Source organism: Heloderma suspectum, chromosome 11, assembly GCF_057233095.1.
Source record: "Heloderma suspectum isolate Gila_16-S chromosome 11, 16-S_ref, whole genome shotgun sequence".
Taxonomy (NCBI): Eukaryota; Metazoa; Chordata; class Lepidosauria; order Squamata; family Helodermatidae; genus Heloderma; species Heloderma suspectum.
The window spans coordinates 38,407,900-38,479,312 of record NC_139468.1 but is presented as its reverse complement, the minus strand read 5'-3'; the positions used below and the strand labels follow the sequence as shown (position 1 = coordinate 38,479,312).

The 71,413-nt window shown below is 48.6% G+C and overlaps 1 protein-coding gene across 2 annotated transcripts; it reads left to right on the top strand.

Moving 5' to 3' along the window:
* Positions 1-21,617: 21,617 nt before the first annotated feature.
* On the top strand, positions 21,618-68,922 carry ST8SIA2 (ST8 alpha-N-acetyl-neuraminide alpha-2,8-sialyltransferase 2). Of its 2 annotated transcripts, XR_014785415.1 has the most exons (8): positions 21,618-22,120; positions 35,149-35,211; positions 45,216-45,344; positions 52,233-52,490; positions 57,824-58,117; positions 67,279-67,443; positions 67,753-67,819; positions 68,273-68,922. XR_014785415.1 is itself a non-coding variant. In XM_084817436.1 (6 exons), exons 1-6 carry the CDS (start codon positions 22,023-22,025, stop codon positions 67,562-67,564), a joined length of 1,128 nt encoding a protein of 375 aa, XP_084673562.1. In that variant the 5' UTR covers positions 21,618-22,022. The 2 variants fall into 2 exon arrangements, 1 of the variants encoding a protein (XP_084673562.1); XM_084817436.1 differs by lacking the exons at positions 67,753-67,819; positions 68,273-68,922 and having other exon boundaries at positions 67,279-67,564.
* Positions 68,923-71,413: the final 2,491 nt, after the last annotated feature.

Below are 71,413 nucleotides of genomic sequence, written 5' to 3'. Positions count from 1 at the left end.
GGGTGGGGAAGATAAAGAGAGAGAGAGAGAGAGATAAAGAAAAGGGTGTGGCAGAAAGAAAGAGAGAGAGAGAGAAAAGGGGTGTCCTTGCCCACTGCTGCCTTCGGCCCTGCCCCTCATCGGCATGCATACCCTAACAGACAGCCCTCAAGGGAATGCGGCTGTCAACAGAAAAAAAAGGTTGCCTTATCCATGCCTTATGTAGGGACTGGGCCCAGCATCCCTGCAGAAGCATCTCGAGAGGGCGTGGGAATGAACCCAGAGCCCGATGAGGAAGAAGGCGAAGCAATGGGAGAGTAACCAAGGTTTCAGGAGACAAAGCAGGAAGAGAGTGGAAGAAAGGAATCTTTCCAAATGCCAGTTAATCAGTTGCTTCAAAGCCAAACAGAAACTTCTTCGATCTGTGGGAATACAAGATCTTATGTGGAGGGAGGAGTTGGGGGTGACAGACACCAGAATCAGACGTCAGGTCCAGAGGGAGGCACAACTAAGAATGTCAGAGAATTTCACCACGAATCTTGGGGAGGCCGAATGCCAGCGCATTCGGCCCCCCGAAATCGGTGGTGAAACGGTCTGCCCCCCCCGCCCGCCCCCGGGACGGGACTTACCTTGGGCGAATCTTCCTGGCGGCGGCGGCTCCGGCGGTGGTGCAGCGGCAGCGCAGCGGCAGCCGGTCTTCCGACCGGCTGCCACCGCCGCCATTTCCAGTAAAAAAAACAAAAAAACGTGATAGGCTACGTAAAGATTTACGTAGCCTATCACGGCTAGTTTTTTTTAACAAATACCGTGATAGGCTACGTAAATGTTTACGTAGCCTATCACGGCTGAGTAAAACAAAACAAAAAACCCCCCGCGCGTATGCAAATGGTGGCGCCCATGGGCGCCGCCATTTGCGTACCTTATTTTGGCACGTCTAGTCTATGTAAACATTTACGTAGACTATGGCGAAAATAAGGGGAACGCAAATAGCGTAGATGCTACGCTATTTGCGTTCCCCTCATTTTTGCCATAGTCTACGTAAATGTTTACGTAGACTAGACGTGCCAAAATAAGGAACGCAAATGGCGGCACCCATGGGAGCCGCCATTTGCGTACGCGCATTTTTTTGTTTTTTGTTTTACTCAGCCGTGACAGGCTACGTAAACATTTACATAGCCTATCACGGCTGACTGCAGGGATGCAAACGGCGGCAGCTATGGCCGCCGCCATTTGCGGACCCGGCCAGCGAGGATTCGGGGAGGGGGAGGGACAGAGCGCCTCCCCCCCGGCCAGAATTTCAGGGGGGAGGGACGGAGTGCCTCCCCCCAGCCAGAATTTCTGGGGGAGGGACGGAGCGCCTCCCCCCCACCTCAAATCACATTTCATTAAAAGGTAAGTGACTTTCGTACATCCTTAGGCACAACTTCGGGAATTGAGGTGTTCTGCAAGGTTGGACCATCAAAAGAGTTTCCTGGGGAAGACCTTCCCTGAGGGCTGGACCAGAAAAGCCACTCAGGTTTCGTACTGCGGTCTGTCGCCAGTTTCACTGCAAGTCTCCTAGCAATAGTGCATCCATCAAAAGGATCTTTGCATAATCTACATAATATTGTGCAAAGCTAATTAGAGATCTTATTGGAATTTGTCTTTTGAAAATATTTTAACAGTTTTAACCTGGTGTTTTATTATTTTATTTTGCTGTTCACCACTCTGAAATCTTTTGATGTGGAGCGGTATATAAATATTGTAAATCAATCAATCAATCAACAAAATAAAATCTTAGCTCTAGGTTGCTGGAGGCTGAGAAAGTCTATAACATAAAGTGCTGTTGAGCTGGCTGATTCGCATAATAAAGGCTATTTGCTCAGAGATCGACTTCTTTTGTTTAACTACATGCCGGGCGATTTGGCACTCAACACCGTAGACCAACAATCCAGAAACTCTACTGCAGAGGTGTTAAACCTCTTTCAGCTTGAAGACTGAATTCCATTTCAGGGAAGCTCGGGGGGTGGGCGGGAGGAGGCTTTGGTGCGCGGGGCCAAAGGCCAAGAGGGCAGAGCCAAAAATGCCTGCATATTTTAGCTGAAAGCTCTTCCTGCCAGCAACTAAGCCTTAGGGGAGGCATTTCAACCCTTTAGAAAATGGGGGGGAGCAGGGAAGCCACCAATCAATCGGCAGTCAGGGGAAAGGGGTGGGGGCAGAGGATGTGGCATGGACTTCTGGGGAACCCCAGAGTGCTGGACTGGGACTCCTGGGGGCCGGATGTAGCCCACATGCCTAAGTTTAAACGCTTCTGCTCTAGTGCATGTGCGTGGCGTGGCGGGGGGGAAACATGTTTCAAACACATCCTCAGCCGCCCAGTCCAAAGGCAAATAAAGGACAAAATAGGAGTGGCATTTTACAGGGACAGAAACCTGAAAACAGAAACCATAAAATATGGTAAAGAGGGACACAATGGGAGCATCTGCGTCCCGGCCTCTCCAAAGGGCATGCTTGCAAAATGCAAGCTTGCAAGCCTGTCACAAATTTTGGCGGGGCTGGCGAGCAGTGCAGCGCAGACCAAGGCAGGGCTCCCAAGCAGCTTTGGCCAGGATGCAAAAAGATAACAGTGTTTGCACAGCAAAGTGTTTTCCGCCCTTGTGATGCAGCTTTACGGCGTTTTCATTGTGTTCTTTTATTATGTTGTTGCCAGAAGCCACAGAAGCGGATGCTGGAAAAATAGAGCTTGATCGATCATTACCATGTAAGCTGTGTAAAAAGTGGAGGCTGTCGCCCCCCCGCACCTCCCTCACTAGAAACATGTATAAGAAAACAGTATGGAGACAAAGGGGGGAGGAGGAGGAGGAGGAGGTTTATTTAAGGGTCATCAAAAGTACATCTTTATTTACTTATTCTAAAGATTTATGCACCACCTTTCAGTCAAACAATCTCCACGGCTGTTTACAATGGAGTAAAACAAGACCAAAATAACATACAAAGCCTTTCAGGCCACTGAAATCAGCAGCAGAGCTGCATATTGAATAGCATGATTATATTCTGAGCAAACCAACAAGCAAAATCAGTGGGTGGTCCCTCATCTCCTTTTGCTTTCACAACAACAACCCTGTGGAGTAGGCAGACTTCAGGCTTCTGGGATCTAGTTTATTTTTTACTATAAAGTCAAGTTCCCTAATCAGGAGTTGGGGGGGGGGGGCATTGTAGTCAATTACTTACTTCAGTCCATAAACCATACACTATATCAGGGGTGCAGAGACCCTCAGGCCCACAGGCCAAATCCAGGCCAAATCCAGCCTGCCCTTTGGGATCCCCAAAGAGTTTCCCCAGATGGCCCCGCCCCTGCCCCTGCCCCTGGCCCTGCCTCCTTTCCCCCAACCACCAGCCATTTGGTGGTTTCCTGGCTTTTGTGAAGTTTTCCCCCATTCTAAAAGGTTGAAATGCCTCTCCTCAGGCTTCGTGACTGGCAGGAAGAGCTTGAACCTACAATATGTAGATATTTTTGGCCCATCTCTTTGGCCCACCCCTTTTTGCCTTCGGTCCCACCCAACACTACAATACAGCCCCCTAGAGATTCTGCCAAATAGGATTCGGCCCTCTGGGTGAAGGAGCTTCTCCACCCCTGCTGCATATACGCAATTCTACATCTGAGTTACTATAGATCAGGGATTCTGACACAAGCTCTTTGGGCCTCTTCAGACATGCATGGGGGCAGCATGTTTAGGGTAACTGCAGAAGGGGGTGGTTAGCGTAACCACGATGCGCGTGTCCATCACATGACCAGGAACCATGTGGCACTGCAGGATTCCTGTAACCACCCCCCTCCGTAGTTAACGTAACCACCCTCCTGCTGCCGCTGCCGGTGATCCCAGCGGCCCTGGCACCGCGAGAATGCATGCACGGCTGCTCCATCCATTGTGATGCGCCAGCAACCACAGAGAAAGTCTGTGCCGGCTAGAGCATCGCTGGAAGTGCAGAATGCTCTAGGCCGCCAACTCTGTGGTTGCAACCTGTACACCACCCAGAGCCCATTTTAACCACTGGGGAGTATAAGCCATGTAACGGTAAGCCACCCCGGGGCCCTTTAACCCTGCTGCAGGGGGGTGGTTAGACAAGGTGGTTTTGGATCCATGGTTAGCGGGTTTTTCTCCCCCCACATGACAAACTAAGCCACGGTGGTTTGCGCAAATTCCCTAACCAGCATGGCTTAGAGTGACGCCTCAACAGGCCCTTTAAGGGGCCAATAGAGCAGTACAAAGTCCTACCCAAAGGCAACCAGTTAACACCCATATTTTACACATGAAGGACATTGAGGCTAAAAGATAAGCAATTAGCACAAGGCCAGTCGCATCGGAGATGTTTTTAAAATTTCTATTTTACTTGCTATTGTCAAGCTATTGGGAGTCAGATACACTTGCCAATTTACTGCAAATCACCCAAATATCCTGACCTACCTTCTGCCTGCCCCCAGGTTAGGCTGAGATAGTGACTGGCCAATGGCTGACTCCACAGCTGAGCAGGGATTTAAGTGTGAGGCTTCCTCCTTCAGGTCCTTGTGGACTACTCCAGAATGGCTTTGGACCCAGTGTCTCCAAGCACCTTGCAAAAATTACGAGGAGTGAGCCAAGAGCCAGCCCAACTTCCTGGGGCTACAGTCAAGGAGCTGTTTTTAACTTGGAGTGGCCACTTAGCATCACCAACAAAGGCCAAGATGTGCATAAAATTTGCATGTACTCATTTACAGGTATAGGTGCAAATTTAGAAATAATGGCTGTAATTTTAAAACAACTACAACACACAAATAATAGTCCTTTGCTGTTTTAAATAAAACATTTTGCTCCAGCAATGGCAAGTTGTATACAACCAAGTGGAGCATCCTATTTTGCAACATGCTAAAGGCAGGAGAAAAAAACAGGAAAAGCAGGTAAGTGTCTTCATTGTACATTCTTCCCAAATGACAGTCAAATGGCTGTTTATACAGCCTTTTTAATTTCTCCCTTTTTCCAGCAAGAAGAGAAATGTGTACACTTTTTAGACATATTTGCTTGCTCACTTTCTCTCATTTATAATTCCCTCTTAGTTGCTGAAAAATTGAGTTTTATTCCTTACTGCTTCTGATGCCTTTTGTGCAATGGAATTTTCTTCTAGCTTTTTGCAAAACTCTCACCCTTGTGTTGGTTGATATTGGCTCCCAACTCATGATAGTGGATATGAAAAAGCAGGGTTCCATTTTTTAGTTTGGAATGAGCTGAGGTAACACATCTTTGAGGTTTGGGTTGAGCATGAGAAGGTAAAAGCAACCCTGAAGGATAATACCTGGGATAGGAGAGAATTTTGTTCATTTCACGTTTTGATAAGAAATTACCAAATTCACACTTCTCAAATCAGCATGAGAATGCAGTTATCCTTCAGTATTTGCCCTGCTCAGAATTTTGCAATGCAGTTCTCCAGGGCGGGGGAGTGGGGGTGGGGAGCAGGCAAAAATTCTCCAGGGCACACAAAAATTTTTATATTAGGCAGTTCTTTGGGGCAGTTCTCTGGAGCAGACAAAAATGTGTATATTAGGGAGAAGTGTGCAAAGGCTTATATTAGGGAGAACTGTACAAAAAAGCATTACATAAAGGAAAACTGCTTGCAAAAATATCTATGTTAGGCAAAATTGCATACAAAAATGCATGAATTAGGAAAAATGAGCACAAAAATGTGTACAAATGTTCATGTGGACGTTGTTTTTTTTAGGGTCACAGACTGATGCAGAAATGGGGACTGAACAAACTGAGAGTTGGAAAAATGAGAATTCAAACATGATGCTAAAGCATGTTTTATTTAACCATGGTTTGTGGCTTTAGACTTGAATTGCCCTGCAGACAAGCAAACAAACTGCATATTATTTTCCCTATTTCTGATTTGTTTTTCTCCACCCATTTTGCCAGCCTCCTGAGCAATTTCATTTTCAGGCTGCTCTTGTCGGATGCCTGTTTCAGGGCTGACAGCAGCGCAAACAAGCCAGGGATAAGCCATGGTTCTGGGTTCAGACATCACATTGAGCCATGGTTTAAACAAGCCAGACTTTGTAAGCCAACAACAAACCATGGCGACTATTTGATGTTTGTAGCTCTTTAACAAACCATGGTTTGTTTGCACAGATGCGTTAGGCCACAACAACAAGCCAGATTTCAACAAATGACACCATGGCTTAGCATTATATGCAAACCAGGCCACTGAGAGAAAGCAAAAGTGGCAGATTTCTCCATTCCTAGATGAGACCCATCTATTCCACCATTCTGTTTCCAACAGCAACCATGAAGGCAACATCCCTCCCTGCTGTTTGGGCCAGTACCCAGAGGGAGGGATACAGCTCCTGAAAATGGAGGTCCCCTTCTACCTTTCAAAGGTAGCCTCTGGTCCTTCCTGGTCCTTTTTGAAAGGAAAGGCCCAAAGCACACATAGCAGCTAGCAGCTGCATCTCCCCCCCCCCCCGCCGCCCCAACACACACACACCCTTTTTAAAAAATACTCTGGAATAAGTACAGGGCCTTGATGGCTGCGATGTCGGGAGGGTGCAGTGAAACCCAGAGCAGATCCACTGCCCCACTGACACCGGAGCCACCAGCCTTCACTGGTAGGAGGCCTTTAACCATTCTTCTTCGCACCCCATCTGCCACCGCCTACCCTGAACACACACACACACTGCAGTCCCAATCCAGATTGCCCCCCAGCTGGACCTGCAATTTATACTCAAACCATGATCCATTGAAGCTAATGGATCACTTTGGAAAAAGGAAAATTACAGGTGCAGGGGCCCTGATCCAGACTGGGGCTGCAGCAGGGAGAAGAGTTAAAGCCCTCCCAAGGTTGAGATGGGCATGATAAAGGACAAAGAAGGCACGGACATAACAGAAGCAGATGAGATTAAGAAGAGGTGGAAAGAATACACAGAAGAACTATACAGGAAAGATCTGAATGTCCCTGATAGCCATGGTAGTGCGGTCACTGAACTTGAGCCAGACAGCCTAGAGAGTGAAGTCTAGGAAGCATTAGTAACAACAAAGCTAGCAGAGATGACAGTCTTCCAGCTGAGCTATTTAAAATCCTAAAAGATGATGCTGTTAAAGTGCTGCATTCAATATGCCAACAAATTTGGAACACTCAACAGTGGCCACAAGACTGGAAAAGGTCAGTTTACATTCCAGTTCCAAAGAAGGGCAACGCCAAAGAGTGTTCAAACTACCACACAATTGCGCTCATTTCACATGCCAGCAAGGTGATGCTCAAAATCCTACAAGCTAGGCTTCAGCAGCATGTGAACCGAGAACTACCGGAAGTACAAGCGGGGTTTCGAAGAGGCAGAGGAACTAGAGATCAAATCGCCAACATTCGCTGGATCATGGAGAAAGCAAGAGAATTCCAGAAAAACATCTATTTCTGCTTCATTGACTACGCTAAAGCCTTTGATTGTGTGGATCACAACAAACTGTGGCAAATTCTTAAAGAGATGAGAGTACCAGACCACCTCACCTGTCTCCTGAGAAACCTGTATGAGGGTCAAGAAGCAACAGTAAGAACCAAACACGGAACAACCGGTTGGTTCAAAATTGGGAAAGGAGTACGACAAGGCTGCATATTGTCGCCCTGCTTATTTAACTTATATGCAGAGTACATCATGAGAAATGCCGGGTTGGATGAATCACAGGTCAGAATTAAGATTGCCGGGAGAATTATCAACAACCTCAGATACGCAGACGATACCACCCGAATGGCAGAAAGCGAAGAGGATCCCAAGAGCCTTTTGTTGAGGGTGAAAGAGGAGAGTGCAAAAGCTGGTTTGAAACTCAACATTAAAAAAATGAAGATCATGGCGTCTGGCCCCATCACTTCCTGGCATATAGAAGGGGAAGAAATGGAAGCAGTGACAGATTTTACTTTCTTGGGCTCCAAGATCACCACAGACGGTGACTGTAGCCATGAAATTAAAAGACGCTTGCTCCTTGGGAGGAAAGCTATGGCACACCTAGACAGCATAGTAAGAAGCAGAGACATCACCTTGCCAACAAAGGTTCATATAATCAAAGCTATGGTTTTCCCAGTAGCAACGTATGGCTGTGAGAGCTGGACTATAAGGAAGGCTGAGCGCCTAAGAATTGATGCTTTCGAACTGCGGTGCTGGAGAAGACTCTTACGAATCCCCTGGACTGCAAGGAGGTCAAATCAGTCAATCCTAAAGGAAATCAACCCTGAGTGTTCATTGGAAGGACAGATACTGAAGCTGAAGCGCAAATATTTTGGCCACCTAATGCGAAGAGCAAACTCCCTGGAAAAGACCCTGATGCTGGGAAAGATTGAAGGCAAAAGGAGAAGGGGACGGCAGAGGATGAGATGGCTAGATAGCATCACCGATGCAATGAATATGAACTTGAGCACACTCCGGGAGAGAGCGGAGGACAGGAAGGCCTGGTGTGCTGTGGTCCATGGGGTCACGAAGAGTCGCACACGCCTTAATGACTGAACAACAACAACACTTCCAAGGTTAGGGTCCCCATTCAGCCTGAACTTATTCTAGCAAAATAATATTTATTTTTTAAATAATGTGTGCTTTGGCCCTAAGCTAAGGGTCAGCTCCACATCTTACAGTAGTGAACTCCACAAGTGATGTGAAGGGTACAATCCTATGCATGTTTAAACAGAAATAAGTCCTACAACTCCCAGTATGCCTCAGGCAGCTATACTGGCTGGGGGGTGCTGGGAGTTGTAGGATTTCCTTCTGTTTGAACATGCATAGGAGTGTACTCTAATTGTGCGTTATGTGAACAAGTACATTTTGCTTTTCCTGAAATGCAGCACTCCCTCATGCTCCTGGTTTTTTCCCTCCCAGCTGCCTTGTATATCTTTTTGTTCACTTTCAACAAATATTTGAATCACATCATGCAGTCATCACATCATATGCCATTACATTATTTTATTCTGTTGAGATTGCGGCATGTAATATCAATATATGTTATTTTGAAGCCTCTTTCCCCTTTTGTTCACGGAATTCCATTTTTTACTCCTTAGACCACATGACCTCACATGCGCATGAGGTCAACTAACACTTTGTGATGTCCATGAAGAAAAAGGGTTGTAAAAATGACAGGAAGAAATGGCCCTGGGTTGTGGAGGGGATCAGGGGGTTGCTCCCCAAAGAAAAGATGATACCCAATTTCTAGCTTAGATTAACTATAATTAGCCATTTTGCGTAGTTTGGCGCAAGACACTATTTGCCCTGGATTTAAGGATTAGCACTATGTTTGAAGTCAAGGTTTCTGTATGCAAATCTGATAGCAGCCTGTTAGCTCACATGCCTTGGCTAAGATGTGCTGAAATCGCACTGCTTTTGATAGATGTCTGTCCTTTCTGGAAACAGATTAGTGGGGAAATCTTGTGATCCCTGATCTCTTCTTGACTGGCTGGCAGGCTGCTTCTCCATTGTTCAGGTTGTATCCATGCAACGGGGCATAAAAGAGACAAGAGGCGCTTTCTACAAGGGCTTCTGCATTGATTACATTCCTAGATGGGGACAATCTTATTGTCAAAAACATTCACTCCAAGAAGATGGAGGACTTTGCTCAAATTAGCATTACAGAATCCTCCTCGTGATTTTTTCCAGGAGAAAGTCCCATGCCGCCCAAAGGGAGGTTTCCGGTATTTGCAAGGGGCTGGAAGGACTGGCTTAAAGATGTCCCCAGAAGGCTGCCTTGCCATCAGGGGCATTGAGCCCAAGGGGGCACCAAGCCCTGAATCTATTCCACAGAGCCCTGGGTGTCCAAGGAAAGGTTATCTTCTCAGCTTAATTGACATGCAGGTGGAAATTTTCAAGAGGGACTGCAGCTGGGGAAGGAAGGGTCAACTCTCCCCTTCCCACATGCTTCCACCTCTGCCCATCACCACCCAAAATCCCTTGCATTGCAATCAAGCTTAGGAAAAGAATATTTTTCTATCGGTTTGGGATGATCTGGGGCAGGGTGCAAATTAACAGAAGAATGTATTTTATTTGAGATTATTTGGATGAGAAATTAATTGTCTGGCTTTGCCTCCTGTGAAATGTAAATAAATCCCAGTAATTATTTCTGCATACATCGACATGAATTAGCATATGCAGATTTTATGCAGATTTGTGTCCTCTTGGCCTGGGGCCTGAAGCCTTTAAGTGATTATCAGCACCCCTGATTGCTGTGCAGTCCTGCCAGTGTCCCCGCTCCAACAGAGCCCCCTTCGCAACTGCTGTCACTGGTCCACTGTCCCTCTTCATCACATCACACACACACAACAGTTCTGCTCAACAAAACCACTCTGTAAAGTGGGCTTGCATTTGCAGGGGTTGACAGAGATAGTAAAGGTGATGTGCGTTCAGCGGCTTTACAAATTCAAACAGGAATAAAACCCGACACCTGTAACTCCACAAACGCTTGTTGTCAAGGCAAGTCTCCATTAGGTCACCTTGTCTCGGTCTCTTCAGAGAATGGCTGCTTTGCTCCTGAAGGCATCTCCCGCTCACAGTGCAAATGGAGAACGTTCCTCCTGCGTGGATAGTGTCGTTATATCATTTAGTTACTAAGTGGCACTGGGAGACGTTGGGAGTTTCAGTTCTGTTCCTGCTTAAGAGAGACTTGGGGCTGCATCCAGGATCGGCTTCCCACAAGAGGAGCAGACCTTCCGCAAGGAGAAGACAGAAGAGGCCTTGGAGAGCTCCTTGAGAGTTCTGACTGGTTCTGACTGAAACCCAGAGCATATTCACCGCCTCACTGACATCGCAGCCACCAGCCTCCCCTGGACGAAGGGCTCTTCTCACAGAGGGTCCCTCACTCCCTCCCCCCTCATACCACAGCTCACCCCATTCACCAGGGTCTCCTGACATTCTGTGTAGCACTTTCAGGAGACTGGGGGGCGGCTGCGGTGGGAAGGAGGGGGCAGGGAAGTCCACTTCAGTCAGCGCAGTGGATCCAGCATAAATCTGGATCCAGCCCCTAAAGTTTTTGTCTAGGTTCCTTGCCGGTGTACCCTCTAAGCCTCCCATGCCATCTCCCTCTTCCTTTGCTTGTCATTATTCTCTCTCTCTCTCTCCCACCCCCCACTTTCAACGTAACTTTTTTTCAGGTGGGATACCCATGCCTTTAAAGAGCTGTACAAGAGGAAGAAATCTGACACGTGAGGTTGTCGCTGTCAGCATCTCCATGCGGACAATAGCAGCATCTATTAAATATGGTCCTATTGTGCAGCTGTTAAAAACAAGGCCTCTGTCCATAAAAAGAAGAATGGACGGGAAACTCCACCCCACCTCTATAAAATGAGGGGCTTTGATGCGACTGGAAGCCAAGGGGGGCTGAAGGGAGGAGCCCAGGAAAGGGCGAGTGGATGAAGCAGGGGGCTAGGGAAGAAGGGGGCAGGGGCCACGGGGAAGAGGAAGGGAGGGTGTGGAGTGGTCCATAGGGAAAGGCCAGAAGGTAAAGAGGAAAAACGCATTTGGCAAAGGGATCCAGACTGAGGAAAGCTGAAGTTCGCATTGTTTTTTGAAGTAACCTGCCAGTGCCGCACCAGGGTCTGGCGGGCCCTTGGGCAAGGCACTCTCAGTGGGCCCCTCCTTCACCCTTCTCACCGCCATGGTCACCGGCCGCTCTTGCTCCTCTTCCGCTTTCTCACCACTGCTCCCGCTGGCTGGCTTGGCAGGCCAAGAGCCAGGGAGCGAGTCGGCAGCAGCCTCTGCTGCTCCTCCTTTTCGCCACCGCCGTTGTCCAGGGCAGAGCGAGCCTGCCATGGGGAAGAGCAGGAGCAACTCCAGGGGCCTCGTGTCAGCGGGCCCCTGCTGGGGTGTGGGCCCTCAGCAGGCGCCCAGCCATGCCTCCCCTGTAACCAGCCAACCCCCCCGGCTGCAGGCCTCACTGTGGCAACTGCACGCCCCTACGCAACAGGGCAGCTAGTCTAGCGGCAACGGGTCAGACTGGCCAAAAGGACGCTCTGGATCCTGCAACGCCTACATCTCCATTTCCCTTTGCTTGGAACAATTCTGAATATCAAGCATCCATCTCCCATGGGAGGAGAGAAAATCGCATCAAGGATATTTAATATTATCTGCTAATGCGAACAGGGACAAAAACAAAAAATCAGCTCCCAACAGCAAGCTGGCAGCCTCTAATTTAGGCCAATTCCAGGCCATACAGACTCACATTTAGAGGCATTTACTTAATGGAGCCTCTCATTTGAGTCAAGTGTTCCACTTTAGAAATGTAAGTAGTATTCTGTCTCTCTTTCCCGACCCCCTTTCTCCTCTGTGGCGCAAGCATCACATCACCTTCTGCAACCTTTAGCTCATTTAAGCAGAGGCTGGGATTGGGTGCAGCAGGAGGGTTTGGCCTCAGCTAACCTCATAGCGTCCGTCGCTCTCCTGCTTGAGGGTTGGATGACCAGCGTCTCATAGACACAGACCTCCAGTGTGACCTCTTCCCCTTCTTCTCCTCCCCACACAACTTTCTTTTGACATTTATTTATTTATTTATTACATTTCTATCCCGCCTTTTTTCCTCCTTACCTTAAGGAACCCAAGGCAGTGTACATAATGCCCCTACTCTCCATTTTAGCCTCACAGCAACAGCCCTGCGAGGTAGGCTGGGCTGAGAGTCTGTGACTGGCCCAAAGTCACCCAGGGAGCTTCCATGGCTGAGTGGGGACTAGGACCCGGCTCTCCCATCTCCCAGCCCAACACTCTAGCCACTATACCACACTGGCTATCTAACCTGTGAAAAAGAGAAATGGCATCAAGGACCACAGAAGCCTTTACGAGAAGACATTTCCAAGACCAGTTTAAAGCTAAAGAGCCATCAGAAGGTAGAGCTGCGCCCTGAAGTTGCCCCTCCTCAGTTATCACCTGGACAGCAGACTGAGCAAGACACATGGGTCACCTGCTCACAATTCTCTCCACTGTGGTGAGATGTACTGTGTTTCTATTTAAATTATAATAACTATTTCCAGATTTGCACCTATACATTTGAATTAGCATATGCAAATGTTATGCAAATCACTGTCCTGTCCTCTTTTTTGGTGTTTCACAAGTGGCCAAACCCACTATCTCACTCTGGGAAGTGACTCCTCCTCCTAGGGTCCCAGATACTAGGCCAGAAACAGGGGGGCACTTCACTCGCAGCAAGCCCAAAAGGCGACTCCAAATACTTCTCACTCAGAAAGCAGCTGCAAAAGCTCCTGGAAGCTAGAAAGTCCTCACTGAGTAGGGCCTCCTACTAAGGCCTGAGATGTTTTGTAGCATTTCTCACTGAGTCAATTAAAGCATGGGGGTGGAGGGAAGAAGTGACGGAAACAAACCTCCGCATTGCCATTCTGCCTTCCATCCAGGAGGTCCCAGGTTTGATCTCTGGCATCTGCGTGTAGGACTGGGGAAAAACCCTGCCTGAAATCCTGGGGAGCTGTTGCTGCCAATCAGTGTCAGTGATACTGGGCTAGATGGACCAAAGGTCTGACTCAGTATATGGCAGCTTCAAAACTATTTTTCTAGGAATCACAGCCAGATGGTCTCTTATTAGAGCAAGGTGGGTCCATCCAACACAAGGGGGCAGGACCTCAGGCCCACAGGGGAGGTTCCACCCCCCTAGGCTCCCAATCCACCCCTCTGGGATTTCCCAAGATGGCCATGCTCTCTTCCCCCATCCCCACACAGCCGTCTCTCCCATTGCTTGTTCCCCCATGATGTCTTTCCAGCTTTCCATTCCCTCAAATATTATTTGCCTGCCTTTTAGCTGCATGCACGAGTCCATCTCATGGATACCTCACAGAAGCGTGTTTATCATTCTTATGACTGTAACATCAGGTGCTGACGTCCAGATGTGAACAGATACAACACCACACCGAGAGTTTTCAGCTTATCCCACACATGACTAGGAAGCTGCCTCATACTGAGTCAGGCCACGGGTCCATCTAGCTCAGTCTCGTCTACACAAATCGGCAGCCGCTCTGCAGGGATGCAGATAGGGGTAGGGATGTCAGAGAATTTTGCCACGAATCTCGAAATCAGTGGCGAAACGGTCTGCCCCCCTGCCCCCCCCCCAGGACGGGACTTACCTTGGGTGAATCTCCCTGGCGCCGGCGGCTCTGGCAGCAGTTTGGCGGCGGCGGCGGCCGGTCTTCCGACCAGCTGCTCCCGCCGCCATTTCCAAGTTAAAAAACAAAACATGATAGGCTACGTAAAGATTTACGTAGCCTATCATGGCTAGATTTTTAAAAAATACCGTGATAGGCTACGTAAATGTTTACGTAGCCTATCCCAGCTGAGTTTAAAAAAAAAAAACCGCACGTACGCAAATGGTGGCGCCCATGGGCGCCACCATTTGCGTACGGGCGGGTTTGTTTTTTTTTTAACTCAGCCATGATAGGCTACGTAAACATTTACGTAGCCTATCACGGCTGACTGCAGGGACGCAAATGGCAGCGGCTACGGCCGCCGCCATTTGCAGACCCGGCCGGCCAGGATTCACGGCGGGAGGGACGGGGCACCTCCCCCCTCGGCCAGAATTTTGGTGGGGAGGGACGGGACGCCTCCCCCCCGGCCAGAATTTCGGGGGGAGGGACGGAGTGCCTCCCCCCCCACGAATCAAATTTTGTAAAAGGTAAGTGACTTTCGTACATCCCTAGATAGGGGGTTTTCCCAGCCATGGAGATGCCAAGGACTGAACCGGGGACCTTGTGCATGCAAAGCAGGGGCGCTGCCACTGAGCTAAATGCCTTGCAGTTCACACATTCATCAAATGCACAGCAGTCAAGCGTGGAGTTGGCATTCTATTAAAATGCCTATTTGTGTGTGTATGTGCGTGTACATATATAAAATTTTTTTAGATATGATATTACTTAAAATATACAAATTATTTGCTTTTTAATCTTTTTCTTAAACTTCCCCCTTTTTTATTATCATTATCATTATCATTAATGACCCTCTGCATGCAAAGCAGGGACTCTGTCGCTGAGCTTCGGCCCCTCCCTAAATCTGGTGCTCATGCATGTATAGACCCGGGGTGGTGTCCAACTGTGCCATTCCATTCATGCAAATGATGTTGCGCTAACAGAAACTAGGTTCTGAACTATGCACGAGAGGAGAATCCAACTAAAGTTATATTTGCACAAGCATGGTTGCGCAAATAGTTGTACAAGCGGTTGTGCATTATGCTTGTGTAACCCGTTGTGCATTACACTCATGTAACCTGTTGTGCATTACACTCATGCAACCTGTTGTGCAACCGGTTGTGCATGACCGTTGTGGAACATGTTGTGCAACCTGTTGTGCATTCTGGTTGTGCAACCCATTGTGCGACTGGTTGTGCAAGTGTAATGGGCCACAGTTTGTGCTATGGAAAGATGTGGCGGAGCTCCGCTAGCACTATTTGAGTTTCTGTGGAATGACACCACTGGATACTGTCCCAGGGCTTCTCGGCAGATAAACTGACTCCAGTGAAATGCATTGTGTTTGAGATTCTTCTTAGGTTAGGTTAGGTTAAATTAGGAAAAAGATGAGTAAGTGGGGAGACATGATAGATAGAGGTTTATAAAATTCTGTGTGGGGTGGAGAAAGCAAATAGGCAGACCTTTTTCTCCCTCTCTCATTATAGTGGAACCTGTGGTCAACAGAGGAAGCTGAATGGCGAGGGGATTCAGGACAGACAAAAGGCAGTACTTCTTCACACAGTGCATAGTTAAACTATGAGATTCACTACCACAACGTGTGGTGATGGCCACTGGTTTAGATGTCTTTAAAAGGGGATGAGACAAGTTCATGGAGTAGAATAGGATCTCTCAATGAATGTCAGGTGTCTGGCTGTCTTGCCTGACCCAGGCCAGAATGGTTCATTGGATGATGATTCGGAGACCGTGGAGTCCAACAACCCTGTGCATCATCCTGACACTGACACTCCTAGCTCCTGCGGGGAAGCTACACCGAGTCCTCCAGAGTGGTGGACACTGAGGAACCTCTGTGGACCAGACACCCGCTGTAGAGAGGAGGAGGCTGAGCATCTGGCCAGTCCTAGAGTGTGACGGTACCAGAAGGTAGATTCACAGGCCAACACCCAGAGATGAAGCGTGCACCACAAGAGCCACAGCAACTGGACTCCTCGTGAGTAAGGACTCCTCGTGAGTAGGGCCCTCCTCAAGAGGACTTTTTACACAAGTCTGTGATGAATTTCGGTGGAGCCCTGGGTGAGTCTGTAGAAGCTCTGGCTATATCAGCCCTCCGTTGGCACTTGACAGCCACGGGAGACAAGATTTTACCTCAGCTTTGAGTGCTTCATATTCTTGTTTCTCTGACCTTGTTCTGTGATCTTTGGATGCCCACCTGACTCTGGCTTTTGGACTGTGTTTGTATCTGACTGCTTATCTGTGTTTAGATGTTGGCTGTGCGTCAGATCTCTCTCTTGGAATTCGCCTTCTTGCCTGGTAGGAGTGCGTTCTTGACCATTGCCTTATTGACTTGCCATTGGATTTGGCCCTCAGTTTCCTTTATACTGAGTGTGACGCAGCCGAAGTGGGACGGTAAATAAGGCCTGATGTATATTGGAGATGCAGAAGGGCAAGAAGTATGGTCACCCACATGTAGTGGGAATGTATTCAGGTTAAAATACTGGTTGGAGATTGTTCACGACATCAAAGGGATTATTGGTTATGAGGCATGATTATATCCTAAAACAACTTTTCTGCAAGGAACCCAAGGTGACTTACATAATCCTCCTCCCCATTTTTATCCTCACAACAACCCTGTGAGGTAGATTAGGCTGAGAGTCAGTGACTGGCCCAAAGTCACCCAGTGAGCTTCATGGCTGAGTGGGGACTAGAACCCGGATCTCCCGACTCCCAGTCCAACACTCTAACCACTACACCAGAGTGGGTCTCAACCAACTATGCCACACTGGCTCTCGGCTTGTTAGCAAAAAGCATATTGTTAGCAAAAGCATGAGAATTGCCTTTCCCTCTGCCCCTTGCTCAGTGGGGAGGGAAAACCTGGAATGCTGCGGACATAATATATCTCAACTTCAGCAAAGCTTTTGACAAAGTGCCCCATGATATCCTGATGAGCAAACTAGCTCAAAGTGGGCTACATGAAACAACGATCCGGTGGATCCACAGTTGGTTACAGAATTGGACTCAAAGAGTGCTTATCAATGGGACCTTCTCAAACTGGGGAGAGGTAATGAGCGGGGTACCGCAGGGCTCAGTCCTGGGCCCAGTGCTCTTCAACATTTCTATTAATAAGGAGGTGCAGGGAATGCTTATCAAATTTGCAGATGACACAAAATTGGGTGGGATAGCTAATACCCTGGAAGACAGAAACCAAATTCAAAGTGATCTTGATAGACTGGAGCGCTGGGCAGAAAACAACAGATTGAAATGTAATAGGAATATATGCCAAGTTCTGCACCTAGGAAAAAGAAACCAAATGCACAGTTACAAGATGTGGGATACTTGGCTCAACAATACTACAAGTGAAAAGGATCTTGGAATTGTTGCAGATCACAAGGTGAATATGAGCCAACAACGTGATGTGGCTGCAAAAAAGGCAAATGCTATTTGGGGCTGTATTAATAGAAGTATAGCTTCCAAACCATGTGAAGTACTAGTTCCCCTCTACTCAGCACTGGTTAGGCCTCATCTGGAGTACTGTGTCCAGTTCTGGACACCACACTTGAAGAAGGATGCAGACAAACTGGAGAGGCTTCAGGGGAGGGCAACGAAGATGATCAGGGGACTGGAAACAAAGCCCTATGAGGAGAGACTGAAAGAACTGGGCATGTTTAGCCTTGAGAAGAGAAGACTGAGGGGAGAGATGATAGCACTCTTCAAGTACTTGGAAGGTTGCCATAGAGAGGAAGGCCAGGATCTCTTCTTGATCATCCCAGAGTGCAGGACACGGAATAATGGGCTCAAGTGACAGGAAGCCAGATTCCGGCTGAACATCAGGAAAATCTTCCCAACTGTTAGAGCAATACGACAATGGAACCAATTCCCTAGGGAGGTGGTGGGCTCTCCCATACTGGAGGCATTCAAGATGAAGCTGGATGGCCACCTGTCAGGGATGCTGTGACTTGGATTCCTGCATTGAGCAGGGGGTTGGACTCAATGGCCTTCCAGACCCCTTCCAACCCTACTATTCTATGATTCTATGATGCTGATGAATAACATTACAGCTTATAAATGCCTTTGGGAAGGGGAAATAACAAGAGAGACTTTTCAAAGAAACTGGACTATATTCAATTTTGGAATCAATACAGACCAGATGACTTAGCACTCAAGGATATTTTGATGACCTGACATAATGTTTGGAGCTGGATGTAATTAGTAAATTACTTATTTATTTACATTTGGCAGGGGCAGTCAACGTGTAGTCTGCGGACAGCATGCAGCCACCCTGGCTGTCTTGCATCCCCCACTGCCTATTACCACCACTGCTAAATTTGCAGCGATGGCAGCAAGAACAATGGTGACTTTGCTTGAAAACAAGACACGTTGCTAGTGTTCGCTTTGTCTGGAAGCAAAATCAAGCTTCCGGGAGGCTTTTTTGCTGCTGCTGTTTGGGGGAGCAGGGCAACACAGCCCCCCGCACCTGGGAGTTGTCCACCCCTGATTTGGCGGGGGAGGGAATTGGCTATTAGCCATGATAACCAATTGGAACATCCACGTTCAGAGGCAGTGTACCACTGAATACGAGTTGCCAGGGAACAACAGCAGGAGAGGGCCTTTGCCCTTAATGTGTGGACTTTGTTGTTGTTCAGTAGTAAGTCGTGTCCGACTCTTCGTGACCCCATGGACCACAGCACGCCAGGCCTCCCTTCCTGCGCTCTCTCCCGGAGTGTGCTCAAGTCCATATTCATTGCATCGGTGATGCTATCTAGCCATCTCATCCTCTGCCGTCCCCTTCTCCTTTTGCCTTCATTCTTTCCCAGCATCAGGGTCTTTTCCAGAGAGTTTTGGGGCATTTATTGGAAACAGGATGTTGGAGTGGAAGAACCGTGGATCTGATCCAGCAAGACTCTTCTTACATTCTCATGTGAGAGTTCTATTCAGAGTATTAGATCTGTAAAGGCTCCTTCACACATGCAAATCGTCACCCAGCGTGGCAGTCACCAAGCAATGAGCGTGCAAGTGTGAATGAGCCCCCAAATTCAAGAATTGAAGTGATGTAATTGTGCATGTGTAATTGTGAACTGGCCCTTTTGCTGCCATTCTGCTGCCTGTGGAATTGCTGCGCTGTTATCTGGCATGACGGGTTTCACAATTCCGTTGCTGGGGCCCTTGATGTCAGTGATGAGACAGTGTGTTGTAGATCATTACATTTTAATGGCATCCCTAAAACAAGCATGGTTCCTCCCCACTCAATTCCTCATCGTGCATTTTTCACCTCTTGTCTGTCTTAGGGCTGATTTGCACATGCACGGCCATCAGAGGGAGAGGAAGCAGTGGTCAGGCACCCTCCATCGTGCCTGGATACGGCTCCAGCTCAGGGCCCCCTCCCTCCTGCTACCAACTGCCACTGCTGAGGCCTTCAGAGGAAGCAGCCTCCCTTCCATTGTGTTTCAGTCCAACTCTGTGACCTGCTGATCTAGTGCCTGAATTTGCCTTTTTCCTCCTCCCTCCCAATCCCTTTCCTTTTGTGTCATCCCTTTTAAATCGTAAGCCTCTGGGCATATTTCTGATCTTTGTAAACCACCTTGGGAGCCTTTTTGGCTGAAGAGGGGAATAGAAATGATTTGAATGAATAAACACTGTCCATCACACCATAACCTTTCACTTAAGGACTCATGGTTGAGGGTATGAACTGCCTCCATTGATTGGGTAAGGAGAGCCCTGATGGATCAGGCCAAACGTCCAGTACATTCGTTCCAACAGTAGCCAGACAGCCAGAGGCCTTTGGGAAACTCACAAGCAAGCAGGGCGTGATGGTAACAGTCCTGAGCTGCTGATATTGGGGGGCAGACTGTCTTGGTCTGTGGAGGTTCTAAGTAGAGTCATGATTACAGACCTGTCCTCTGTGAAGTGGGCTAAAAGTGCAATCTTCAGACGTTTAGACAGGAAAAAGTCCAACTCCCAGCATTCCCCAGCCAGCCATGCTGGCTAAACATGCTTAGGACTGCACCCCAACCCCCATCTTGTGACAGTGGGTCCCATAAGTTAATTAAGTGTCAGGTGAAGAAGAGGTTTGTGTGATGCAAGGTGGATTCAGGGCACCACTGCCTAAGAGTGCATGCTGACATCTCTTAAAAAGAGGACATGACGCTACTGTTTTGTCTCCTGTGAAAGCAGGAGCATCCAGGCTTGCTCCACAACACTTTTGACATATGTACTGATCCGATGGGGCAATTTGCCCCGGGACCCTCGCAAGGCAAAACCACCAGCCCACCTCGGCTCCTGTGAATACTGTTTGCCCCTGTCCCTGCCACATTGTTCACCAGAACCCTGCTCACACATGGATCCTTGTAGAGGGTAGTGTAACCCCCCACCCCACCCCCAGCTCTAAAGGAGCTATCTCAGGTGTGAAGCAGAACTTTAGAGTTCTGACTGAAACCCGGAGCAGATTCACTGCCCCACTGACATCAGAGCTACCAGCCTCCAGTGCTACACAGCCTTGTCATCATCTCGTCCTATGTTTTCCCCATGTGTCTTCCATCTTTTTCCAGACCACAGAAAATCTGGCTTCTTTCTTTTTTTAAAAGAATGGAACAGTAGCAGGTGCAGACTGACAGAACGTTACTTTTCCATCTTTAGGGAGAAGCCTGTTTTTGGCATGCCCAATGGCAGATCGGGTGGGTGAGCCTATTGTCGCATACCTTTGCTCACCTTTCCTGTCACCTGTCCTGGCGGAGCCCATTTTAACCCCACATATTTTTGAACCCATCTATTGATTTGCCAATATTTCTTAAAACATTATTACAGTATTTCCACAATAGCACTTAAATGAAAAGGCAGCTTAGTGCAACTGTTTAAATAGAATAAACAAACCCACAGACGCCTTCCCGTCTTTCGTATCAGCACCATTTTAATCAAGGTGTTTATTTCTGGTTTGGTTTTTTGAATCGTCTTTTTTCTTCTGCTTTGTTAAGCGTAATTGAAGTAATAATGCAATAGAGCCAAACTAAACAAAATAAATGCTTAAATTGGGGCAAAGGTGACAGCTGCTCCAGCACAATGGCTAATTGATTAGGAAGCCCATCTTGCCCCTACCTTAAAGTAACTGTTATATATGAACATTATTTTTATATCCCACTGTTTTGGTCCCAGTGCTAACCAAGAAGGGGCGGACCCCACCCAGCCGCCCAAGGCCACTAGGTAGGTCAGGCACCCTACACACGCTGGCCCTCAGCACTCCTCCCAGCGTCTTCAAAGGAGGACGGGAGATAATACGGGCCTACCTTACAGGGTTGTAGTAAGGATTACAAGACAATGTGCCTGAACCATCTGCACATGCTGATTACTACTCCTATTACCGCTGCAGCTGGTATTACTTGACTACCACAGAGCATCTTTTTTCTTCTCCTTGTGGCTGAGGCTTTAGCCTGGCCGCTGTGTGCGAGAGAAAGAGACAGAGAGAGAAAGGGGCTGAAACTTTGAGGAGGGAGGGCTGGAGAGGGAGGAGAGAAGGGAGGGAGGGAGCGAAGGGGAGGCTTATCTCTTTCTCCCCGTCTCTCTCTCCCTCTCCCCCTCCCTCCCTCTCCCTCTTGTCTCTCAGTATCTGGAAACCTTGGGGGAGAGACGGGTTCTGCCCCGGTGTGCCCCTCTGCGAGGGTGGCACCTGGGCTGATGAGCGCGGCGAGGCAGTGAAGGGAAGGGGCAGCAGGAGCAAGAGGGACCCGGCCCCCCCGGCTGGGGACAGCGGCGGGGGTGTCCCCCCCCTTCAGGGGATCTCCAAACTCCTGAGCTTGGAGCCCTGTTCCTCGGGACCAGGCGGGGGCGGCGCGCAGGCAGGGTGCAGCCGGCCCCGCTCCTGCCGCCGCTCGCCTCCGCCTTTGCCTCGGCCGGGCTGCGCCCCGGAACCGACCATGCCGCTGCCCTGCCGGAGCTGGACGCTGGCGCTGCTCACGCTGCTCGTGGGCTTCCTCCTCTTCGCCGACATCTCGGAGATCGAGCTGGAAATCGGGTAAGACCGGCCCGCGCGCGCCCCGCCTCCCGCCCCGGTCCAGGGGGCGCCTCTTCCCGGCGCGGGAGGGGGCTGCCTGGGGAACAGCTCGGGAGGAGGGTGGAGCGCGGCCGGGGGGCGGGGGGCGTGAGAGAGGTGCGGGGAGGCGGCGAGGAGGGGGCCCTTTTGCCGGGGGCGGGTGGCTCTGCGAAAGAGGGAGTGCGGGAGCGGGTGGAGGACCCAGAAGGAGAGGACCCGCCGGAGGGGGGCTGGGGGGGGCGGGGGGCGAGGTGCGGAGGGGGCTACAAAGAGGGGAGGGGCACGCAGCTGTTCCCAGCCTCTAGATGTGGGAGGGATGCTGGAGGGGCTGTTTTGACAAAGGGGGGGTCGTCTTGTTGGGGAAAGGGGCACGGAGGAGGGGGAAGATGGGTGGAGGGGGCAGGAGAAGGGGGCTGTGGGCGGGCTGCGAGGGGGAGGGGGGCTCCGGAGTTTCTTTGTCTCCGGCACTGCCTCTTCTCGCCTGGGCTGCCGGAGTGGCCAGGGAGAGCCGGCGCGCGGGGGGGGGGGGTTCTTTCTGTCGCCCCCGGCACCTCCCCCCCGCACCCTCTCCCGCGTGGGTTGGGGTCGGGCTGCTCAGGTGCTGCTCAGCGGCGGGGGCGATGGAAGCAGTGGATGGTCTCGGGGAAAGCTGGAGAGCGGCGGGGGGGCGTGGACCTGCCGGGGCGGGGCGGGGCGGGGGCGTCCGCGGGGGGCAGAACCGGGCTCCGGCCCCTGCGGGTTGAAATGGGGACGGGCTGCCGGCGGAAGTCCCGAGCGGCCGGGCCAGCCCCAGAGACATGTGGGGCCGGGCGGGGGGCGGGCGGGGATCCACACCCTCCTCCGGCGCGCGGCGGCGTTGTTGTTCGGGAGCCTCCCGCGGCCGCGCCGCCTCCCTTCCGGGCCCTCGCGGGGGTCCCCCGTTCTCAGCGCCTGCCCGCCCCCAAGTCGCACGCGCCCATCCGGCCGGCCGGGGCTCCGTTTGTGCGCGCGGGGGGGCGCGCGTTTGCTTCGCAGGCCAGGGAACGTGGCAAGGAAAAGTAGACACCGGGGCTGCTGAGCAGGTGCAGAGTGCAATCCCCTCCCCACTGTGTCGCTTGAGGAACTCCCCCCCCGGGCTCGACGGCGAAGTCCCCCCCCCCCCGCCGCGCCGTCGCCCGCGCCGGGCTCCCGCGGAGCGCCGGCTTCGCTCTGCGGACAGCTCCCTGGGAGCTCCGACTGGTCCCGACTGGCACCCGGAGCGGATTCACCGCGCCCCGGACACCGGAGCCGCCAGCCTCCGCCGGCCCGAGGTGGACCGCGAGAGGTGCGGTTTCCAGTCCGACTCAAGCCCCGGTTTGAGTCGCGGTGGCAACTTCCCGGGTGCCGTTTGGAAAGCCCCAGTAGGGGGGGGGGTCATCCGAGGCAGCCTCCGCAGCCAGCCCCAGCTCATTCGTGGCTAGCTGAGGAGGGGAGGGAGGAAGCCCCCGCCTCGCTGTCGTGCACCCGCCTTGCGTGCTACAGGCCCTCCCGGCACCTGCGAGTAGGGCTGCGGAAGACCCTCGCCTGAAACGCCGGAGAGCCGCCCCGGGCAGGGGCGGGAAGACGAGCGGGTGGCCCAGTGCTTAAGGCCTTGGCTTAAGGCGGCTTCCTGCGTCCCGGTGATTGCGAGGAGCGGCGAAGGCATTGCCTGAATAATGAGGGATCCGAGCCCAGGGCAGGGCAGCAGCCGCCCTGGTGCAGGTGGAGCGAAACAGGTACCGGTCCGTCTTTGTTGGGAAAGGGGACTCAACTAGGCATAGATGCGGGAGCTGGTACTGGTCAAATCTGGGATAGCCAAAGGGCTCAGGGTGAACCAGAAGGCCAGAACTTCCAGGGGTGCCGCCATGTTCGTCTGTGGCAGCAAAACCAAGAAAGAGCCCCATGGCACTGTAAAGCCTTCGCAGGTTTGTTGCGGCACAATCTTGCATGGCCAAAGGATGTCTTCGTAGTGCCTTTCATTCCTGCCATTCTGGATGCTAAACCCACCTTGGTCTGAACCATCACCTGGTTTCTTCTTCTGTTCTTGGAATTTGAAGGCAGCCTTGAGCTTTACGTGCCCAGCCTGAGCAGACAGAATTCGGGTTGCTTGCCATTGGTCCTGCTCACTGGGGAGGGGGGTGGGCTGAAAGGTCACTGGGGAGGAGGTGAGCCCTGCCTGGTCCATTCAAAGCATCCCAGGGCCAAAACGAGGATTACTTTACATGTGTGCCTAGCAGGTTGTGTTTTTTTCCATTTTTACTCTAAAGTAAGTGCAGGAACCCCAATCCAGATTGGGACCCTAGCACGGGGTTAGGGGGGTGTTTAAGATCCATATTGGGGGCCCTACAACTATTGTAGAGAATAATGGGTAAAAAAGACATAACTGCTGGACACAGATTAAAGTGACATCTGTTTTGGCTCCCAGTCTGCTCCAGTGGGGTTATAGAGCAGCCTTCCTCCACCTGGCACCTTCCAGATGTTTAGACTACAACTCCCATCAGCCAATCCAGCATAGCCCATGATCGTGGATGTTGGGGACTGTAGTCCAAACACCTGGAGGTTGGGGAAGCCTCTTCTAAGATCTCTGTTGGAATCCTTGGACATTATCAAGAAAAAGGTGGGATGGGGATCTCTTGGGTCAGCCTTGTAGTCAAAGAGGAGCCTGGTGGCCAAAGGTGACCAGGACTTGCATGCAGGTGAGTGAGAAGGCTGGCGGAGGAGGGACGGAATGCTCTGTCACCCCTCAGCATAGAAACCAAGTGGGCTGCTAGAGGAGGGAAGATCCTTCCTCTCCACGCAGCACAGAAATGCAGCCCCCAACAGGCTAGTAAAAAAAATGTTTTGCAGGCTTGTAACTTTTGTGGGCCCTATTTATGAGGCGGTTTTAGGTCTTGTTGTTGTAAATCAAGGCTTTAGGTCTTGTTGTTAGGCAGAGCAGAGAATGAGATGAAGGGATTTCTTCCTTCCACTTTTCTGTTGGGTGGTGTGGTCCAGATTAGATCAACGAGGGAGGAACTGTTGATCCAGTTGAAGGGGGAGCTTCTAGTCTAGACTGGGATGAAGCAATATGCAAAACCATCACTCCTGAACTGTGCCGTAAGAAATCAGTTATTCAGATAATCAAAGGCTCAGCTGAGCCTGAAGTATTCCCACCGAAGAGGCTAGCCGCTGTGTCTCTGCATGAGGCACTGCTCAAAGCTTGACTCCTTCTTCCACACTCAGAATGGTGACTTGCACAGACAGACAGGAGGTCAGCTCCACTGCGGGTGGATAACTCTTTCGTGCTTTTTAAAAGGCACATCTTTACAGGTGCAAGAGCGAAGGGTGCTGCCAGTTTTACTTCAGAAAGAAAAAGCCTCCGCTAGCAGACGCTGCTTTTGAAGGGAGAGGCTGTAGCTCAGCGGTAGCACACCTGCTTTGCAAGAAGGTTCCAAGTTCAATCCCTGGCAGGGCTGGGAAAGAGTCCTGGCTGAAACCCTGGGAGATTATGGGAATTGTCATCCAACACAGCAGGTCAGGGAAGGCTGGTGTGGACCATACTACACCAGATAAGCCGGTGGCCTGACTCAGTATAAGGCAGCTTCTTAGTTCTGTCTTTGAGCAGGAACAGGAGAAAGATGCTAATCAAAATTTAAGGCAGACATTTCCTTAGTTATTTCTTTTTCCTGGCATATCTGTATGTCCTCTGCAACACGCAAATAACAGAGTAATAACAGTAATCCTGACTAGGCGAGCTGGCTGTTGAGGCAACGGATCAGCTGTTAGCTTCAGGTTCAAGGCTGACAAAAGGAAGGACTGCTTCACACAACCTATATTTTTCGCAAGCTTTGGTAAGGAAAACAACCTTGGGTGGCCTTTCGGAAAAGGAGTAGACCAGGGTCACTTCCTTCAGCCCAAGGGCCCACGTCAGTTTCAGAGAAGTTCTCGAGGGGCCTGCGTTCCAGTGGTGCGCAGGGCCAAAGACAAAAGCGACAGGGCCTGAAGGCACAGGAGGCAGCCACCTTGCTGAAGCTAAGCAGGTCTGGGCCAGGCCAGGTCAGTGCTTGGAGGGGAGACCACCTGGGAACCTCATGTAGCCACCTTGAGTTCCACAATGGAAGAAAGGTGGGGTATAAATGTAATAAATAAAATAAATATAAAAATAAATAAATATAAGAAATACACCAAATACCAGCATGTTTTAGCTCAAAGCTCTTACTGCCGGGAGTTCGGCTTTAGGGGAAGCATTTCAAACTTCTAGAATGCAGGAAAAATGATAAAAAAAAAAAAAAGCCAAGAAACCACCAAAAGATCAGTAGTTGGGGCAGGGGCAAGGATAAGGGCAAGGGGCGTGGCCATCTGGGGACCCTGGAGGGCTGGTTTGAGGGTCCGATGTGGCCTGCAGACCTACTCCTGGAGTAGACAAATTCATGGGGAGAGCAGAAGTCTATCAACTACTCAGGGGAAGCTGGGGGCTCTGATGTCAGTGGGGCGGTGAATCCACTCTGGCGTTTCAGTCAGAACTCTAAAGGAGCTCTCCAAGGGGCAAAGACACTGGCATCGGACCACCAGCCTCCACTGCAACTACTCCTAGCCAGGCGGGCCAAAGAAAATCCCAAAGGTTGTGCACCTCTGGTTGCCGGGGATAAATAATCAGGGATAGCTATTAATATTGTGCCCTGCTCGTGACCTTTCCAATGGGCTGTCTTGGATTGCAACTCCCATCATTCCCAACCAGCATGACCATTTGCCATGCTTGCTGGGAATGATGGGAATTGCAGTCCATCCATCTATAGGACACCAAGATGGGGAAGGCTGTCTTAAGCCAGCTAAGGAGAGCCAAGGCATCACCCCCCAGAGAAAATGTGTGTTGTGTCCGGCCTATTCCTCTTTATGATGAAAGAAATCCGTTGGGCAATTGAGAGTGCCTCCAGAAAGCTACCCGGTTTACACCTGATACACAGCTTGCAGTATTTTTAAAAAATTAATTTGTCATCTCCCTCCTTCTCCTAAGGCAAGATACAATATGAATGATGATGTACAGGTGGTGGAGGTTCTTGAAGGGATAATAACCTTCCTTTGAATTAACCAGGAGCAGCCCCTGGAAGAGACAAGGATGAAAGGCGAAATGGACTGTTGGCCTGTTCTGGTCTGGCAGTCCCAGCATAATGATAATGCTGTCAGGATATATTTATGTACAAGATCCTGTCTTCTCCCTGCCCCTTCCCAGCAGGCAGGCCTTTCAGATAGGGATGTACAAGAATTTCTTTCCCGTTCACAGACCATGTGAACATGTCCCATTCGCAACCCCAAATGCAAATGTGAGCAGCGATGTAATTCTCGGGAAATGTTTGCTATTTGCAGAATTTGCAGTCACGTTCTTAAGTGCGCACGTCTGAAAATGCATGTTTGTACACATCCCTCCAAAATCTGCATTTTCATGTTTAAATGTATGGGGGGGGGGGATGCACATTTTTGGTTGAGAAAAATTCACATGTTTTAAAATGAGTATTTTTCAATTCGGAAAAATTATGCGCTTTTAATAACGTGAATTTTTCTTGAGCCTCTCTTTCCTTCTCTCACTGTTTCTTCTAGATCTGTCTCTTTAAGGCCTGCTCTGTCCATTCCAGGTTTTATGGAGGTTTTTAAAAAATCTTTTCCATTAAGGGTTTCCCAAGATTCTTCCCCCATCCCTGGCTCCCCTCCCCTCCACGCACATATGCATACCCCCATAGTTTTGTAGAAGGAGATATCCAGCACCTATGAAGGATCACTCCATCCTAGTCTATGACACTTTTGTTTGTTGCTATGGGGAGTTTACTGGCCCTTACCTAAGAATCAATGGGAGAAAATGAATGCAGAGCCTTTGTGATTCTGCTGGTTTGCTTGTATTCTAATCCCCCAATATTTGTGCAACTTTAGTATTCATTTTGAGGTACATTTTGGAAAGATTTAGAAATTCACCAAACAGGGTTTCCAAAGTATCTTGTGTTTTCACTGAAGCCATTGTTAGATTTTGGATGAGCCTGGAGGTAAATCATGTTTACCTCAGGCTGATCAATGCACCTGATCTGGACAGCTGAGTGTATTGGTGAATCTGGGAAAATGTCACAATCACCTTTCTCAGTAATGCAGAAATTATTCCCATGAAGGAGAAGGAGAAATAAAATCTCTGTGTTAACTTCTCAGGGAGAAGGAGTATAAGGGGAATTAATTCATTAATTAGTCACCATTAGTGTAGATGTAAAGTACCAAATAGCTTAAAACAGATAGGTCTCTGTGCCAAAGAACCTACAATCAAAGAGCCTCCTACAAAAAGAAGGAAGGAAGGAAGGAAGAAAGGAAACAGAGCCCTTACTCCAGTTTAATAATCATTCTCGCAGAGAACCCTGGGAACTGTAGTTCCCTGAGCGAAGCTAGGGATTTCAAACAGGCAATTTTCAGCACACCCATGAAACTACAGTTCCCAAGATGCTTTGGAGGAAGCCATGACAGTTAATCTGGTATAATAAACCAATTATAAGTTTGTAGTGCAGATGTGTCTAGAGGCACCTGTGGCAAGAGCAAGCAAATGTAGTTACAGGTTCTCAACCTCTTGAAAGGTTGTCACAGAGAGGAAGGCCAGGATCTCTTCTAGATCATCCCAGAGTGCAGGACACGGAATAATGGGCTCAAGTTACAGGAAGCCAGATTCCGGCTGAACATCAGGAAAAGCTTCCTGACTGTTAGAGCAATACGACAATGGAACCAATCACCTGGGGAGGCGGTGGGCTCTCCTACACTGGAGGCGTTCAAGAGGAGGCTGGACAGCCATCTGTCAGGGATGCTCTGACTTAGATTCCTGCATTGAGCAGGGGGGTGGACTCGATGGCCTTGTAGGCCCCTTCCAACCCTGCTATTCTATGATTAGGGTTTATTTTGGCTGAAGGACTGAGGACCGAAAGTTTAAACCAACAAAAAGATGTGTGTTGGGGCTGAAGTGGAGTGGTTGGAGCATTTGAAGAAAAAGAGGGAGAGTGTTAGAGAAAGCTGACATGTTGTTCCATAGCAAGGGAACATTCAAACATGCATTCTCCCCTTCTGCATTCTAAAATGCTACAGCTCCAAGAGAGGGCTGTACCACCTCCTCTCCTTGAATGTCTAGGAGCAGTTAGATCAAAGGCAGGGCTTCTTGGCTTCCCAGTGGTACGTTCAGTCCTCTAGCCCTCACCCCCCCACCTGGGGCTCTGCCATTATGATGTGCCAGTGCTCCAGTGTTCCCACTCCAAACGTCATGTGATTCTGGCCTGACTGAAAGGTTTGCTTCTTGTGGAGAATTTCATTGTGTGCTCATCTCTGCATGGAGCCCTTTTATTCCCCTAATTTAGTTATGAGCCAAGTTCGCTTCTGAAGTTCCCGTGAGCAATTGCAGAAATACCAGTGGGGGTCCTCCCCACAAGACACGCCCTGTTCACCCTAGCCAGTGTGCTGGAATCAGAAATCCTTGTTCTCTCCCCTCTGTGGGCAGAGAGGCGAAGGGTAGAGAGGGTGGCGGAAGGTCTGTTGAACTGCACAGGTTGGAGACGCAACCCTAGCACCTTATGAAGTTTAACCTGATAGAAACAACAAAAGTCTTGTTAATTCAGCAGACCAGCTTCACACCTTGAAGAGCTCCTTTAGCGTTCTCACTGGTTCTGACTGAAACCCCGAGCGGATTCACTGCCCTACTGTCATCGGAGCTACCCAGCTTCCGCTGCAGCAGACACTCATCAAGTAGTTAAGTTCAGTCTCCTGGTTTTAAATCGGGTTTCAAATCACACTACAGGTGCCCATTAACTTATCAGAGCCTGTGCAAGGATGTTTATCAGTACTACTTTGGTGACTGTAATTATTCTACCTACATCCAAGCTTTAATGTAATCTTCACTGATGTTAGATCAAAGGTAGGTGTGATCCCCTGCCACTGCTCTTCTAAGGGTGCAATCCTATGCATGTTTAGACGAAAAATGTCCTACAATGCTGGGAATTGTGGGACATTTTTCTGTCTAAACACGCATACGCCTGCACCCGAAGAGGACTAAGACCTTATTCAACTCAAATGGTTTATTCCTGCAAGTTATGGATATCACACACCTGATTTTGCCTTCCCCAGAGATGGGCCTAATTTGAACAGAGGCCAGTCTCCTGACTGCCCCCCCCCACTCCCATCCCCCTTATTTGGCTTCAGTAAAACCACAGAAGTCCTCTAGCAACAGCAAAAGACGTGCCTTGACATCACTGGCAGAGATGTTGCTGGAATTCACTGCCATGGCTTTAAAGAGGGCTTCAGCTCCCAAGATAGCACCTGCTATTTAGGAGGAAAGCTTTTACAGACACCAAGTTGCCAAGCTGTGACAACGTGAACGGGTGAGATTTTAAACATTTATGTGTAAGATCTCAAATGTCTCATTGAGACAGGAATATGTGATTACCTTCTCCTTGGCAGGGAAATGAGTTTGGTTTGGACGCCTTCAAAATTAATCCCAGACGAGTGTTTTCCACAAGTCTGAATTTTTTTAATGTCCTTCCCCACACTCCCCACCCCCAGCAGTGGCCGTTCTTCGCACCAGGCTCAGAATGCCTTAAGGGCAGCTGTTGAAATATTGGCACATGGAACCTGAAAGCAAATGTCAGGCATTCTCCTTGTGAAGAATGCTACCATCTAAGAGGATAAGCAACTGAAGGCAAATATTGTGTGTGCTGCTAGCCCTGGGTTTGTCCCTCATTCGGCTTTGAAGGAGCCATGGGCATATGTGCTGAGGAACCCTTGCTCACTGCAAAGGATTCTGGGACATGGGCCACATAGAGTGTTGGTCACACACATCTTGGGCTTCATTGCTGCCCCACACGGGAACTGAGAGTGCACCCCACACTCTCCTGTGGCTGCACATGCTGCATGAGAAAACTAGGAACACGGGCTGAGCTGTCTTTGGGGGCAGACTGGCCAACCGCCATGATTAATGATTCATTGAAGAATCCCTGATAAACTTCTGAGGACACCCTCTGTGCTAAAGACTTGAAAGCAACCATTGTGGTTGACATTTGCTTCTTTGACTTCCTTGGCTTATGCATGCCCCTTGTTTCTCTTGCCTTTCAGCCTCCTTCTCATGTGTTGCTTTCTTCTTTTTTCTCTTTGCCAACCTCCTTTCTCACTGGCCCCTCCTTCCCTCAGCACTTTCAGGTAATTACTGTGGTGCACTGCCTGCTCCTTCGATCACTCTGCCTCCTGATGGGATTATTTAGTAATGATGCCTCGTGTTAGAACGGCAATTAGCAGAGAAAAAACAGAAAGGCAAAACAGAATAAGCATTTACCGGTCCCACATGTACACAGGCTATCTTAGCACAATGAAGGAGACCACACCTTTCTTTAGTGAAGAAAAGAAAACAGTTTTACTCACAGATATTCTTGCATATACAATGCAGGTACAGCATAGAGTTTCAAAAAAAGTTTGCTCAGTCTATTTTGTGTTCCATTACACAGGCAGGAGCGAGACAGCAAACACGTGTGCTCCCAGCAGTGGTGGAGGTCGGGGGGGGGGAGGAAGGGGAGGAGGAAAAGGAATAAATCACAGGAAATGGCTTTGTAGGCTATAGAGATCCTGATGCCAGCTGTGGTCAAAATTCCCATGAACTATCTCACTGCAACACTGCCCCCTTACAGTAACTTGCAGGCGAGGTTGCAATATCCCTAACACGTACCAGGAGCCTTACAGATTCTCTGGGTCTTCTTTCCACTCGATCTCTGAGCTTCCCTGCCTCCTCACCTCACGCACCCCACCGACAGCACAGAGTGCCACCTTGTGTGAGATTTCCACCACCACTTCCAGCAGCACCACCTGCTGCTCCTCCTCCTCCTCCCGACCTCCATTGTCTGGACCAGACCGGATTTGGGCCCTGAGCATGAGATTTTCCACCCCTGCTCTAATGGATGGGCACACAGTTTCAGATTGCAAAGAAAGTAAATTCTACATCTTAAGCCATCCTTAAAGCCAAGATGGATTCTACCCACCTTGGTCTTTAGTGAACAAAGAGGTCCTTCATGCTAATTTATTTATTTACAACATTTATATACCATTCCACATCTAAACAGATTCTGGATTGGTGAACAAAAAAAGATAAAATGATAAAAAGGTAAGAGATAAGATAATTATTTTTAAAAACAGAGTACCAATAAAAACCGTGTCGGGTCAGTCAAGGAAGGCTTCCTGGAATAAAGCGGTTTTCAGGAGGTGCCGGAAACAACAGAGTGTTGGCGCCTACCTGAGCTCCAGAAGGAGGGAGTTCCATAGAAAGGGGGCCGCCACACTGAAGCCTTTTCTCCAGGTGGACTCCAGTCAGGCCACACAGGTCCTTGCGGAAGCACAAGGAGCATGTCTTTTGATGACTTCAGTGACCGGGCAGGTGGATAGGGGAGAAGGTGCCCTCTCGGGTAACCTGATCCCAAGGTATTTAGAGCTTTATAGTACCAAAACCTTAAGCCTGGCCCAGTAGCAAATAGGCAGTTCCCACAGTCCTCTGGGATTTGCTAACAAAAATAATCATATGAAGGCCAACTTCCTCTTCCTGAGGAATCCAAATGGCCCAGTAACTTAGCTCTGCATATTACTGAAAAAGAACTGGGTCTGTGGGAGAAGGGAGAAAAAAAAACCACACTGGGAAAAGATAAACCTGTGAAGTGGCTTTTGCTGTCATCTGCAGCCTCAGGAGGATGGGCAGGCATCTGGCTGAGCCATCAGAGCACGTATCCGTCACTCAACTCCCTGTAGGAAAAAGGGCTGTTTTTGAAAATGGTGCGAGGCTTCAATCATGCAGGAAAAACCTGCATGTGGGTTACATTTTAACCCAGGGCCTGGCTTTTCTAATATGGATGCTCAACAGAAGGGGTTTTGTTTTCGTTTCTTGAAAGAGGAAGCTGCGTTTTTTTCACAATGGGGCAGCTGCTGTTTTGCACGGCATCCAGGCATCAGCCTGTAGGGAAAGGATGAGGCTGAAGTTACTAGTTTCCAGTTCCCTGTTCCTTATTTGCATACAGGCTCCAATCAGAACTCAATCAGTACCCTTCATCAGGAATTAAAGTTTATATGTCCCTGCACCCCAATATGAGCTTTGGACTACCCCATATCATATAATGCCATAGCTAGAGGACTGTTGTCTCTTTCAAGATCCCAAATAATTATCTCCAGCCAATACTGTTGGCTTTGCACAATACTCATCAATGCGTGGTGACCACAGCTGAGAGTTACAAATATGGAACTGAGGATGTGCACCCCAAACTAAGTTTTGGACCACCCCAAATCATACACCCACACCTTCAGGAGATTGTCCACTATGAGAAGGTATACAATTGTGTGTTCATTTGAGTGCAAGACACTGTCAATCATGGTGCCCCCATGGCAATAATTTGGCAATGTATGTAGAAATTCGTCAGAATCTGAGGGTATGTACCCCGCAATAAGCTCTAGAACACACCAAATTGTACACCTCCAGAAAAGTGCCCTCTAAAAGCTTCTGCACCAATGCTTTATTTAGAGACAAGACACTGTCAACTGGGTGTCCTATGGCACTGATAGCCAAAATATGCATACATCACTGGTGGGGAACCTCCAGATCGTGTTGGACTGCAAGTCCCAGCATGGCAAATGGACAAGGATGATAGGAATTGGGGTCTGACAACATCTGGAAGGCCATAGGCTCCCCCCCCTGGAATAAATGAACAAGGAGCAGGCTGTGTGTACCCCAAACAAAGCTTTGGGTCACCCCAAGTCCAACACTCACACCTCGAGGAAAGCATCCTCTGTTAGATGGCATAGAATTGCATCTGACATTGCATGAAGAAGGTTACAGGCTCAATCCAAGGCATCTCCAGCTAGGGCTGGGAAAGACGGACCCCTGTTTGAGACCCTGGGGAGCCATTCCTGCCAGTCAGTGTAGACAAGACTGAGCTAAATGGACTAATGGTCAGTGGAGGCTCCAATGTCAGTGGGTCAGTGAATCCGCTCCAGGTTTCAGCCAGAACCATGCACCTTGGATAACTCCTTTAGAGTTCTCACTGTTTCTGAGCGAAACCTGGAGTGGATTCAGCACCCCACTGACACTGGAGCCACCAGCCTCCACTGCTAATGGTCTGACTTAGTATAAGGCTGCTACCTATTGACATGTTTCCATTACAGCCTTATGCAGAGAATCCAGTAGATGTTCAACTCTTGCTTTTCCCCCAGACTTTGGCAAGCTCTTTACTTTTGGGTCTGTGTGATGCCACAGCTGCCTGTGACCTCCCCAAGAAACTGGTCCGGGTTGCAATGTGTTGTGTCCAACTCGGGGACGATGCTTGCTGGAGATGGTTTCATGTCGCGTTTGTTAAGTGTATGCTTCATGATGTAATCAAGATGTGTTTGCAAAGGTTTCAATTGTGATTAGAGCCCCAGGGCTTGGATGGCTATAAAATGGGGTTAGCCTTTTTTATGGAGGAAGACCCAGATCTGTCTGTGGCTGTGAGCCATGGTAGCTAACGGTATGCCTCTGAAAAGCACAGTTTTTCCCAACCTGGTGCTCTCCAGATGTTTCAGACTACAGTTCCCAGCATCCCTGACCACTGGCTGCTCTGCTTGGGAATAATGGCTGTTTGCAGTCCAACACGAGTCTCAGAGAGCTTCGGCTATTGAGGGGGGGGGGTATAGAAATGAAATGAAATAAAAATAAAATCAATAAGCACATCTGGAGGGTGCCAATTTGGGAAAGGTTGCACTATACAGACAAACTCCTCCGGTTATCTGACTAAAGTGTGAAAATGCATGGCATTTTTCAATTGCACGTTTGGGAATATAGAAACTTTTTTTTAAAAGATGTGCTCCTGTTTGCCATTGTGAACGGGGCAGGCTTGAATGATTTGTGAACTGCTCTGAAATTCCCGTACATCCCTACCCTCCGCAGCACAGAGAGGACCATTTTGACTCTTGAGCAACGCTTTACAAAAAGGCACCCAGTTTATAAATAATGCATTTCCTTTGTCTTGTAGGAATTCTGGAGGGAGAGGTGCCATCAGATCAGCAGTGAACAGTTTACATAGCAGATCTAATAGGTTCGTAAATTAGAGTTGGTGTTCATTTGTTTTTTGCTATTAATCTGCTTCATTCTCTCTCTCTCTCTCTTTCCACTTACCTCCTAGATCAGTTACTTTCTGCTTTTCCTTGTGATTTTTTTTATCGCCCCTCCCCCCACAATTCCTCTACTATCTGAAGTGCAATGATAATTTGGCATTGACAAATAAGTTGCATATTGTGGTGGCATTGAGAGCTACAGAATGGAGGCTTCCGTCTTACCTGTTGTATAACACAGCACGTTGCAAGGAATCAGTGAACGAAACAACTGGATGAGCCCACATCTTCATATAGCACATTGTTAAATGATGGCATTCACAGCCACAACGTGTAGGCATGGCCACCAACTTCTGGAACCTTTAAAAGGGGATTAGACAAATACTTCATGGCGGAGGGGGCTGTCAATGGCTACTAGTCCTGATGGCTATATATTACCTCCAGCATCAGAGGCAGAAAGCCTAGGTACACGGGTTTCTGGGGAACACAAGTGGGAGATAAGAGTGACCACTTTCACATCGCCAAAAAAGAGGACAAAAGAGGGCACAGATTTGCATCAAATTTGCATGTGCTAATTTGCACAGGTAGCTATGCATAGGTAGCTATGCAAATTTAGAAATAATTTAAAATAAAAATACAGTACATCTCACCATAGGAGGTGGGGAGGACACCATGACCAGGTATCCTGCTGCTCAGTTTGCTGTCCTGGTGTGGTTGATAGGCAACTTCAAGGCCCCTTCCTGCTCTTCCTTCTTGAGGTTCTTTACCTTTAAACCAGACTTGGACTGGCCAGCCCTTCAAACAGAGGATGCTTTCCAATAAAGGGCTGTCCTCTGCAAAGTAGGACACACGGCAACCCTAGCAGGAGGGTGATGGTGCACTCATGTCACTCACCCTGCTTCTGGGCTTCCCACAGGCATCTAGTTGGCCACGGTGGGACCAGAACGCTGGACTAGATGGCGTGTTGGCCTGATCCAGCAGGGCTCCTCTTGTGCTCTTATTCCCACATGGAGAGAAGGTCTTTTGTTCTGGGAGTCCACTGCCCCTGTCCTTGGGGGAGGCCCAGTCGCTGCATCTTGGTGTGATTCTGTGCTCTGACCTTGCCACCTTCCAATTATCTTCTGATGGGGACTGACAACCTGTATTATCATCATCGTCATCGAACACTTGTATCTTGTCTTTCTACCTGGAAAGAGGCACTTCCGGTGGTTTATATCGCAAACAATAAAAATAAAATCATTTAAAATATTAAACTGCAAGAAACAGGATACAGCAGACAGATCTATCCAAATGACAGCAGCAAGTAAACCAGCCAAAAGAAACCGGAGCTAAAGGAGGAACCCTGTATTCCAGATGGGTCTGCTAAAAGGGTATGGCAACAGCCTTACGACACTGGTGTTCCTCCCGATAGCACTGTGCCAGTGGTGATATGTCAGCACAACATCACAGTTATACCAGTGCAGCTCTGCTAGTCGGCGGGTATGACAGGAGGAATGGACATTCGTCGAATCCTATACTTCCTCAGTCCCCAGTCCCACCTTGCAGAGAGGGTGGTTTCATGCAGATGATAAACAGCCCAGGGAACGACATGGACCACTATGAGACACTGTAAACCAAAGCCCATGACATCAAGCGGAAGTCTCCCGGCACCGCCTTTTGAAGCCAGCTCTCCAGAAAGGACTGCGGAGCTCAGCAGGACCAACTGGGATGCATATCCTCTCTCTATTTTCCAGCACAGATCATCAAGGTGACCAAAGCTATCTCAGTCCCAAAACCAGGGCAGAAACTAGATTCAAATGGGTCTAGATAACCATTACCATCCAGAATTCCCAAGATTATTCAATCACTCCTATTGCAGAGATGCAGAATCACTACCAGCCCCGAGAGGAGACTGTTTGTTGTGCCTCTGCATGAGGCATGACCAGGACAGTAGGCTTCATAGAAGGCGTGCCCTCTAAGGTATGGAGGCCTTACGCCTACCTACATATCCCTGCACTGAAAAATTATCTCTGTGCACATTTGTATCCCCTTCATGGATCACTGCCTTGTTGTGGCGAAGGGGCTTGCGTAACTCAGTGAAGCCATACGCTATGCCGTGCAGGGCCACCCAAGACGGACAGGTCATGGCAGAGAGTTCTGACAAAATGTGGTCCACTGGAGAAGGAAATGGCAACCCACTCCAGTATTCTTGCCAAGAAAACCCCATGGAACGTATCACAAGACTAAAAGATATGACGCCGGAAGATGAGCCCCTCAGGTCAGAAGGTGTCCAGTATGCTACTGGGGAAGAGCAGAGGGTATTTCCAAGTAGCGCCAGAAAGAGTGAAGTAGCTCGGCCAAACCTGAAAGGACACTCAGCTGTGGATGTGTCTGGTGGTGAAAAGAAAATCCAATGCTGTAAAGAACAATATTGTTTAGGAACCTGGAATGTCAGATCAATGAATCAAGGTAAGCTGGAGGTGGTCAAACATGAGATGGCAAGATTGAACATCGACATCTTGGGAATCAGCTAACTAAAATGGACAGGCATGGGCGAATTTAATTCAGGTGACCATCATATCTACTATTGTGGGCAAGAATCCCTTAGAAGAAATGGAGTAGCACTCGTAGTCAACAAAAGGGTGGGAAAAGCAGTACTGGGGTACAATCTTAAAAATGATAGAATGATCTCAGTACGAATCCAAAGCAAACCATTCAACATCACAGTAATTCAAGTCTATGCCCCAACCACTGAGGCCGAAGAAGCTGAGGTTGATCGGTTCTATGAAGACCTACAACACCTTCTAGAACTAACACCAAAAAAAGATGTCCTCTTCATCATAGGGGATTGGAATGCTAAAGTAGGAAGTCAAGAAATCACCGGGATAACAGGCAGGCATGGCCTTGGTGTACAAAATGAAGCAGGACATAAGCTAATAGAGTTTTGCCAAGAGAACATGCTGATCATAGCAAACACTCTTTTCCAACAGCACAAGAGGCGACTCTACACATGGACGTCACCAGATGGTCAATATCGAAATCAGATTGATTATGTCCTTTGCAGCCAAAGATGGAGAAGCTCCATACAGTCAGTAAAAACAAGACCTGGAGCTGACTGTGGCTCAGATCATGAGCTGCTTCTTGCAAAATTTCGGCTTAAATTGAAGAACGTCGGGAAAACCACTAAACCGTTCAGGTATGACCTAAATCATATCCCTGATGAATATACAGTGGAGGTGAGGAATAGATTTCAGGGATTAGACCTGATAGACAGAGTGCCTGAGGAACTATGGACGGAGGTTCGTAACATTGTTCAGGAGGCAGCAACGAAATCCATCCCAAAGAAAAAGAAATGCAAGAAAGCCAAGTGGCTGTCTGATGAGGCTTTACAAGTAGCTCACGAAAGAAGGGAAGCGAAAAGCAAGGGAGAAAGGGGAAGATATACCCAACTGAATGCAGAGTTCCAGAGAATAGCAAGGAGAGACAAGAAGGCCTTCTTAAATGAACAATGCAAAGAAATCGAGGAAAACAACAGAATGGGAAAGACTAGAGATCTCTTCAAGAAAATTGGAGATCTCAAGGGAACGTTTTGTGCAAAGACGGGCATGATCAAGGACAAAGAAGGCAGGGACCTAACAGAAGCAGATGAGATTAAGAAGAGGTGGCAAGAATACACAGAAGAACTATACAGGAAAGATCTGAATGTCCCTGATAGCCATGATAGTGCGGTCACTGAACTTGAGCCGGACATCCTAGAGAGTGAAGTCAAGTGGGCCTTAGGAAGCATTAGTAACAACAAAGCTAGCGGAGATGACAGTATTCCAGCCGAGCTATTTAAAATCCTAAAAGATGATGCTGTTAAAGTGCTGCATTCAATATGCCAACAAATCTGGAACACTCAACAGTGGCCACAAGACTGGAAAAGGTCAGTTTACATTCCAATTCCAAAGAAGGGCAACGCCAAAGAGTGTTCAAACTACCGCACAATTGCGCTCATTTCACATGCCAGCAAGGTGATGCTCAAAATCCTACAAGCTAGGCTTCAGCAGTATGCGAACCGAGAACTACCGGAAGTACAAGCTGGGTTTAGAAGAGGCAGAGGAACTAGAGATCAAATCGCCAACATTCGCTGCATCATGGAGAAAGCAAGAGAATTCCAGAAAAACGTCTATTTCTGCTTCATTGACTATGCTAAAGCCTTTGATTGTGTGGATCACAACAAACTGTGGCAAATTCTTAAAGTGATGGGAGTACCAGACCACCTTACCTGTCTCCTGAGAAACCTGTACGAGGGTCAAGAAGCAACAGTAAGAACCAGACATGGAACAACCGATTGGTTCAAAATTGGGAAAGGAGTACGACAAGGCTGCATATTGTCACCCTGCTTATTTAACTTATATGCAGAGTACATCATGAGAAATGCCGGGTTGGATGAATCAGAGGTCGGAATTAAGATTGCTGGGAGAATTATCAATAATCTCCGATATGCAGACGATACCACCCTAATGGCAGAAAACGAAGAGGATCTAAAGAGCCTCTTGCTGAGGGTGAAAGAGGAGACTTTAAAAGCTGGTTTGAAACTCAACATTAAAAAAACTAAGATCATGGCATCTGGCCCCATCACTTCCTGGCATATAGAAGGGGAAGAAATGGAAGCAGTGACAGATTTTACTTTCTTGGGCTCCAAGATCACCGCAGACGGTGACTGTAGCCATGAAATTAAAAGACGCTTGCTCCTTGGGAGGAAAGCTATGGCCAACCTAGACAGCATAGTAAGAAGCAGAGACATCACCTTGCCGACAAAGGTCCGTCTAATCAAAGCTATGGTTTTCCCAGTAGTAATGTATGGCTGTGAGAGCTTGGACTATAAGGAAGGCTGAGCGCCGAAGAATTGATGCTTTCCAACTGTGGTGCTGGAGAAGACTCTTACGAGTCCCCTGGACTGCAAGGAGGTCCAATCAGTCCATCCTAAAGGAAATCAACCCTGAGTGCTCATTGGAAGGACAGATAATGAAGCTGAAGCTCCAATATTTTGGCCACCTAATGCGAAGAGAAAACTCCCTGGAAAAGACCCTGATGCTGGGAAAGACTGAAGGCCAAAGGAGAAGGGGACGGCAGAGGATGAGATGGCTAGATAGCATCACGGATGCAATGAATATGAACTTGAGCACGCTCCGGGAGAGAGCGCAGGACAGGAAGGCCTGGCGTGCTATGGTCCATGGGGTCACGAAGAGTCGGACACGACTGAACGACTGAACAACAACAACAATGTGAATTTATTACATAAAACAGTTATAAGATTCCTAACAACTGCAGCTAGATTGTTGATAGCCAGCAAATGGAAATATCTAAAAGGGATCTCGCGTAAAGAAGGGTACAACAAAGTATGGCAGATTGTGTTATTAGAAAAAATTGACAAATAATACTGAATTAGCAAAATGACAAAGGAAAAAAAAGGCCAGTTTTACAGAAGAGTGGTACAGTTTTATTGTTTATACAAATGCAGTGTTCCCTCTTACTACAAAACCCTTTAGTTGTCATAGAACACAAAAAGGTGCTATACATGATTAAAATAACAAATAATCATAGAATCATAGAATAGTAGGGTTGGAAGGGGCCTAGAAGGCCATTGAGTCCAACTCCCTGCTCAATGCAGGAATCCAAGTCACAGCATCCCTGATGGATGGCTGTCCAGCCTCATCTTGAATGCCTCCGGTGTGGGAGGGCCCACCGCCTCCCTAGGGAAAGGGTTCCATTGCCGTGTTGCTCTGACAGTCAGGAAGGTTTTCCTGATGTTCAGCTGGAATCTGGCTTCCTGTCACTTGAGCCCAGTATTCTGTGTCCTGCACTCTGGGATGATCGAGAAGAGATCCTGGCCTTCCTCTCTTTGACAACCTTTCAAGTACTTGAAGAGCGCTATCCTATATTCCCTCAGTCTCTTCTTCTCAAGGCTAAACATGCCCAGTTCTTTCAGTCTCTCCTCGTAGAGCTTTGTTTCCAGTCCCCTGATCATCTTTGTTGCCCTCCTCTGAACCCACTCCAGTTTGTCTGCATCCTTCTAAAATGTGGTGCCCAGAACTGGACACAGTACTCCAGATGAGGCCTAACCAGTGCTGAGTAGAGGGGAACTAGTACTTCCCGGGATTTGGAAGCTGTACTTTTATAAGCATATATGTGGCTAGAGTGTTGGGCTGGGAGCCGGGAGATCCGGGTTCTAGTCCCCACTCAGCCATGGAAGCTCACTGGGTGACTTTGGGCTAGTCACAGACTCTCAGCCCAACCTACCTCACAGGGTTGTTGTGAGGATAAAATGGAGAGGAGGAGGAGAATGTAAGCCGCCTTGGGTTCCTTGCAAGAGGAAAAAAGGCGGGATATAAATGCAATTAATAAATTAAATAAATAAATATTAATGCAGCCCAAAATAGCATTGGCCTTTTTTGCAGCCACATCACATTGTTGGCTGATATTCAGCTTGTGATCTACAACAATTCCAAGATCCTTCTCGCTTGTAGTGTGGTTGAGCCACGTATCCCCCATCTTGTAACTGTGCATTTGGTTTCTTTTTCCTAGGTGCAGAACTTGGCATTTATCCCTATTAAATGTCATTCTGTTGTTTTCTGCCCAGCGCTCCAGCCTATCAAGATCACTTTGAATTTTGTTCCTGTCTTCCAAAGTATTAGCTATCCCGGTCAATTTTGTGTCATCTAAAATTTAATCAACATTCCCTGCACCTCCTCCTCCAAGTCATTAATAAAAACGTTGAAGAGCACTGGGCCCAGGACTGAGCCCTGCGGTACCCCGCTCATTACCTCTCCCCAGTTGTAGAAGATCCCATTGATAAGCACTCTTTGAGTCCGATTCTGTAGCCAACTGTGGATCCACCTGATCGTTGTTTCATCTAGCCCACTTTGAGGTAGTTTGCTTAAAGTGGGGCACTTTGTCGAAAGATTTGCTGAAGTCGTGGTATATTATGTCCACAGCATTCCCACAGTCCACAAGGGAGGTTACCTGATCAAAAAATGAGATCAGATTCGTCTGGCAGGACTTGTTTTTGACAAATCCATGTTGGCTTTGAGTAATCACAGCATTGTTTTCAAGGTGCTTCCAGATGGATTGCTTTATCATCTGCTCCAGAATTTTCCCAGGGATTGATGTCAGACTGACTGGTCTGTAGTTCCCAGGTTCCTCCTTTTTACCCTTTTGGAAGATAAGGACAACATTAGCTCTCCTCCAGTCATCTGGCACTTCACCCGTCCTCCATGATTTCTCAAAGATAATAGACAGTGGTTCTGAGAGTTCTTCTGCCAGTTCCTTTATTACTCTAGGATGCAGTTCATCTGGCCCTGGAGATGTGAACTCATTCAAAGTAATTAGGTGTTCCTTGACCATATGCCTGTCGATCTCAAGTTGCAATCCTGCCCCTTCAGCCTGTACTTCGCCTTTGCCGGGGGTCATAGACCCTCTTTTGGGAGAAGACTGAGCCAAACTAGGAATTGAGCACCTCTTCCTTTTCTTTGTCATCTGCTATCATTTTGCCATCCTTATTTAATAGCTGAACCACCATTTCTTTCCTCTGTCTTTTACTATGCACGTAGCTGAAGAAAGCTTTTTTGTTGCTTTTAGCATCCCTCACTAACCTCAGCTCGTTCTCAGCTTTAGCCTTCCTGACGCCATCCCTGCAATTCTGTGCTACCTGCCTGCACTCTTCCTTTGTTGCGTGGCCTTCTTTCCACTTCCTATATGTGTCCTTTTTTGTTTTCAGGTCATCTCTAAGCTTTTTGTGAAGCCACATTGGCTTCTTCTGTTGTCTTCCACCTTTTCTTCTTGTTGGAATTGTTTGTAATTGTGCGTTGAGAATTTCCTTTTTTAAAAGCTCCCACCCATCTTGGACTCCTTTTCTCGTTAGAGTTGCTTGCCATGGGACCTTACTGATAATTGTTCTGAGTTTATTAAAATCAGCTTTCCTAAAATCCAGGGTACGCATTTGACTACACTCGGCTTTTGCTTCCCTTAGAACCAAGAACTCAAGTACAATATGGTCACTTTCCCCCAGAGTTCCTGTAACTGCTACTTTATCCACTAAGTCGTCTCTGTTGGTTAGGTCAAGGATAGCCGATCCTCTAGTTCCTTCCTCTACTTTCTGTAGGAGGAAGTTATCCGCCACACAAGTCAGGAATTTCCTGGAGGGGCCATGTTGTGCAGAATTTGTCTCCCAACAAGTATCGGGGAAATTGAAGTCCCCCATTACTACTACATCATGCTTCCTTAAAACATTGGCTATTTGCTTTTCAAAAGTTTCATCCTTGTCTTCTCCTTGATTGGGTGGCCGGTAGTAGACTCCGACCACCAGGTTCCTTTTATTCTTTGCTCCATTTATTTTGATCCAGATGCTCTCAATGGGGCTACCAAGCTCATCCTCCTGTATTTCTGTGCAGAGATATGTATTTTTCACATATAGTGCAACCCCACCTCCCTTTCTGTTCCTCCTGTTCTTTTTGAACAAGTTATATCCTTCAATTGCTGTATTCCAGTCATGAGAGTCATCCCACCAAGCCTCAGTTATAACTGTCAAGTCATAATTTCCCTCCTGTATTAAGAGTTCAAGTTCGTTCTGTTTGTTTCCTGTACTCTGGGCATTGGTATATAGACATCGAAGACCATGTGCTTCATAGTCTGGCTTTCTTCCTACATGTTTCTGAAGACTATTACTGGGCGCTAATAGAGCTGTTCTCTTCGTTGTGGTGCATGAGCCTTCGTCCATTGTTACCCCCAACTTTACATCTCCCTTTCCCGTAGGATTCAGTTTAAAGCCCTCCTGATGAAGTTCTTCATGCTGTGGCCAAACACATTCTTCCCAGCCTTTGTGAGGTGCAACCCGTCCCTTGCCAACAGCATATTGCTGTTACTTCTTACATATATAAGAAGATGTGTGTATTAACAAATTGGAACACATATTTTCAAACATTAAAAAATTGCAGCGAAAGTTTAGGTTATATATTTGTTCTTAAGAATAAAATATGTATGCCTTATCATTGTTAATAGCATGGATAACTTGTAAATTATTGTACAATTTATGCATTTGTTGAACAAAGTTGTGCAGACAGATAATATACATGTATTGTAATGGAAATGAAATAAAGGACAGTTAAAATCTTAAAAGAAAAACAATGGGAAAAACAGCACAAAAGCTGAGAAGCCACCAAGTGATCTGTGGCCAGGGCGAAAGGAGCATGGCCAGAGGAAGGGGCAGGGCCATCTGGGGAACCCCAGAGGGCACGATTCGGCCCCCAGGCCTGAAGTTCTGCACCTCTGGCATACAACCATCTTTGTTTGCATAGAATAACCCACAGAGTCAGGTCACACATACATGGTGCGTTGCTTGATTTCTCAGCACTTAGTGAATGGCCAGCAAATGGGTGAACGGACTCCTGAAAAGCATGGTGCATTGGAGGCAACAGCAAAGTTCTCCCGATGGCATTTGGTCTGCAGTGGTTCATTCACACATGCAAGTGACTCAATGCTGCAGTTACTGAGTGACTGGTAGTAAGAACATAAGAAGAGTGTGAACAGAATGCTGGACTAGATGGACCCTTGGTCTGATCTAGCATGGCGCCTTACGTTCTGAAGAGTTCATATTGTCTAGCATTCTGTTCACACAGTCGCCAACCAGCTGCCTGTGGGAAACTCACCAGTAAGACATGATTGCCACAGCACCCTCCCGCTTGCCTTTCCCAGTAACTGGCATTGAGAAACATACTGCCTCTGATACTGGAGGTCGCATATAGCCATCAGGAAGAGTAGCCATTGATAGTCTTCTCCTCCGTGAATTTGTCAAACCCCCAATTAAAGCCATCCAAATTGGTAGCCATCGCGATGTCTTGTGGTAGCGAATAATAGCCAGCTTGCTTCTCTGGAGACTGCTGGCCAGCTGGCACATCACAGCAATTGAGTTGCTGTTGGGAATGATGCTAATGTCTCCTCCCTTCTCTCTCTCCCCTTTCTTCTCCAGAGCTGAAATGGTAATAAATGGCTCTTCATCTCCACCTGTTGTTGACAGAAGTAATGAAAGTATGAAGCACCATGATAGGATGGCCCCATCCAACTGGAGACACAACCAGACACTTTCAGTGAAGATCAGGTACTGCGGAATTACCTATTGAGACAAATCTGAGTCACATCAACAGAAGTTGGTATACAGCCTCCCCAAAACCTCCTAAAGAAGTTCACAGAGCTCATACCCCTAAATGATCATCCAGAAATAAATTCCCAACTCACCTGGGAAATGTTCTCAGGATTCATGAACAGCCCAAACCTGGGGGGAAAAGGAGCAGGTTGGTAAGAGAGGAGCTGGTGTAGCATAAAGTGAGGGTCTCTAATGAAGTGCCCATGGGCACCAATGTGCCTCTGGCCACCTCTCTTGGCGCTCACCAGGTTCCCTGCCCCTCCTGATTTTTAATTTATTTCTTAATTTAAAAGAAATATATAATTGGGAGGCTGGCATGTTACAAAGTGACGTTCTGCTCTCCAGTGCCCTCTTTCTTTACTTGGGTTCCAAAGAGTGGTTTGTGTTTTGGAGCTCAGTCTCCATCTCTGCTTAGGTTCTTGGGCAAGTTACATTTCATTTAGTCTCACCACTTTGCCTTCTGGGAAATTAGTGTTTTGTGACTGGCCATGCCCACCATTGCAAACGTGTTATGAATGGGCAAGACCCTCCCACTGGCAGCCATTTTGTGAATGTTGCTGTGGCATTTCCTCAAAACTCCAGCTGTTCCTACTGACCTGCCAAAATTGGGAACCTCTAGCCTAGAGGCTACATTCTTGGTCCAGATCTCGCCTCTGCAATGACCTCAGGAAGGGGCCTTAGTCAAGCCACTCGCTCTTTCACAGTCCCAGCCCTCAGTCTGCAATATGGAGATCATACTAGTGTTGTGCTGAAACCCCACCTGCCCTTTCACAGCCTCTTTGTTTCCCTGCAAAAGGGGCATTTTTCAGCCTCTTTTGCTGGGTTGCTGAGAAGTTCGGCTAAATTCTCAGTACAGGCTTCAGTGCTTACCTTACTGTAAGAAGGTGGCTGGGGGGGGGGTGCTCACTCTTTCACCATTTCCTCCCCCTGCCCCCCGTTCTGTCCTTGCAGCCTCTCCGGCTGCTTGAGCTTCTTGGAAAGCTCCCTAAATAACTTCAGCAGGCCTTCCTCCCTTGGGGCTTTCAGATCACTACCAACAGTTTGGTATTGTCTACTCTGACTGGCAGCAATGGCTTTCCAGGGTTTCAGGCAGGGATTTTTCCAGCCCTACCTGGAGATGCTGGGGATTGAACCTAAGACTTTCTGCATGCAAAGCGGGGGCTCGACCGACAATGGGTCATGACCAGCGATCTGACTCACGTCACGATGAGGCAGCTTCCTATATTCCTAGATCACAGCTCCATATGCTCAGAACTGCCATATGGGAGTCGAATTAGCAAGCCAGTCTTTGGGAAGGGCTGTAGCTCAGTGGCAGAACGCATGCTTTAAAGGCAAAATGCCCCAGCTTCAGTCCCGGCTCTCTCAGTGGGCTGGGAAAGAGCCCTGCCTAAAACCCTGGAGACCTGCAGCTGGTCAGTGTAGGCCAGGGTTGCCAGAGGCATGATTCCACACGATCGGCTTCACTTTGCTTGCAACTTTGTCGCGATGTTTCCCCAATCGCATCTGCTCCTTTTCCTGTTTCCACAGCCCTTAAAGAACCGGCTTATCATCGCTGCAGCCTGGGGCTCTGTGCTGTTTCCAGTGAGCTCTAATTGAATCATTTTCCTGATGGCTGGGTGGAGTCTGGGTGGAGTCTGGGTTGGGTCTGATGACCTCATCCGTGTTCCCGCCTCCTCCTCTTGCCAATTCCCTGCTCCCTCAACCCCTTCTGCTCCACTCCAATTTCTCACTCTGGCCAGTCTCCTTCCTCCCTTCAAAGCCCTTTTGTTTTTTCCTTTAAGCAAAGTCATGTGTGTAGCACCCCCATCCATAGTGCCCCCCCCCCGTGCCGGCAACCACTTCATGGGGACACCTTCTTCATTAGACCAGGCTTGCTCCCCCACCCACTGTTGTTAGTCTTCCCCCTTATTCTGGCTTCCCAACAACCGTATAAGGTGGGCTAGAAGAAGAGATAGTGGCTGGCTTTCTCTCCCCCACCCCCGTTGTTGTTCTTCCCCCTTATTCTGGCTTCCCGACAACCCTGCAAGGTGGGCTAGGAGAAGAGTTAGCGGCTGGCTGGCTTCCCAATCAAAGGCACTTTTAATACCCATTGAAATCCTAACTTCCAAGCCTTTCTCCTGTGTGGCTGAGAAGGGAGACTTCCTCATCACCTGGGAGGGAAAAAGCCCATCAACCTGGTGAGCGAAAGGGAGAAGAAGCAGTCAGTGAAGTCAGTGGGAGTGGGAGGATCCAAATACATGCACTGAAGGGGATGGGAGACCTTAAGACTGCTACTCTAAATACTTACATTCTCTCCTATGCGTGCCTACTCAGAAGTAGGCATTGAGTGGCATACTCAAATGCCACACAGATTGGCATTTACTCCCAGGAAAGGAAAGCCTTATACCCAATGAGTTTATTCAGAAGTAACACTCCCTAGCACACACCCACACAAAGCAGGACAAAGTGCCTTAATGACTCTCCGTGAAGCCATCTTTGCAGCTCTCCTGATTTCCCTGCCACCACCTTGACTGGGAACTTCATATGGATACCCAGGGTGGGTGGACACTGCACTTGTATGTCAGGGGTGCGTATGTGTGCATCTCTTCATCTCTGCCTGACTGCTCCCTCCAGTATCATCTCCCCCTCTCCTTCACACAGCTGCTTCCAGTTGTGAGCACATCTGTGGGAACTTCCAGCTGGCGACACACCCCCATGGGACCAGCTACATGCCCCATGGGCAGGACTATGATACCAAACCCAGTGTGGATGTGGAAACAGCTCCGTATTGGAGCTGAAGTAAACAGGAAAAGTCAGACCAGTCTCAGAAGAAGCGTTTTTTCTGCGATATGCGGGGCTGGTGCTAAATGACCACGATATCATGGAAACACCGAGACCTCACCACACAGCTAGGTTGGAGCAAATCGCTGGTGGACGCGCACCCCAGATCTCAGCCCTGTGGCCAAATCCAGCCATCTAAGGTTTCCCCAGATGACCACATCCCTTTCCCCCAGCCACCAGTTGTTGCTGGTGTTAAGGAAATATCCAAGGTTGAAGGTTGCTAGGTTGACCAGTCAGGAATTTATTAAAGCACGACACAGCTGTGGGAGTCAGTCGAAACTGAGTCTCACCAAAAAGAGAAAGAAACAGGATGCATTTTCACAGACTGAAAGTTGGAGAACAAAGAAAATACACTATACATGCTCAAGAGCTAATGTAGCTCAGCAACAGTCTTATCAGCACAGCTGCATGCTTATCTTCAGGGATGAGTTACTTTGGTGGACAGGAATGCCCTGCTTATAATGAGCAAGTTACAATTACCTTCTCGTGGTCAGACATATACACATTATCTCAATCCCATCAGGCACCTTGGTTGGTTGCTTGAACCAAACTACTCAAGAGGCCTAGTCAGACTTACCTTCACAGTGGTTTCCTGACTTTTGTGCAGTTCTTTTCCCCACTCTAAAAGGTTGAAATGCCTCTCCTAAGGCTCAGTTACCGACAGTAAGAGCTTGTTATTTTGGCCGACCCCTTTTGCCTTCTGCCCCACCCACCACTAGAACGTGCCCCATGGAGAGCTTCTCTGAAAGGGAATTTGGCCTTTGGGCTGAGAGAGGTTCTGCATCCCTGCAGACAATACTGAGCTAGATGGGCTCAGCCATCCATGCAGGTGAACTAGGCGGTCACCTCAGGTGCCAAGTTAGGCAGGGGGCCAAACTCAAGGGGGGAAATGCCCCCCAAATACATGCGCGTACAGAGGGAATATGAACAAGGCTGTGGAGGTGAGCGAGGTGACGTCAGATACCCTCCTGCTCTGCTGCTGCTCCCAGCTGGAGGCAGGGGGTGAGACGCTCCCCCGAGAGCAGCTACTTCCTTAGCCCTCGGAGAGCTTCCTTAGCCCTTGTTTGCCATGTCGCCCTGTGGTTGCAACCGGGACCCTTCTTTATTTTTATTTTTTTAATTATTTACACATTTCTTGGCCACCTTTAAGGGCAGAAGCGCTCCCAAGGTGGCTTACAGCAATAAAATACATAGAAACAGTTGAAATATCAAAAACGATAAAAACATAAACACAGTAGAATAATAGAATCATAGAATACTAAGGGTTGGAAGGGGCCTATAAGACCATCAAGTCCAGCCCCCTGCTCAGTGCAGGAGTCCAAGTCACAGCATCCCTGACAGATGGCTGTCCAGCCTCATCTTGAATGCCTCCAGTGTGGGAGAGCCCACCACCTCCCTAGGTCATTGGTTCCATTGTCGTATTGCTCCAACAGTCAGGATTTTTTCCCTGATGTTCAGCTGAAATCTGGCTTCTTGTGACTTGAGCCCGTTATTCCGTGTCCTGCACTCTTGGCTGATCAAGAAGAGATCCTGGCCTTCCTCCCTGTGACAACCTTCCAAGTACTTGAAGAACGCTATCCTATCTCCCCTCAGTCTTCTATTCTTAAGGCTAAACATGCCCAGTTCTTTCAGTCTCTCCTCATAGGGCTTTGTTTCCTGTCCCATGATCATCTTTGTTGCCTTCCTCTGAACTCTCTCCAATTTGTCTGCATCCTTCTTCAAGTGTGGTGCCCAGAACTGGACACAGTACTCAAGATGAGGCCTAACCAGTGCTGTGTCAAGGGGAACTAGTACTTCACATGATTTGGAAGCTATACTTCTATGAATGCAGCCCAAAATAGCATTGGCCTTTTTTTGCAGCCACATCACACTGTTGGCTCATATTCAGCTTGTGATCAACAATTCCAAGATCCTTCTCACTCATAGTATGTATGGTTGAACCAAGTATCTCCCATCTTGTAACTGTGCATTTGGTTTCTTTTTCCTAGGTGCAGAACTTGGTATGTATCCCTATTAAATTTCATTCATTCATTGTTTTCTGCCCAGCGCTCCAGTCTATCAAGATCACTTTGAATTTTGTTTCTGTCTTCCAAAGTATTAGCTATCCTGATCAGTTTTGTGTCATCTGCAAATCCGAGAAACATTCCCTGCACCTCCTCATCAAAGTCATTAATAAAAATATTGAAGAGCACTAGATCCCACTGATAAGCACTCTTTGAGTCCAATTCTGTAACCAAGTGTGGATCCACCTGATAGTTGTTTCATCTAGCCCACTTTTAGCTAGTTTGCTAATCAGGATATCATGGGGCACTTTGTCAAATGCTTTGCTGAAGTCAAGATATATTACGTCCACAGCATTCCCACAGTCCACAAGGGAGGTTACCAGATCAAAAAATGAGATCAGATTAGTCTGGCAGGTTCTTGACAAATCCATGTTGGCTTCGAGTAATCACTGCATTGTTTTCAAGGTGCTTACTTACTGATCGCTTTATAATCTTCTCCAGAATTTTCCCAGGGATTGATGTCAGTAAACTAGCAATAAAAAACAACAATAAAGGCCAAGAATAAAACCCCAGCAACAACAATGTCAATAACAGCAACAACAGCAGCCATATCAAGAGAAGGCCATGATAAAATAATAAGTTTTCAAGGCCGTCTGAAAAGCCTCCAATGACAGGGCATGACAGACTTCCAACGGCAACTTGTTCCACAGGTGTGGGGCCTCTGCAGAGAAGACCCTCTTCTTCCAGGGACTTCCTTTGGGCATTGTGGATGGGACTTCTGTTCCTTCACAGGGTGGATAGCTGTGCTCATCTCCTGTGCTGTTTTTATCAGACCCCCTGTGCTGACACAGTGCTTAGTAAAAAAAACAAAAACACACACAAAACCATTTTGGGCATCTTATTATAAATGATCATATTTCTGCTTCTGAAGATGCAGGGGTAGGGAGTTGCCTCGTCGTTAAATGGAAAATACGGGCAAAATGTTTCCCCCTTTACCAAAATCCTCAGTCTAGCTCTGCCCTTGGGGTTTGGGGGTGGTGCCGCCGATTGAATGGTTCCCCTCGGGCGCCAGTTGCTGGCAGCTAGTCTACAGCCACCCCTGGTCCCAACACCATGGAGCTTAAAGTGGCCATTGTGGAGCAAACAAACCTCACCGGGAGTTTTGAGTGAGAGACTGCTGAGTTACAATCCATCAACAGGTTTAATTCTGTCGCTAGTGGCTTGAATCAGAATAATAGATTTTTATCACACTACACTGTAAATGACCACTGTTGATAATGTGATTGTCATTTTCTGCATTTAATTTCCTCCTGACCTCACTGTTTTCCATTTCCACCTCCATCACCACATGTATAAAAAACTGAAACTCTCCTTGATACTCCATGCATCCGATGAAGTGGGCCATAGTCTGCAAAAGCGTAAGCCAGAATAAATCAGTTAGTCTTTACGGCTTCGTTGTTTTTGCTGCAGTATATGTACATGGCCACCCTCTGGGAAATCAGTACAAGGCAGTTTCTAATGTGACTAGCACAATAGCCAGGGCTCGCTCCAGAGGGAGGCAATGGGGGGCATTTGCCAGGGCCCCAAGACCAGCAGGGGACTTCCATTTCCAGTTTCCAAGAAGATCAGCCTACAGGTGCAATCCTAAGCATGTCTAGACAGAAAAGAGTCCTACAACTCCCGGCATGGCCCAGCCAGCACAGCTCTTTTTTCTGTCTAAACGTGCATAGGATTGCACCCTAAGAGAATTCTCCATTTGGATGTTGCACCTCTTCCAGGCTAGGAGGTCCCACTGAAGGCCATATCCAGTGCCGCATCCCAAATCCTGGAGCCAGCACTGATAACAGCATTGACACATTGCATCTAAAGTATTGTATACATTGCAGCACCTTTGCGAGTAACGGCATTACGCCATCCCAACCATCCTTGTGTCTGATCCTTGTTGCTGGTTGAGTCAGGGAACTACGTAACTAGACTTTGTGCTTTGCTTTTCTTTTCTTCTCTTTTCTTTTCTTTAAAGAAAACAGATCCTGAAGTTCTTAGATGCCGAGAAAGACATTTCCGTGCTTAAGGGAACTCTCAAGCCTGGGGATATTATCCACTATGTGTTTGACAAGGACAGCACTATGAACGTTTCCCAAAACCTCTACGCCCTCTTGCCCAGGACCTCACCACTGAAGGGCAAACACTTCCGGACGTGCGCCATCGTGGGCAACTCGGGCATCCTGCTGGACAGCGGCTGCGGAGAGGAAATCGACGCTCACAGCTTTGTGATCAGGTAACGCTGGGCTGCAAGGGGTGTGGCCCCTTCAGGGCTCTTTCCAATGGTGCATTGGAGAGTCAGCTTTGAAGAAGGGCTTTTTCTTCAAAAACAACATGATGCAAAACTTTGGATCTTAACCTCCACCGAGAGGGTGGCAGCGCAGCCCACCAGATTTCGGCAGCAAGCTGTGATGGTGGCATAAAAAGGACCAATTTATCTTTAAAATCACATCCGCCTCTCACACACATATGCCTGCATATCCCACCCGTTGTCCCTTCTTTGCCACTTCAGTCCCCCAAAAGAGTCATGTGGCAGTTTATTAATGACTAGCAAATTCGTTGCGGCAGAAGCTTTGCTGGACTGCGGTCCACTGTCTACAAAACCTTCTGCTGTAATTTAAGGTGCCACAAGACCCTTCATTGTTTCTGGTGCAAAGGTCGAACCAGCTGCCGCCCCTCCAGCAGTTGTTTCAATCCCAAGAGACATCATAGTTACAAGACACTGAGATGCTCACCTATGATTGCGAACTCAGTGAAGGACAGTGAAATTTCACCAGGAGCACGCGTGGCCATCCTTGGCCGATGAGTTTCACAGGTTACTTCTATATTGTTTGTTCCTTTTCTTTATCTTCAGCAGCATTGCCCAAGTTGAGGGTGCCCTGGGCAAGATGCTCTCTAGGGACCCCCACTCACATTCCTGGGTGGCACTCCCCCCCACACACCCAGTTATGCTCCCTTGGCATGCTCCCCACCCCCAACCCCACAGTGCATCTCTCTCTCTCTCTCTCTCTCTCTCTCTCTCTCTCTCATTCTCTCTGTACTCTTCCCCAGCCCTCAGCCATGATGGTCTTCCTTTCCTGCCACCATGCTTGCTTCTTCCCACTTACTCTCCCCCACCCCCACTCCACCCCCAAGCGGCAGCACCTTTCTGTCTCTTTTTTAACTGTTTTAAAGAGTTTGGCTGCACTGCAGAACAAAGCTGCAGTTGTGTCCGGCATGTTCATTCATTTCCCCAGTGTGCCTCTGGGACCATGTGGCCATCTAGAGGCCATCTGGGGAAATGAAGATGCTGGTGCAATTGCCGCTTTCTCCACACCACACCCAGCCTGTTTTAAAAGTTGAAAGAGAGAAAGAAAGAAAGAAAGAAAGAAAGAAAGAAAGAGAGAGAGAGAGAGAGAAAGGAAGGAAGGAAGGAAGGAAGGAAGGAAGGAAGAAGTGAGGGGTGTAGGGAGCCAAAATAGCACCAGTGCGGGAGGCGAGTGAGCAGAGCATCAGTGGCGGGGAGAGCAAGTGCAGGGCGCAAAGGAGATGGCACGTGGGGCCCTCTGAGCCGCAGGGCCTTGGACCTCTCCCTGGTAGTCCGACTTTAGCAGCAACAGTGTTCATCTTCACCATGCAACTTCAGGGTGTTTAAAAGGTAAAGGTAAAGGTGTCCCCAACCAGTCGTGTCCGACTCTAGGGTGCGGTGCTCATCCCCGCTTCTAAGCCGAAGAGCCAGCGCTGTCCAAAGACGCTTCCGTGGTCATGTGGCCGGCATGACTGAACACCGAGGTGCACGGAACGCTGTTACCTTTCCCGCCGAGGCGGTACCTATTTACCTACTTGCAATTTCTTGCTTTCGAACTGCTAGGTTGGCAGAAGCTGGGACTGAAGACGGGAGCTCACTCCACCACGCAGCACTCGGGTCTCGAACTGCTGACCTGCCGACCTTCCAGTCTGCAGTTCAGCGTCTTCTTCTAATTTCTGTAGTGATTTTTAGGTTAAAGAGTTGTTTTCCGTTCTTCATTTTATTTTCTGCATTCGCGGTTTGAGAGTAAATAATTTCCCCTTCCACACTGCATACACCTTTTGTCCTTTGTTAGCGGTGTGGCTACATACGTTCATATGCTGATGCTCTGTGGGCTCTGGCAGACTACCTGCTTTGCATGCAAAAGGTTCTAGGTTTAATTATCATTTTTGTCATGCCATCAGTGCGCCTGGCCCTGAACAGGTCCCTGCCCCCTGGCGCACCCAGTCCCAGATCCAGTGTAGGGGAATCCCCAGAGGGAGGAGAGGGGTGTGGCATCTGGGGCAAACACTGAAGGAACAGGCAACGGCTTCCTTTCCCGGTGCTGTGATAGTCCTGTGCGGTTGTCATACGAAGACTAGTCTCAGTTCCCTGTGCTTGAGCTTGCTTGCGAGCTTCATTGCCTTCCCAGAACCTGGTCCCCCCGGGTGTGTTGGACTGCACCTCCCATCATCCCCAGCCAGCATGGCCAGGCTTGACTGGAAATGATGGGAACTGCAATCCAACATACCTGGAGAGCCCAAGGTTGGGGGAGGCTGCAGTTGGGCATGGCGACAAGGGATTGTGCCAAAGTCTTCCAGAAAAGGTGGGCTTTGAGGAGGGACTGGAAGGACGTCTGAGAGGCAACATCACAAAGTGTCCTGGGAGGCAGTGCAAGCCTCTGGGGCAGCAAGGGGGAAAGCGCGGGGCAGGAGACCATTGGCCAGTAGGGGATGGTGGAGTTGGAGGAGCAACCGTCGCAGGCAGGGATGTGTCGGAATAGAAAAGCTGGGGGGCGAGGCCATGGGGGGCTTAGGGGGCCAGGGGAGCAGTGTGGGCAGGATGCTGGAGTGGGCAGGAAGGCAGTGCAGGGGTGGAAGGAGCGGGTCCGTGACCAGAGGGAGGAGAGCGGCGGAGGAATTGGCAGCAGAGTGCGTGGCAGAGGGGAGGGGGCCCAGGTGAGAGGAGGGAGGAGCAGAGCGGAGAAGCCTGCACCAGGCTAGGCCAGAGATGGCAGGGCGCGGCGCAGCGGTTCTGCCCAGGCACAGAGAGGAAGGACCGTATCTTTGCAATGTCGTAAAAGGGAGAATTGCCACGTCTTGGCCGTGGACTGGATGTGGGAACAAAGAAGAGAGAAGTCCAAGATATTATTTATTTCATTTACTGTATTTTTATCCCATTTTTCAGACAATTACGGTCTCCCAGCAAAGCTCATATCAATAAGGCGGGGGGAGTGAGAGACGCCCTGGCATGAGGCTTACCAACGAAAAAGACAAGAGACACAGCAGGGAAGGGGAGTGGAGGGAGATGAGTTTTCAAGGCCAGGAGGAGGTGGTGAGCTCCAAGCGGGCCTCTAAACGTGCTGCAGGCCAGGCTGATCTTCCCTTGCTGGTCTTCTTGCTGCAGTAGCAGTTGTGGGCTCTGATTCCGTTGGCTGACGGATGGGGCCAGGGCATCCCCCCCCACACACACACACACGTCTGTATTCCCAGGGCACCTGCCCCTTGGAGCGGAGTGTTCTTTCTGGCAGGGCGGGGAAGCAAACCCCCAACCCACAACACCTGTCAACTTTCAAGAATCCCAAAGAGGTGGGATTTTATCCTTTTGAATGTTGTCCACTACTCTACCCATGATGAAAGTAAGGATGAGAAAGCGAGAATACTTTAATATTTTGGAACATTTCAGTATTTTCATTCATTCAGAGTGGGTTCATAAAAGACCTGCTGAACCAAACACATTTAGATGACAGGGCACAGACTAGAGATTTTGTTGAGGCTACAGAGAGGAAGGGCCATATTTTGCAACGTTTAAAAGGGAAAAGTGACAAGACTTGGCTACGATCTGAGGATGGGGAGCCAGGAAAAGAAGGGAGTCCCTCCCAAATGAAGCCAGGGCTACGTGCCTCTTTTTCTTCAGGGTGGACGTCAACACTGCAATGGATAAAGAAAGAATGTGGGCAGAGGAGCCTTTCAGATGTAAGATGAAAAGTTCAGTCTTGGTCATATTGAGTCTGAGATGAGCAAAGGGCTGGATGTGCCTGATCTTATCTGATCTCGGAAGCTAAGCAGGGTCAGTCCTGGTTAGTACTTGGATGGGGGACCGCCTGGGAATCAGGCTTCCTGCACTAAGCAGAGGGTTGGACTCGATGGTCTTGCAGGCCCCTTCCAACCCTGTGATTCTGTGACGACAACGACGAAGAATCCAAGCAGAAATACCAGAGGGGCCATAGGAGATGCAGGATTGGAGTGCAGGGATCAGTGCAATTTCTAGCTAAAATATCCCTGATTGCAGACTATGAAAGGCCTCTGTCTGACGCCTTGGAAAGCCACTGCCAGTCAGAGTAAACAGGATTGGGTTGGATGGACCCGTGGTCAAGCTCAGCATGAGGCAACTTCATCATATTACAACCACCCCCATTTGCCCTAAGCTTTAAAAGCCCACCCGTTATTGCTTGCAGTGCCGTCTCCAGGTTTCTGAAGGTCTTTGGGCAAGGCGCCCTCCCTGGGCCCCCTCCCTCGGCGAGTCTCCCTCTCACTGGCATTGTCCCCTGCTGCTCTTGCTCCCCCTCCTCCTTCTCATCACTGCTACCACTTGCTCACTTGAAAGGCAGAGAGCCAGGGAGCAAGGAGACCTCCGTGTTCACTGTTCCCCTCCTCACCACCACCGTTGTCTGAGCCAGAGTGAGGGGCAAGTGAACCAACTGGTTTCAGTGGTGAAGAGGAGGAGCAACTCCAGGGGGCTGCGGGATGCTGAGTGGACAGAAAGGCAGTGCAGGGATTTAAGGCGAGGTGTCACGCGCTCAGAGCAACAAGGACGGTGGAGGAATCGGCAGCAGAGTGAGAGGAGGGAGGAGCAGAGCGGAGAAGCCTGCGCCCAGCAGCTAGGCCAGAGATGGCAGGGCGCGGAGCAGCGGTTCTGCCCAGGCGCAGAGAGGAAGGGCCGTATCTTTGCAATGTCGTAAAAGGGGGAATTGCCACATCTCGGCCGTGGACTGGATGTGGGGAACAAAGAAGAGAGAGAAGTCCAAGATATTATTTATTTCATTTCCTGTATCTTTATCCCACTTTTCAGACAATTATTGTCTCCCAAAGCAGCTCACATCAATGAGAGAGAGAGAGAGAGAGAGAGACAGAGAGATGCCCTGGCATGAGGCTTACCAACAAAAAAGACAAGAGATTCAGAAGGGAAGGGGGTGGAGGGAGATCAGTTTTCAAGGCCAGGAGGAGGTGGTGAGTTCCAAGTGAGCCTTTAAATTCACGTCAGGCCAGGCTGATCTTCCCTTGCTGGTGTTCTTGCTGCAGTAGCAGTTGGGGGCTCTTGTTCCAAACCCATAAACTAAAAAGACAAGAGACACAGCAGGGAAGGGGAGTGGAGGGAGGTCCAGAAGGAGGGCCCTGCTGGGCTGTGGGCCATCAGCTGGTGCCCAAGCGTGCCTACCTTTGATGCTGGCCCTGATTGCCTGCTTCTTCACAAGTGACCCCTCCGCTAATCATTCAGACACCCCCTTTCAGTATCTTCTCCAGCCGTACGATATCCTTTCTGAATTTGTATCATAAAGAGCTTCCTGGTGTTTCCACTTCCAGATGCAATCTAGCTCCAGTACAAGAGTACGCCCAAGATGTCGGAAGGAAGACAGACCTGGTAACAATGAACCCTTCGGTCATCCAGCGTGCCTTCGAGGACCTGGTGAATGACACCTGGCGGGAGAAGCTGCTTCAGCGCCTACACAGCCTCAACGGCAGCATTCTTTGGATCCCGGCATTCATGGCCAAAGGTGGCAAGGAGCGTGTGGAGTGGGTCAACGAACTCATCCTCAAGCATCACATCAAAGTCCGAACTGCCTACCCTTCCCTGCGCCTGTTGCACGCCGTCCGAGGGTGAGCGCCTCTGGTTCTGAATAAGAGCGGAGACCCCCAAAATTCAGAATTCGGCACATGCTCAAACACTGAATCCAAATTTCAAATGTGTAAATGTTCATAGTTCATAGTTTGGCCCAAGCGAGATGAGTATTCCACGACATTTTGTTTGTTTAACTTTAATGCAACAAGGGCAGGTGTGGGGGGAGGCAAAATTTGAATCTGATCAGAGGAGAGGTGCAGGAGAGAAAGAGATTTTTAACTTCTCCTATGGGCTGGGCTTTTTCTCATCAAAATCCCACCCCCAGCCCTCAGCAATCTTCTTCATCTGCAGGAGAAAATATACTCGGTCCATATATCCTTTCCCCTGCAAGGAGAAAAACTATCTGGAGAGCTGATTTTCTTTTAGCAGATGAGCAAAGTGCCAGGAGAAAGTTGGGCATCTCTTCTCACTCACCCTATGGTGGCTCCGATCAAATTAGAGTCCCCTGTGGCTGCATTAAAGTTCAAACAAAACAGGCCTCCACCGGTATCATGTCTACACTGTGGCCTTTGGGAATTAGATTTTGAAAGATGGCTTTTAAAAACTCAGAACAAATAAATAAATTCATCATAATCACATGACACAGGTTTGTTTCATGTTTAAACCATTTTTTTTAAAAAAAAAAATTAAATCTACTGAACTACACCCCCTTCAGCTTGAAATGTTACAGGTTTAACAGTTTATTCTGAATGTGTAGTTCAGCTCCAAATCTTGACACACATACATGCGTGCATCAGTCCCGGCTTTGTTTACAGCGGGAGATCTGGGGGTGGGAGGATTTTGACCCTGGGCTGTGACTCTAGTCTTCGTTGCCAGAACAAGGAGAATCAGAAGAGGGAATCGCAGAGGTAAATGGGAGGAACAAGCGCTGAAATTTATCCAGGCGCACAGGCCTGAAAGGAACCACAGCGGCCCCTGCTAGCCTCACATAATGGGGCTTTGGGTCTGTCCCCCAACAGGGATGCTGCCGTTCACAAATGCAAAACACACATGCAGACACGACCATGTGCGATTCCGTTTTGTATTAAGCTTCCTCCTGCTTCTCTGTGGGAAACGGAGCCCCGCTGTGCATGCAGATTGGAGGGGAAAGAGAAGGGGACTGCTCGGGCTTGTTCTTTTTCAAGCTGTAATGAAGTGGCTTTCATGAAATAAGCCTTTTAAATCAACTCACTCTTAATCCTGTGATTGCATGTGCCACTGGCTTGAGCTAGAAGCTGTCAGCAGGATATGCTGCGTACTGGAGAGGCGGAAGGTCCCTTTCTCCTGCCAGGACAGCAGCGAGCGGGAGGACAAAGGGGAATTGGATTCCCTTCACTACTCTTCCAGCACCAGCAAAGGCCAAGCCAAAGGGCAGCAGTCCAGATCATGGCAGGGACTGCCCAGTACTCCTGTACCTTTAGCATCTGCACAAGAGATAGAAATGTAACAGTTCTGCGCTTGCATTTCTGAAACTGTGACATCCACAGGAGCTGTGCAAGGGAAAGAACGGAAGAAATTGGCAACACAAGAGAATATTTCTCTGTCTAAATTTGGGGGCAGTAGAACCAGTTGCAGTTGACAAATCCTCCGTGTACATCAAGGGTGGGCAACTTCCGGGGGTCCAATTACCCCCTTCCCCAGAACCCACTGGGAGTCATACCCTTGCCACCTGCTGCCCCTGAATCTGCTGCTGAAATTCAGCTGTGCGGCAGCAAAAAAGGACTGTTTTTTTAAGGGCCTTTTTTTTGTTGCTGCCACACTGCCAAATTTCAGCAGTGACTCAGGGCTTGTTTTTTAAACACGCACACGGGGGAATTGCCCCCCTTTTGCTGCTGTGCTGCCGAATTTCAGTGGCAGCAGTGGTGGGGGGCACAAAAGAGGCAAGGGGGTCCTTGCGGGCTGCTTATCCCTGATGTACAGCATCCGTGGAGATCTGTAGGGCTGGTTGTCTCTGTTTATTTCCTCTCCCCACCCCCCCGCGCGAGAAATGTGACACAGGCAGCCAGGTCATGTGGCCAGAAGAGCGAGCAGAGGAGAGGAGGGCTTGTCTGTTACAGTGACTTGATGTGCAGTAATGAATGAGGCAGGACGAGTGGGACCAGCAAAGCCAACAGCTGGTGCTGAACAGAGCTAATTCAATTACAGCTCCAAGCCGCCGAGAGGCTGAAACCTTCAGCCAAAAAAAAGCTACAAGATGAGCAGCCAGATGGTGTATGTGTATCACTCTGCTCCTACGGTGGGGGGCGGGGGAGTAAGGATTAAACCTGATAGTTCATTAATGACTGCCGAATGCTGCTTCTTTGCAACCAAGATGCCCATGTCATCCTTAGGTCCAGGTAGCAGGAGTTTAACAAGGGTGCGGGGGCTGGGAAAGGCTGGGCATTTCAGCCTCTTAGGGCATTTCTACACCAGCCTAAAATCCTGCATTTAAAACGGGGCTTTCTACTTCCGTTTTAAATGCAGGATCACCACTGACTCCCTTTACATGCGCTTCCTCGCCCCGCCCCCGCCTTCTCCCCGTATCTGAGTCTTCCATTCTCTTTCATTGATCTCGCTCCTCTTCTTGCCGCTTTAACTCTTTTCACGGAGGGAACTGAAGCGGAACACAGCGGGGTAATTTGATCGCTCATTATCTGCGATCTATTTAAAAATGGAACAAAGGGCATTCAGTGCAGGAGGGTCACGGCGTCATGTAAAGAGCCCGCAGACTTCCGTGAAGGAGGAAACTCAATCGCAGGATAAAAGCCCAGTGTGAAGGAGCCCTTAGGCAGCAGGACAAACCATGTCAGACCAACCACGGAGACTGCACACCAGACTGAACTGGGGCAGAATCAAGATGTTAAGGGCCCCTGGGAGATTTGTGATTGTGATCTGGGAACCTGAAGCCAAGGATGGATTGCTGTTTGTTCAGTGGACAGGCAAGGATGGCTGCACGATCTCACTTCTGTCTCCCTGAAAACGATGGTCCCTCCCTCGTCTTGGGCTCAAGTGATACAAGGCAGTGGCTAAACTTGGGCCTTCCCTAATCAAGCATTGATGCATAAATCACATATGAATTGGGATCAGTGGGGATGTAGCTCAGCAGTAGAGCACCACGGTGCATGCAGAAGGCCGCAGGTTTCATCCCTGGCATCGCCAGGTAGGTCTGGGGAAGAACTCCCCACCTGGAACCCGGAAGAGTCACTGTCAGTCATTTTCATTCATTTATTACACGTCTGCCCCGCCCAATTGCTGAAGCTGTCTGGGCGGTTTACAAAGATTAAAATCTAAAAAATACATTAGAAAAACCACTTACATACAAACATATAAACAGACAGCAGCCACAGAGATACGCATATATCTAAAACGATTTTAAATAATCAACAATAAGAAAAATCCAGGGCCTGTTTAAAACCCATCATAGGTTGCCAAATGCCTGAGAGTAGAGGAAGGCCTTAATCTGGCACAAAAAGATAACAACGTTGGCACCAGGTGGGCCTCATCAGGGAGGTCGTTCCATAATTGGGGGACCACCAACAAGAAGGCCCCCTCCCTTGTTGCTGCCTTCCGAGCCTCCCCTGGAGGAGGCACCTAGAGGAGAGCCTTAGATGGTGAACATCGCGTATGGGTAGGTTCATGCCTGGAGAGTCAGTGTTGTCAATACTGATCTAGACCAACAGTCTGACTGAGGATAAGGGAGTTTTATATATTCCGAAAGCAGAGGGCAGGTGGGTGTGCCTTTTAGAGCAACATGGGCACGGAAAGCTGAACGGAAAGTGTTTTCCATGGCATGCTCCCCCCTCCCCATTTTTTTTCCTCCCAGTCTCAAAGCCTGGCTAAGCAGAGTTAAGGAAATATCCAAGGCAGATTAGGTTGAACAGTCAGGAGTTCATTAAAGCACATTGCAGCTGTGGGAGAGTCAGTCGAAATTCAGTCTCCCCAAATACAAGGAACAGGAGGCATTTATACAGACTGTTAGTTGGGGAACAAAGAAAATACACTATACATGCTCAAGAGCTAATTTAGCTCTGCAACAGTCTTATCAGCACAGCTGCATTATTATCTCTTGCTTCTAATTTTCTAAGCTAGCTAAGCTTTTCTAAGCTAGTAAGGATTTTCCTAACTATAATGAGCAAGTTGCAATTACCTTCTCATGGTCAGACACATATGCGTTCTCTCAATCCCATCAAGCACCTTGAGTATTGCTTGAACCAAATGACTCAAGAGGCCTACTCAGGCCTACCTTCACAGCAGGGAAAGGAGTGTATTAATTGTTGTATATTTATTACATTCATTCCTCTCCTTTCCTACAAGGAGCTCAAGGTGATGTACTTGGTTCTCAGTCTCCCCCTGATTTTATCCTTACAACATCCCTGTGAGTTTGGTTAGGCTGCGATGGTGACTGGCCCAAAGTCACACAGTGAGCTTCATGGCTGAGTGGAGATTTGAACCTGGGCCTTCCCAGTTTTCGTTCAACACTCTTGATCCAGGCTTTTAAAACCTGGTGCCTTCCAGAAGTGCTGGTCTGCAACCCTTTTCATTCCCAGCCAGCACAGCCATCGGAGTGGCTGCTCTAACCACTAAACCACACTAGCCACTCTGATTAATTCTGATGATGGATTTAGACAGGTGAGCCATGGGAGCGGGAGGGTCCATCTCCCCTTACCTGCACACCCTTTTTGCTCTTCAGGTCAGACCCCACCATCATCTGACTGTATATGTGATTTAAACAATCAAGTCTGCTGCCATTTAAGTATTACGTGAGTTCCAGATAGCCTCTCCCTGGTGGTTTACCCTCCCTGTGCCTCACTGCCTCCCACAAGCCCCCTCTTATCACAGAGACTTAAAATCCCCAATCATTTATTTATACAAATGCTCTTTTGCCGGCTTCAGCTTCAGAAGGAGGTTCTCTCTGCCAGAATGACTTGCTGAAAAACAGAGGTATCCACTGGCAGGTGCCTCCAAGCCATTTCCCAGCTGCCCGAGTCAACACAAACCGTATGCTTAATAGCAGCGTCGATTGGTGTAGCCAGTCCGTGGTGGTGGGGAAATAATTACAGCCTTTCTCGAGATCGCTTCTCCTTCTAATTAAAACCTGGAGCTTTGTGCAGTCACGGTTCACCGTCAATGCAGGGTCCCATGTGCACTCCGTGCAACCTCGACTGGGGTGGCAAAATTAATTAGCTTTCGTTACGGTCCCCAGCGGCTTTGCAAAACAGGAGAGCACTGCCCTCGGAGGTAACGTGGACATTATCAGAGGTGGCCCAAGTGTGGAAAAAGGAGATACTGTGGTCGTTTGCTCCCTGTTTACAGCTCCGGCAGAGACGTTTTCCCCCCCTGTGTGGCTACAATGCACAATCCGTGTGTTCTGGCCCAATCACTCACCTTGTGCGCGGCTCAGATGAGGTGCCTGTGCCATCAGCCCAGCATTCTGCCGGTGTCATGTTCACTGCTGCCATCAAGCTTTTTGTTGTTCAGCAGCATCCTCTGGCGCCTAACAGAACAGCATGCCAGCACCGCAATGTTGAGCGGGCCATCCGTTGGTTCCCTTACCCTGGAAAAAACGGGGAGTTCGATCCAGAGTTAGGTACATGCAACTGGGTCGGCACAGGCAGGCTTCCCTGCCTTTTCCTCCACATGGCACCCCCCTGCAGCCCCCTGAAAATGCTGCAGAGAGGCTCAGGAGACCCTGCTGAATGGGGGGTGAGCCGTTGTGTGTGTGGGATCCCCTCAACATTGGGTGGAGGCACCTTCCATGAGTGGACCCCTGTTGCCAGCAGAAGGCAGATCTTGGATCCAATGCAGGGTGTGCAAATCATGACTCATCTTCTCCCATTGTCTTCAGCGTTGTGGGTGCTCTGTGGAGCTGGGTCTGGTAGAACACTCAACTCATAGAATCACAGAATCATAGAATAGTATTCCATAGAATAGGCCATCGAGTCCAACCCCCGCTCAGTGCAGGAATCCAAGTCAGAGCATCCCTGACAGATGGCTGTCCAGCCTCATCTTGAACGCCTCCAGCGTGGGAGAGCCCACCTCCTCCCTAGGGAATCGGTTCCATTGTCGTATTGCTCTGACAGTCAGGAAGTTTTTCCTGATGTTCAGCCGGAATCTGGCTTCCTGTCACTCGAGCCCATTATTCTGTGTCCTGCACTCTGGGATGATCGAGAAGAGATCCTGGCCTTCCTCTCTGGGACAACCTTTTGAGTACTTGAAGAGCGCTATCATATCTCCCCTCAGTCTTCTCAAGGCTAAACATGCCCAGTTCTTTCAGTCTCTCCTCATAGGGCTTTGTTTCCAGTCCCCTGATCATCTTCGTTGCCCTCCTCTGAACACTCCCCACGGTCTGCAACTCCCAGACATCCCTTTAGCTGGGGATTGTGTCATAAAACACTCCAGTGGAGGCTGGTGGCTCTGATGTCAGTGGGGCGGTGAATCCACTCCAGGTTTCAGTCAAAACCAGTCAGAACTCTCGAGCTGGATAGTTCCTTGAGCATTCTGACTGAAACCTGGAGCAGATTCACCGCCTCACTGACATTGGAGCCACCAGCCTCCACTGGAACACTCCCTGATATTTACAGGATCCCTGCATTGTCGAAAACAATGTACCAGCGTTTATCGCCTAGCCTTCTGCCTGGCACAGTGAACAGATGAGATTCAGACGGCTGTTTTCTGCTTCTTTTTACAGAAGAGCATTCAGACATAGAATCCCCTACTGCATCCTGGAAACACTTTTCCCATGTTTGTCTAGACCAGGCTAAATCTGTCCTAGCTCTTTCACCAGGCCCTATCCACATGGACCAGTGCTTTTGAAATTAAAACTACAACAACAGCTGACAACCCTCAGTAAACTAGTAAGGCTTTTTCAAGGAAGGACCCCACCCCCATGTGAAGGCCATCCACTGTGCAGGAATACCGAACCAGCGCAAGCATGTGCCGCAAGATCTGTGGCCAACGGGACCTTTTTTTTCCCCTTTTTAGCATGAGAATATAAGGTGTGCCCTGCTGGATTAGACCAAAGATCCTTCTGATCCAGCATCCTCCTTCCTACCACCAATGATCATGGTGCCCACAAGCAGGGCACAGAAATCACACACAGCCCCACAGACAGTTGCGCCCCAGCAATGAATAACAGTAACTGGTATTCAGTGCCATATTGCCTCTGAAACTGCAGGCAGGGCCAGCCACAGACCAAATAGCTCTCCAGGGCACCCCACCCCAATTAGCTGAACTGTGAATGTCTTACTTTTTTAAATTTCATTTGTTCGTTGCATTTTATTGCATTTGCTCATTTTCCAATTGTTGCACAATTTGATCTCAATGGTCTTATAGGCCCCTTCCAACCCTACTATTCTATGATTCTGTGATCCCTGTTCTGTAAGACAATGTTTGCATCCAATTTGGATGGCTTTAAAAGCGAGTTAGACAAATTCCTGGAGGAGAAGGCTCTCAATGGCTCCTAGTGGCCTATGTACACCAGTTGCTGGGGAACATGGGCAAGAGGGTGCTGTTGCACTCATGTCCTGCTGATTGGCCAGTGTGTGAACAGCATGCTGGATGAGATGGGCCCTTGGTCTGATCCAGCTGGGATCTTATGTTCTTACATTTTTCCTGTGAATAACAATAAGTTTTTAAAAGCAAAGTTAGTGCAATGCTGGCCTTTTGTCCTATAGATTTCAGCTTCTGAGCAAATAGCTGAGTTGATAGCCTGTGACTGCACCCTCATATCCTCCATGCCTGCCTCGATTAGAAATTGCATGCAGCAATCATGGCTAGTAACCATTGACAGACCAATCATCCATGAATTTCTCTAATCGCCTTCTACAACCATCTAAGACATCACAACCTCTTTTGGCAGCAAATCCCATTATTAATTATGCAATGTATGAAGAAACCTTTTCTTTTGTCTGTCTTCCATCTACTGCTGTCAAACAGTTTCATTGGATTACTGTCCATTCCTGCCATCCCAGCTATGAAAATCAGCTCTCAACCTTATCAGGAACAGCTCTGTGGTTCATCGACCAGGAAGATCAGACTAGCAGGGGAGCTGTCCAACAGAGGGCACAGTGAGAAAGGTGTTGCTTCAGCAAGGAGTAGATGCCAACTGAGAGCTGTACAGGGGGTGCTGATGCCCCACTCTTCCTGGCTTGTCAGTACGGTCCCAATCCAGTGCATGCTTCCTCCTCACAAGTAGGGCTCAAGATTATCTGATCTGCTGCCAAACTGGCACTACGTCTCCAGCTCTGAGCTTCTGTCTGGACTTACTGCCACCTTTGTTCTTGGGGCCTTGGGGGGTGATATTGGTGGGTCTGAAGCAGGGGAGTAAGACCAGTCCAGGTACTTAGGTTCCTTTAATGCCGCAGCCTCCACGAGTAGGGCACTGCTCCTCATGACGATCTCAGAAAGGCTACTGGCATCATTTGACTTCTCCTGACTCTCGTGACCACTTGGAGCAGTGACAGGATCCTCCTCCTCCTCTTCTGAGGTCTCCTCAGATTCCAGGGCCATCCTAGCAGGAAGGTGGTGGGATACGACAATGATTCCGCAGTCTGGTATTATTTTATTTATTCACTGTACTTCTAAACAGCACAACAACTGAAGTTTTCTGGGCAGTGTACAATATATTAAATAAAATATAGTACAAAGATTAAATAAAAAAACAAAAAAACTGCAAAATAAACCCAGCGGCAAAGAATAAAACCATTACAACATCATAAAGCCACATTAAAACCAGCAGCAGAATAGAGTACTAAAAGCACCAAAAACAGTTCATAAAATGACTTGGAGAACAAAAAGATATTCACTTGGCACCAAAAACCATATGCTAGGCACCAGGCGAGACTCTTTGTGAAAAGCATTCCACAACCAGGTGGCACCCTAAAAAGATCCTCTCTCTCGTAGCCACCTGCCTCGCCTCATTTGGCAGGGGCACCTGGAGGAGGGCCTCAGACGATGAACTTAATGTCCAGGGAGGTAAATATGGGAAGAGATATTTCTTCAGGTAACCTGGGCCCTAGCCATTGAGGGCGTGAAAGGTTAAAACCAGCACTTTCAACTGAGCCCAGAAATGGACTGGCAGCCAGTACGGATAGAGAAGTACTGGCATAATATGATCACATCGGTCAGTCCCAGTTAACAGTCTAGCCGCCCTATTCTCACACTGTTTTCTGTTCCTTTCTAGCTATTGGCTAACTAACAAAGTGTACATCAAACGCCCGACCACCGGTCTACTTATGTACACCCTGGCGACTCGCTTCTGCAACAGGATTTATCTCTACGGTTTCTGGCCGTTTCCTCGGGATCAAGACCAGAACCCCGTCAAGTACCACTACTATGACAGTTTGAAGTATGGCTACATGTCCCAGACCAGCCCCCACACTATGCCCCTGGAGTTCAAGGCCCTGAAGGCCCTGCACCAACAAGGGGCCTTAAAACTCACGGTGGGGGAGTGTGATGGGGCCACATAGCATGGGCTTCTGGCAACTCGCTTTCCTAGAGGCTATGCACCATGGGAGGATGGGGAGGGGAGGCAAGGATGAGTGGTAGATGGCAGAGTTGGTTTTCTTTGTTAACGTCCAGAAGAGGAACACAGAGATGTATACGGGCCACTGCCCATGCTCAACGCCTGAGCAGTACCACTGTTTGGTGTTCACAGAGAGAATTGCCTGTGAGGAGCTGGACTGAGGGAAGAAGCAGCCCTTGCCGGGTGCAGAATGGAGCTGGTAATTACGACAGTTTCCCCCGCTCTCCATGGCTTGGAAAGTCACTGTGGTTTGTATGGGTACTTTAGCGTGATGACTTAAGTGTTAGGCGAGGTGTCGTGAGTGGTCTAGAATTGGTAGATAGGGCCTGTTTGGCCAGGAAGCTGGGCTTCCGGCTTGTGTCATGTTCTTGGTTTAGTGGTAATAAGGGGGACTTAGGGGTGGGGGTTAATCCTTAGATTTGCCAAAAAAGCAATGAGGGAGTGGAGCTATGAAAAGCAGCTGTGGCGGGTTCTCCAGAGGAGTCAGTCCAAGAGAGTTCACAGCTTCAGCTTGGCGCCATTTGTGAAATGAGCCACGGACGGAGCCCTCTCACTTCAGAAAAGAACCAGCAGCTCTCAAACACATCACTTGGGAATGGCAGACTGAAGGTTTTTTGAGGCAAAGCAGCTGGATTTTCTGTTGTTTTTACAGGAAGAGAAAACATCACTGCCTCAACAGACAATGTGGAGCTGATGTAATTAAACAAATGAACAATAAGATTGGAGTGGACTTAGAAGGACGCTGTGATTTTGTTTCCTGTTTCTTTTCTTCCTTTGTAATGAAACGTCTTTGGGGTGTAGTACATAGGAGATACCAAGCCAAGTTGTTGGCGTCAAGGGTTTCAGCTTTTAGAAGATGAGGGACTCCCCTTTGAATCCAGTTCATGACAAGAGTTCTTCAGCTGAACCAAACTACAGATGTCAAAAACTAGCCAGATTTTACTAATCATCCAAAATGACTCATCAATTGTAGTTCAATTGATTTGTTAATAAACCAGTTTTTAAGTCACTGTAGCTGTCATTGACTTCTATTGACCTAAGCCTAGTTCTCACAAAAACTGGATGAGGTAAACCTGGATCTGGCCTGGACACCTCAGACTGCAGGTGGGACTCTAGAATGACAAAATGCTCCTCCATAACACACACATCCCCAAATCCATGCACACAGAAAACTAGCAGGTCAGGGAAAAGGCTAGGCTGGATTCCTTCTCCCTCACATGCTGATTTTTTTAATATAGAAAGCATTTTGTCTGTGTATGGAGAACTGTCAAACTACATGTTACATTAAATTAATAAAATGTCTCTCTGTATGTGGTTTTGTTTTACTCAAAAGTAAGCACATAACCCCTGATCCGGATCAGAACCACAACATGCATGTGGAGCTTAAGCCTTATCTCTCCAACTGTGACCCCCACCATGCACCCCACACATTGCCGAAAGTCCCCATGCGCACAATCAAACAACAAGTAGCACTAGTTTTTTTTTTAAAAGCTAGCCTTAAATTTAGATATTTATTATAACCAAAGGCCAAACTACATGTAACTAGGGATGCTTGAGAAATTTGGTTTTGCGAATTCTGATACAAACAAACTTCTGGGCACCACATTTTAAGAAGGATGCAGACAAACTGGAGAGGGTTCAGAGGAGGGCAACAAAGATGATCAGGGGACTGGAAACAAAGCCCTATGAGGAGAGACTGAAAGAACTGGGCATGTTTAGCCTTAAGAGAAGACTGAAGGGAGATAGGATAGCGCTCTTCAAGTACTTGAAAAGTTGTCTCAGAGAGGATGGCCAGGATCTCTTCTCGATCATCCCGGAGTGCAGGACACGGAATAATGGGCTCAAGTTACAGGTAGCCAGATTCCGGCTGAACATCGGGAAAATCTTCCCGACTGTTAGAGCAATACGACAACAGAACCCATGACCTAGGGAGGTAGTGGGCTGTCCCACGCTGGAGGCGGGATGGCCACCTGTCAGGGATGCTCTGACTTGGATTCCTACACTGAGCAGGGGGTTGGACTCGATGGCCTTGTAGGCCCCTTCCAACCCTACTATTCTATGATTCTATGATCCCACCTTCCAGACTAGCTATGCACACAAGTGCATGTGCACACACGCATACAAAAAGAAACACAGGACCTTATCTGAATATGTGAATGGGGCAAACGCATGAGCAGCCTCAATTTAAACTTTGCCTTGAGTGGTAAAGCTTTTCCTGGACTGTACCACTTCAGGCAGTAGGTGTGGATTGCATGCGTGAATTCTCCACCCCAAAACAAAACCACCAGTAAGACATGAAGAAAAAGACTAGGTCAAACTCTTCTTTTGAGGAGGAAAGTTTTCAGACCTTCCCAAGAACCACAGCAGGCTGGGGGTCTTCTGACACTATCAGCCTTTATTATGCAGATTTTGGGCAGAGCATGCTAGCATGGGTGAATCGCACACACACAAGAGGTCTGCACGCTGGTACAGATAAGCAGAAACTTTATATAGTTTGCAATTTCTTGCTGCGCCACAGCTGTCAGCCAATCAGATACTGACATGCTAGTGGGTGCTACTACAGTTGACGCACGTACATACAGGGAACAAAACTTTCCAGCACAGTTTTCTTATCTACTTACAACATTCCAGCTTTACAACGTCCCAGCACATTCTCTTTATCTGCTTACAATGCATTTCTACTTTCCCCACCAATGGCAACATTCAAAAACACTCAGAGGGAGGCCTATCTTTTCGGCTGCAGCCTGAACAAAACTACAGTTTTTCTCTCTCACTCTCCAACTGCTAATTAGATGGAAGGGGCATATTTTAATGTGTAGTCCTCTACTTATGGTGTGAAATGGCCCAGTCTAAGAATAGCTGTATCATTTTGATTCTGCTGTGTATGGCTAAACTGGCCCATATTCTTAGGAGTTTGTTTGTTTGTTTGTTTGTTTGTTTGTTTGATTTATTAGCCACCCAGCTGGCCAGCTACCCAGTCACTCTAGGCAGTGTACAATACTAATTTACATAATCAACTGAACAAACAAAAAATGACAAAACACTGCTCTAAAAAACCCTAACCCACCCCAAATGACTGCCTGAACAGCCAGGTTTTTAAAGCCTAGCAGAAGTTTATCAAAGAGGGGGAATGGTGGACGTCATGAGGGAGGGAATTCCAGAGTGGGGGCCACCGCAGAAAAGGCCCTCTCCCTTGTCCTCACCAGCCTAGCTGTCCTGGCTGATGGGACAGACAGAAGGCTACCGAAGCCAATCTTGTTGAGCGGCATCCCTGGTGTTGTTGGAGGCACTCCTTAGGATAGACTGGGCCGGAACCATATTGGGTTTTAAAGGTCAATGCCAACACTTTGAATTGGGCCCAAAAAACAACTGGTAACCAGTGCAGCTCCTTCAGCACTGGATTGACGTGGTCTCGCCGATGGCTGCCTTTAATCAAGCGGGCCGCCGCATTCTGCACCAGCTGCAACTTCAGAACCATCTTCAAGGGTAACCCCACATAGAGCGCATTACAGTAGTCTAGGCGAGAGGAGACCAGGGCATGTACTACTGATGGGAGCAGATGGTCGGGAAGGAAGGGGTGCAGCCGCCATATCAGATGGAGTTGGTACAGCGCTGCTCGGCTCACAGCTGACACCTGAGCCTCCATGGAGAGCTGGGAGTCCAAAATGACCCCCAGACTGCTGACCTGGTTCTTCAAGGGTAGCTGCACCCCATTAAACACCAGGTCAACATCACCCAACCTCCCCTTGTCTCCCACAAGAAGTACTTTGATTTTGTTGGGGTTCAGTTTCAG

Coding starts and splice junctions, on each gene's coding strand:
- ST8SIA2 (XM_084817436.1), top strand. CDS start 22,023: ATGCCGCTGCCCTGCCGGAGCTGGACGCTGGCGCTGCTCACGCTGCTC. Junction 22,121..35,148: donor GAGATCGAGCTGGAAATCGG/GTAAGACCGGCC, acceptor TTTGTCTTGTAG/GAATTCTGGAGGGAGAGGTG. Junction 58,118..67,278: donor CTGTTGCACGCCGTCCGAGG/GTGAGCGCCTCT, acceptor GTTCCTTTCTAG/CTATTGGCTAACTAACAAAG.